Source organism: Acomys russatus, chromosome 22 (assembly GCF_903995435.1).
Source record: "Acomys russatus chromosome 22, mAcoRus1.1, whole genome shotgun sequence".
In the NCBI taxonomy this organism is placed as follows: Eukaryota; Metazoa; Chordata; class Mammalia; order Rodentia; family Muridae; genus Acomys; species Acomys russatus.
The window spans coordinates 115,628-187,716 of NC_067158.1; the positions used below are offsets into that span (position 1 = coordinate 115,628).

The 72,089-nt window shown below is 41.2% G+C and overlaps 1 protein-coding gene and 2 pseudogenes across 1 annotated transcript; 1 reads left to right on the forward strand and 2 right to left on the reverse strand.

The window, feature by feature from the left end:
- The window catches only part of LOC127205489 (zinc finger and BTB domain-containing protein 12-like), a 7,331-nt pseudogene extending 3,847 nt beyond the window's left edge, over nucleotides 1-3,484 (forward strand).
- Nucleotides 3,485-33,396: 29,912 nt separating this feature from the next.
- On the reverse strand, nucleotides 33,397-36,588 carry LOC127205490 (leucine-rich repeat transmembrane protein CCDC168-like; annotated as a pseudogene).
- A 20-nt stretch (nucleotides 36,589-36,608) lies between these two features.
- Nucleotides 36,609-46,254, reverse strand: LOC127205491 (leucine-rich repeat transmembrane protein CCDC168-like). Its single transcript, XM_051164692.1, is given in 10 exon segments — nucleotides 36,609-36,754; nucleotides 36,756-37,249; nucleotides 37,251-38,297; nucleotides 38,300-38,396; nucleotides 38,398-39,374; nucleotides 39,377-40,233; nucleotides 40,236-40,478; nucleotides 40,481-40,557; nucleotides 43,891-44,167; nucleotides 45,099-46,254. Coding segments are annotated over 10 exon segments (5,352 nt in total). The 3' UTR covers nucleotides 36,609-36,627.
- Nucleotides 46,255-72,089: the final 25,835 nt, after the last annotated feature.

The window sequence follows — 72,089 nt, forward strand, 5'->3', positions numbered from 1 at the left end:
TTCGTGGTCATTGTTTGGGGTCTCAAAGCAACCTGGGAGGAATGGCTAACTGAGGTGCCTATTCAACAGCAAAGAGGAGGCTGGTCTCCAGTCTTTCTCATCCTGGAAAGTACTTATTACAGAGCCCTGGCTCCTCTCAGCTCTTCTCACCCTCACCCCACCCCACCCCACACTCCAAACCTCTCCAGCCTGTGAGCTTTGCTCCCCTTTCCCCATTCTCTGATGCCTAGATAATACAGCCCTTTGGCCTATGTGCTCTCTTGGTCCTTGGCTTTTTTCTTTGTCCCTTTGCCATCTCTCCTTTTCCCTCTCTCTTCTCATCCTCTCTAGGTCTCTCATCTCCCCTTCTCTCATGGCCCAGTTCAGTGAGCTGGCCATGTTCAGTATGGACTCTTGCAGATCTCTGGCTGTTCTCTCCCTCAGATCTACAATGAAAACCTTCTCCTCCACCATGCCTAGGAGCAGCGAGGTCACTTTCATTCAGTCACTAGAAGTGAGCCTCAGACAGGAGCTCCTGAACTCATTGCTTCATGAAGATAAAGATTAAAGATGTCACCTGGAGTTAGGCAAAGTGAGTGCAAAGCCTTTGTTTGTTTGTTTGTTCATTTGTTTTGTTTTGTTTTGTTATTTTTCTGAGATGACTTCTCTTTGTAGCTTTGGCTGTTCTGGAACTTGCTCTGTAGACCAGGCTGGCTTTGAACTAATAGACATCCTCCTGCCTCTGCCTCTCAGGTGCTGGGATTGAAGGTGTGCACTGCTGCCTCAGCAGTCACCACCATTGCCTTGCTAGATTTTAACCCTATTTGGCATAGGTGTATGTTGGGGATGGGCTACATGGCCAATGTTCAACCATCTTGTCAGAACCTAGGTTCCTATTTCTCCAGAAGTCTGCCATTCACCAGAAACTAGCTGACCTTGTCATAGGTCAACAGTTAGACACCTGTTGTGGTTTATTGTGGGGGCTGGTCATTCTAGACCCCCAAGCTACTTCTTTTCTGGTGGGACTACTGATAAGGTCAGATTAAAGGCCAGCTGCCTGCAAGCAGCAGTTCTGGGAGCTTTTTCCTGACTAACCAGATCCTTCACAACTTTCCTGAAATTTCTCTCCTGCAATTAACAGCTGTAAAGGTAGATACCTACCTGCTGGAGCATTCCAGAGTTAGGTATCCATAGCAACCCCTGCTTACGCAAATACCCATGCCTCTGTGCCTATATAAACTCTGTGAAATTTTTCAATAAATGGGGTTTGATCAAAATGCAGACTTGCCCCCTCTCTGTGTCTAGTGTTCTGTCTCCATACAGGAAAATTCTCCTCCCGAGTGTTAGTCGAACCCTGGCGGGCTGGGGCAAGTGTATAACTACAGCAGTGTCCTACCCAAACTGGCTAGTGGGTGGCCATGATGACAAGCAAGTAAGACAGGGCACCACCCCAGATCCAGGCAAAACAGGCCAGAGGAACAAAGTTTAAAGCTAACTGACAATCAGGCATTTTCCTCCTGCCTGCCCAGGAATTTTTCAAAGGGGAAGTCAAACTCTAACTGCTAAGAAAACTCCTGCTGTGTTTCTTAGCAACTGACATTCTCAGAGCTCAGTGGCTCTGGACTTGTAAACAAGCCTACCCCACTCTAACAAGGCTAAAAGGAACACTGGGAGGCAGGTTAAACAAAAGCTTACCTAAGGGAAAAAGCTGGATGGGGGAGGAGTTGGAATGTGGTAAAATAATTTTAAGTTACAGGTGGGAGGCAAAACCGCGATTCTTCTCAGTGAGCCTAAAAACTAGAAGCTTGGTCAGACACAGCACAGATTGGGTCATCTGGGTTTTTGTTTGTTTGTTTGTTTGTTTTATTTTGCACAAATGTTTACTGGGGGAGGGGAGCATCAGTCCTTCCTGGCTGCTGCCTTTCTCCTGGCCACCAGCATGTTGCTAAGCTTCTCCCGCTTCCTCTTGGCTTTGTCCACCCTCTTCTTGAGGACCTAGAGCTGAAGGCAGAGGCCGAGGATGAGGATGTTTCTGACATCTGTATCTTCAAGGTGGAGTCTAAAGTGGCACACTGGCTCAAACCCCCTGGAGGCCTAGCAGGGAGTCTGGGTATGGTGCCTCTGTGCACAGCCACCTGGGGAAACTAACCCAGAGCAGTGTGGCTCCCAACACTGCAGCCCAGCGGCAAGGTGTGGTGAAGGCCTGCTACAGCCTGTAAGAGGCCGCAAAGATGAAGGCCTGTTGTTGATCCCAGGAGGCAGGGCCAGTGTGGGGGCCACCTCTGGACTTATGGAAGCAGTGGTGGGCCGCTGTGGCTTCCCAGGGGTATGGGGGGCAGTCTGGTGGCAGGGGGTGGCTGAGGACCCCTGCCTGGGGGCTTCTCAAGTGGAAACCCCTAAAAGAACATCACGTGCACCAAATGCCCGGAAGTGTATCAGGGTGTGGAGAAGCTGGTCTTTCACATGCGAACACAACGTTTCGTCTTTATGTGCCCGCACTACTGCAAATGAAAGGGAAATTTTTATGAAAGGGAAAATTTTTAGTTAGCATTAAAGCAACCAGAACAGCAGAGCTCTCAGCTCTCTAACTCATAAGTGCAGGTCGGCAGGTATGCTAGCCCAAGGTCCCAGATGATAAGTCACAAAGAATGCGGAGCTAAGAGACAGAGGCCCATTGAGTGTTCCAGGGACCGGCTGGCCGTAAAAGACAGGGAGGGTACACAAGGACAAATTCCTGAGAGAAACAGGTACCGAGCATGGTCAAGTGAGTAATGAGCCAAGACCCCTCATCCGATCTTATGGTGTTTGCTTAATCCCCCCTTGAGGCCCACACACAATGTTCCAGGTTTGAGTTTAACCAGATGTGTCGTTAGCTCAGATAAACATCTACCCTCGGGTTCCGAGAAGAGCAGGAATTGAGGAATGTTCCGTGTGATTAAGTCTGTCCTTACCCCAGATCTGTCTATGCAATTTGCTGATGTTCAAATGTTTGAAACAACCAATCGTGTGTGGCCGTGCCAAAACTTCCCACTCCCCCTGACCTTTGACCATATAAACCCCAAACTCCTGGGCTTTTGGGTCGACCCCTCTGTCTCCTGCATGAGATACGTGTTGACCCGGAGCTCCGCCAATAAACTACCTCTGCGTTTACAGCAAGACGGTCGTTTGTGTGTCTTTGGGTGCACGCCATCCCAAGGCTTGAGTGAGGGTCTCCCTTCGGGGGTCTTTCACAAGCAGTTTAATCACAGCAGCAGCAACCTCAACCGCCACGAGAACGCCCACCGCGGCATCAGGTTGCACTCGTGTGGCATCTGCAGCAAGTGTTTCACTCCGAAGTCCACACTGCAAGATCTCCTCAACCTGCACTCAGAGCGCAGCTTTGCGGGTGTACCTACCATGATGTGCTCTTTGGCCACAAGCCAGGCGGCACCTCAAGGAGCAGCATGGCGAAACCACAGCTGAGAACGTGCTGGATGCTGGCGTGGGGGATATCCTCATCCACTGAAGGGTGGGAGGCTGCGCATGGGAGGGGAGGAGTTCTGGGCCCAAGAGAAGTGGAGGGCTGGTTCTGGGTCAGGCGTATATTGTAAGCAGGAGGATTGGAGAGAAGACCTTGCCTCAAAGAGTAGAAGAAAAAGATGGAGCCGGAGAAAGGGTTGATGAGGCTGAGGGAATATGGGGTCCCAACGAAAGATTTCTTTTTGTAGAGGTACACGAACAATGTGGAGGGAGGAAAAAAATGCAAAGGCTGAAAGAACGTTGGAGACCAGCTTTTCCTGGGTAAAGCTGCCTCTGAGGAGGCGGGCTGCCGTGGGAACTGGGGGATTGGCAGGATGCAGCTTACTTGCTCCAGTTTAGAATAGGTCCCTGGGGGAGAAGGTGGTAGGGCAAACCAAGTACAAAGACCCAGGGAAAGACAGGGAGGCGACTCTTGCATGCTGGGGAAGTGGGGCCGTAGGTACATGGTTCACCAGAAATGAAAGAGAACTGGGTGGGCAACCTGGGTAGGTAATGAGACATGGGCGTACAGTAGCAAGAACAGTGAATAGAGAGGGGTGGGGGGGCCAGGGCACACAGGAAAAAGGACACAAGGAGGGCTGTTGGGAGGGAAAAAAGTAGAGACTTATACAATTTTTTTTTAAAAGAAAACGTATTTTTAAGGATTTTTTCCCTGCAGTTTGGGGTTTTAGTTTTTCTTTGTTATCCACAAAATGAAACAAAAAAAGAAGAGGTGCTTTTAGTGGATTTAGGGGTGTTATTCCTGTAGCTGATTAGCACCCTCCTAGGCCATGTGTTGGTACAAGACTGGAGAGGTAGAAGGCTCAGAAGAAGCCTGCAAAGAAAAATACTTCTGATACAATAAATAAGATTCTTCCGTAACAAAGGCTTTTTTGTGCAACAGGGATATGGAGCCTTGATAGGTTCCTTCCCAGATAATATCTTGTCAACATCGGTACATAGTATTTGTTAGAAGGCCTACTGATAGAAGAATAACAGAGTTATGATGATATTACATTACTAAACTAGAATTTAAAAGCAGGGTGGAAAAACCTCCTGTTAGGGTTCATGGGCTTGAATTAACTATGTGATGTGCATGTGTTTAGGGGGTCTTTATGTAATATGTAAATAAAGGCTAACTGGAAGGCTTGAATAAGGGCTATGACAAATTCAGGTATGGTAAGTAATAATAATGGTATGGTAAGCAAGAATAATAAATGTGATTGTAAAAGTTGGTGGGTTAATATTTATTAATAATAAGGTAGCTAGGCCAATTACGTGTATTAGTAGGGGTCTGACAATAATACTAACTGTAAGACTAACTGCTAGGGCTTTAGGTTGAGTAAATAAGCTGATAGTTTTGATGATAATGAGTATAGGGATGAGTGAAATAATTGTTCCTTGAGGAAGAAAGTGGGCTAATGAACTTTTTGTGTCAAAAACCTAGGATTGCTTCCATCTACAGAGAGCTAGGTGGTCAGTGTGGACCTAGGATTGCTGCTCCTGCTCATAGTGGGGTGGCTTTGCTTCCGTCTACAGTCTACAGAGAGCTGGGTGGTCAGTGTGGACCTAGGATTGCTGCTCCTGCTCATGGTGGGGTGGCTGTGCTTCCGTCTACAGAGAGCTGGGTGGTCAGTGTGAATGTATATGGGGGAAAGGACTAGCAGGTCTGTTGATCCAATGAATACAACAAGGTAAATAATTACTCAGGATCATGTTTGTCCTTTTGGGGAGTGGGTTAATATTATTTGTTTTATAATAAGTTTAGTTAGTCATTGTAAGAATGAATGAAGCTGGCTATTAAGCATTTTGAAGAGGGGAATAAGATTGAGGGGACTATAATAATGATAATGACTACTGGTGTCTTATTATTGTTGGGGTAATAAAAGAGGCAAATAGATTTTCATTCATCTTGATTCTCAAAGGCTTTGGAGTTTTAGTGATTTTTGAGTTTTAGGGGATGATGGGTAGGGGAAACTTGTGTAGAATTTTTTAATTGAAATAAGATAAAGAGTGTAGTTATTGAAGATAGAGCAGCAGTGAATCATGTGCATGTACCTGGTTGTGGCATTTTACTATGGAAAAGTTTAGTCTCTAACTTTAACTTAAAAGGTTAATGCTCTAAACTTCATAGTGAGTTTAAAGTATAGAAACTGATCAATTGTCAAAATATTTTAGTGGTACTATTTCAAGAACAATTGGTATAAAACTGTGATTAGACCCAAAGATTTTTGGACATTGGCTGTAGAATACACCTGGGTGATTTGATGTTACTGTGGCTTGTTTTAGATGTCCTGGGATCTCATCTGTATTTAGTCCTAATGAGGGAACAGCTCATGAGTGAAGTATGTCTTCAGATGAAATTAGGATATGGATTGGAAGTTCTATTGGAAATACAACTCGATTGTCAACTTCTAGTAGGCAGAGTTCAGCTGGTTTTCAGCCATTTGTTGGAGCCATGTGTGAGGCAAAGCACAGGTCTTCCTAATCAGTGTATTGGTGGTTTCAGTATCACTGATGTTCTGTAGCTTACTGTGAGGGCAGGGTTGTCAGCGTCATCTGTTACGTAAAGATCTGAAGGGAAGGGAGGGCAAAGAGGATTAGAATTACAGCTGGTAAAGTGGTTCAGATTGGTTCACTTCTTGAGCGTCTGTTGTACTAGGATGTGTAGTTCGTGGCTGGTATTAATGAGATAATATAGAGAACTAGAGAACTGATAAAGACAGCGATTATTAATGTACGATCATGAAAGTTTATAAGTTCTTCATAATAGGCGATGAAGCGTCTTGTAAGCCTAGTTGCATAGGGTAAGCCATATAAGATACAAGATCTATAAATTTACTAATATCTCATTGAGAAAGACATAAAGGTTAGATTGAAACCAGTTTTAGGGGTCTCCAATCCTTCCTTTCTTCTTTAACTTTTACATAAGTAGGCTCTTTGTGTGACATGGTGAAGGACAGCCGTGAAGTCATTCTAGGTTTGTTGAATAAACTGAGAGTACGTCTCATGTGGAGGCAAAAGCTTTTCAGATTACAAAAATCATGATAGGGAAAGCTGTTAGTGAGATAAACGATCTTAGAGAGAAACTACATTTCATGTGGTGTTGGCATCTGGGTAGTTGGAGTAGCATTGGGATTCCTGAAAGACCTACAAAATGTTGAGGGAAGAAAGTTAAGTTTGCTCCTACAAATATAGTAGCGAAGTGGGCTTTTGCTTATGTATTATTTAGAGTTTAACCTGAGAATAGAGGCAATCAGTGGACAATCCAGCTATAATGGCAAACACAGCTCCTATAGATAATATATAGTGAAAGTGGGCAACCACGTAGTATGTATCGTGAAGGACAATGTCAAGTGAAGAGTTTGACAGAATAATTCCTGTGAATCTTCCAACTGTGAATAAGAAGATGAACCCTGGGGCTCATAGCCTAGCTGGGGATCATTTGTGTTGCCTCCATGGAGTGTAGCAAGTCAACTAAAAACTTTATACCAGTTGGAATAGCAATAATTATAGTGGCTGGTGTGAAGTAGACTCAGGTATCTACTTCAAATCCAACTGTAAATATATGGTGTGCTCAAACAATAAATCCTAGGAAGCCAATAGATGTAGTTGGCACTATTCCTATATATCAAAAGGCTCTTTTTTACCTGAATAAGGAAAGATACGTGAAATAATTCTGAATCCTATGAGAATAAGGATATAGAGTTCTGGATAAGCAAAGAATCAGAATAAATGTTGATAAGGAGTTGGTCTACTCCATCCAGCAGGATCAGAGTAGGTTGTACAGGAGGAAGTATAGTAATACCTATGGCTAATACTGGAAGTGAGAGTAGCAATAGTAGAGCTGTGATGAGTACTGGTGTTTGCTACTGTGTTATGGCAGGTGGCTTTATAGTAATATTAGTGGTATAAAGTTGATAGCACCCAGGAGAGATGAGACATGGGATAGATGTAGGAAGAAGACTGTTAGGTCTACAGATGCTCCTGCATGGGCTAGGTTTCCAGCTAAAGAGGGATATACTCCTCCTGCCCTGGCTTTTACTTTTCATGATGACAGCAGGAGAAATGAGGAGGTAGGAGTCAGAAGGTTAGGATATTTATTTATGCAAATGTTATATCAAGTACTCCAATTATTAGATGCACTAATCAGTTTCTGAAGCTTCCAATTATTATAGGTATTACTATGAAGAAAATTATAGCAAATGCATGTGCAGTAACGATTACACTGTGTATTTTTAATAGGGCTCCAGGTTGACCTACTGTGGCTCAAATTAAAATGCTTAGGACTGTTCCTACTATACCTGCTCAAGCTCCAATGATTAAGTGTAGGATTCCAGTGTCTTTATGGTTTGTTGAGAATAGTCATAGAATTAGCTTAATTAAAGTGATTGATTTGCATTCAACAGATGTAGGACAGAATCTTACCATTCTTGTCAGAAGTTAAACTGTATGTTTTCTTAGGGCTTTGAACACTCTTGGACTATTATATAATAAACTTCTTATAGAATTAGCTGAAGTATCAGGGGCCATTTCCCAGATTTCATTAGGGACAAGGCCCCTAGGGTTAACACCTAAATGAGGAGTGGACAAATAGGCAACGCAGGCAGGGCATTGTTTAACTATTTGATGAGCCTGTTCTCTAGTTATTTTGAACATAAGCCTCAAAGTGTGAGCATTGAGATGATATAAGGAATGTGCCTATTGGGCCCCTTGTAAGGCTGAGTCAACAACAGGACAGACAGTACGGGTTGCAAGGTCTGCAACTGTGTTTCCTTCTGAAAGAGGGTCCAGGAATCTAGTGTGGGCCCAGAGGTGGCCTATAAAAAAGGGGTGAGATCTAGACCTAATGGCAGCTTGGATTTGTAGCAAGAGTGATATAGCCTTAGTAGAGGGTTTAATGAAGGCCACGGTCTCAAATAAGGGAACAGAATAAGCAATATAAGCACTGTCTGTATTTAAATTAAAAGGAATGTCAGGAAAGGACTTTAAGACAACAACCACAACATACAATTCTACAAGCTGAGCTGACATATAGGGAGCAGTCACAACACTGGCCTGGCCTTTAGCCATAAAGGCAGCCTTTCCAGTGGAGGAACCATCTGTAAAAATGGCCAGAGCCTCTGTCAGAGGTTCTAGGGAGGTATTACTGGGAAAAACAAATGTATGGGATTTAATAAACTGAAGCAACTTATTAGGTGGGTAGTGGTTGTCTATCTGACTAATAAATGAAGAGCAGGCAACTGGCCAGTCTTCTGTGGTTTGAAAAAGCCAATTAATGTGAGCTTTAGAGTATGGCTATATAATAACATCTGGTTCCTTGCCAAAATAATGTCTCCCATGTTCTCTACCTTAAATAATTAGCTCTGCTACTTGAATGTAATAAGGGGTGACAACTTTTTGGGGGGGAGGAAGGAAGATGAACCCACAGAAGTGGCCTGGACTGCCAAAACACCCCAGTGGGTGTATGAGGTGTAGCACAAATGACAAAAAGAAGGGATTTATTATAATCTATAAAAGTTACAAATTCTTGACTTATGGCTGCTTCTATTTTATTAATGCAGCCTGTGCCTCAGGAGTCAGAGACCTGGCAGATTTGGGATCAGTCTCCTCTGACAATGCCAAACAATGGTTTGACCTCCCCAGCAGGAAGCTTCAAGTATGGTCTTACCCAGTTGATACCTCCTAATGAAGTTAAATGATCAGTCCTTAACAGAGCCATCTGAGTGCTAACTTGGGCACCTCTTAATTTAAAGCCTAAATAGGTATAGGGATCCGGCCCCAATCCCATGTCATCTGTTTTTGTTTTTGTTTTTGTTTTTTTTTTGTTGTTGTTGTTGTTGTTGTTTTATTAATTTATTCTTGTTACACCTCAATGGTTATCCCATCCCTTGTGTACTCCCAATCTTCCCTCCCTCCCCTTTTCCCCTTATTCCCCTCCCCTATGACTGTCCCTGAGGGGGATTACCTCCCCCTGTATATGCTCATAGGGTATCAAGTCTCTTCTCGGCAACCTGCTGTCCTTCCTCTGAGTGCCACCAGGTCGCCCACTCCAGGGGACATGGTCAAATGTGAGGCAACAGAGTACGTGAGAAAGTCATATCCCACTCTCCACTCAACTGTGGAGAATGTTCTAACCATTGGCTAGATCTGGGTAGGGGTTTAAAGTTTACCGCCTGTATTGTCCTTGGCTGGTGCCTTAGTTTGAGCGGGACCCCTGGGCCCAAATCTGCCTATCATAATGTTCTACTTGTAGGTTTCTAGGACCCTCTGGATCCTTCTACTTTGCCATTCTCCCATGCTTCTCTCATCTAGAGTCCCAATAGGATGTCCTCCTCTCTGTCCCAGTTTCCTGGTAAGTGAAGGCTTTCGTGGGACATGCCCCTTGGGCTACTATGCAGATATAAGTGAGTATATACCATTTGAGTCTTTCTGCTTCTGGGTTAACTCACTCATTATGATCATTTCTAGCTCAATCCATTTATCCACAAATTTCGGGAATTCCTTGTTTTTAATAGCTGAGTAGTATTCCATAGTGTATATGTACCACAGTTTCTTTATCCGTTCTTCTACTGATGGACACTTAGGCTGTTTCCATGATCTGGCTATTATGAGTAAGGCTGCTATGAACATGGTTGAGCAAATTTTCTTGTTGTGTGCTGGAACATCTTCTGGGTATATTCCAAGGAGTGGAATAGCTGGGCCTTGAGGAAGCCCTATTCCCAGTTTTCTGAGATAGCACCAGATAGATTTCCAAAGTGGCTGTACCAGTTTGCATTCCCACCAGCAATGAAGGAGTGTTCCTCTCTCCCCACATCCTCGCCAGCATGTGGTGTCGCTTGAGTTTTTGATCTTAGCCATTCTGATGGGTGTAAGATGGAATCTCAGAGTTGTTTTGATTTGCATTTCCCTGATGACTAAGGAGGTTGAGCATTTCTTTAAGTGTTTCTCAGCCATTTGATATTCCTCTGTTGAGACTTCTCTGTTTAGTTCCAAGCCCCATTTCTCAATTGGGTTATTTGGTTTGGTGGTGTTTAGCTTCTTGAGTTCTTTATATATTTTGGATATTAGACCTTTGTCAGATGTAGGGTTGGTGAAGATCTTTTCCCAGTCTGTAGGCTGTCGCTTGGTTCTCTTGACAGTGTCTCCAGCCTTACAGAAGCTTCTCAGCCTCGTGAGGTCCCATTTATTAGTCGTTGACATTAAGGCCTGGGCTGTTGGTGTTCTGTTCAGGAAGTTGCCTCCTGTGCCAATATGTTCCAGGCTCTTCCCCACTTTTTCTTCTAAGTGACTTAGTGTCTCTGGTTTTATGTTGAGGTCTTTAATCCACTTGGATTTGAGTTTTGTGCAAGGTGGCAAATATGGGTCCAGTTGCATTTTTTTTTACACATAGACCTCCAGTTAGACCAGCACCATTTGTTGAAGATGCTATCCTTTTTCCATTGAACGGATTTGGCTTTTTTTGTCAAAATCAAGTGACCATATGTGTGTGGATTCATATCTGGGTCTTCGATTCGATTCTACTGATCAACCAGCCTGTTGCTGTTCCAGTACCAAGCCGTTTTAATTACTATTGCTTTATAGTACAGTTTGAGATCAGGTATGGAGATTCCTCCAGAGCACCTTTTATTGTACAAGATTGTTTTAGCTATTCTGGGTTTTTTGTTTTTCCATATGAAGTTCAGAATTGAACTTTCAATGTCTTTAAAAAATTGTGTAGGTATTTTGATAGGGATTGCATTGAATCTGTAGATTGCTTTTGTTAGGAAGGCCATTTTTACTATGTTAATTCTCCCGATCCATGAGCAAGGAAGATCATTCCATCCTCTCAGGTCATCTTCAATCTCTTTCTTCAGAGTTTTGAAATTTTTTTCAAACAAGTCCTTCACTTGCTTAGTTAGAGTGACTCCTAGATATTTTATATTGCTTGTGGCTAATGTGAAGGGTGTGGCTTTCCTAATTTCTTCCTCTGCAAGCTTGTCATTTGTGTATAGGAAGGCTACAGACTTTTTTGAGTTAATTTTGTATCCAGCTAATTTGCTGAAGGTGTTTATCAGCTGTAGGAGTTCTCTGGTGGAATTTTGGGGGTCACTTATATACACTATCATATCATCTGCAAACAGGGATAATTTGACTTTCTCCTTTCCCATTTGGATATCCTTGATCTCCTTTTGTTGTCTTATTGCTCTGGCTACAACTTCGAGTACTATATGGAAGAGATATGGAGAGAGTGGGCAGCCTTGCCTTGTTCCCGATTTTAGAGGAATTTCCTTGAGTATCTCACCATTTACTTTGATTTTGGCTATTGGCTTGCTGCATATAGCCTTTATTATGTTGAGGAAAGTGCCTTGTATCCCCGATCTCTCTAAAACTTTAAACATGAATGGGTGTTGAATTTTATCAAATGCTTTCTCTGCATCTAAAGAGATGATCATGTGGTTTTTTTTATTTTCAGTTTGTTTATATGGTGGATTACATTGATGGATTTCCGTATATTAAACCATCCCTGCACGCCTGGTATAAAGCCTACTTGGTCATGATGAATGATATCTTTGATGTGTTCTTGTATTCGTTTTGCAAGTATTTTATTGAGTATTTTTGCATCGATGTTCATAAGAGAAATTGGTCTGAAATTCTCTTTCTTTGTTGAGTCTTTGTGAGGTTTAGGTATCAATGAGACTATGGCCTCATAGAATGAATTTGGTAATATCCCATCCATTTCTATCTTTTGGAGTAGCTTGAAGAGTATCGGTATTAGCTCACCCTTGAAGGTCTGGTAGAATTCTGCACTGAAACCATCTGGCCCTGGGCTGTTTTTGGTTGGGAGACTATCCATGATTGCTTCTATTTCTGTAGGGGAAATGGGACTATTTAGCTTGTTTATCTGTTCTTTACTCAACTTTGGCAAATGAAATTGATCAAGAAAATCGTCCATTTCCCTTAGATTTTCAAATTTTGTGGCATATATGCCTTCAAAGTAGTATCTTATGATTCTTTGTATTTCTTCAGTGTCTGCTGTTATGTCTCCCGTTTCAGTTCTGATTTTGTTGATTTCAATACTGTCTCTCTGCCCTTTAGTTAGTTTGGCTAATGGTCTGTCTATCTTGCTGATTTTCTCAAAGAACCAGCTCTTGGTTTTGTTGATTCTTTGGACTGTGTTCTTAGTTTCTAATTTGTTAATTTCAGCCCTGAGTTTGATTATTTCCAGACGTCTACTCCTCTTGGGTGTTTCTGCTTCTTTTTTTTCTAGGGCTTCCAGTTGTGTCGTTAAGATGCTTATGTGCGATGTTTCCAATTTCTTTTTAAAGGCACTTAGTGCTATGAATTTTCCTCTTAGCACTGCTTTCAATGTATCCCACAAATTTCGGTATGTTGTTCCTTCATTTTCATTGAATTTCAGAAACTCCTTGATTTCTTTCTTTATTTCTTCCCTGACCCAGGTGTCATTTAGCAGAGAGTTGCTTAGTTTCCACGTGCGTGTAGGCTTTTTGTTATTTCTGTTGTTGTTGAATGCAGCCTAAGAGCATGGTGATCTGATAGGATACAAGGTATTATTTCAATCCTCTTGTATCTGTTGAGGCTTGCTTTGTGACCTACGATGTGATCAATTTTGGAGAAGGGTCCATGGGGTGCAGAGAAGAAGGTATATTCTTTCTTGTTTGGGTGAAAGGTTCTATAGATATCTGTTAGATCCATTTGACCCATGGCATTGGTTAATGATGTTATTTCTCGGTTTAGTTTCTGTTTCAATGACTTATCCTCCAGTGAGAGTGGGGTGTTGAAGTCCCCCACTATTAAAGTGTGGGGATCGATGTGTGGTTTACGCGTTTTTAGCAGATCTTTTACTAATGTGGGAGCCCTTGTATTGGGAGCATAGATGTTCAGAATTGTGATGTTATCTTGGTTGACTTTACCTTTGATGAGTATGAAGTGTCCTTCCTCACATGCCTTTTGATTTATTTTGGTTGAAAGTCTATTTTGTTCGATACTAAAATGGCTACGCCTGCTTGCTTCTTGTGACCATTTGCTTGGAATATTTTTTTCCAACCTTTTACCCTGAGGTAATGCCTATCATTATGGGTGAGATGTGTTTCTTGAATGCAGAAGAATGTTGGATCTTGTTTATGCACCCATTCAGTTGTCTGTGTCTTTTTATTGGAGAATTGAGACCATTGATGTTGAGCGATATTAATGACCAGTGACTGTTAAGAGTCTTAATTTTGATGTTGTTTCCAGTCGAGCGTTTGTGTAGTTGTGTTTTTGCCATGGGATAGTTATCTATTTCCTGAGTAGTTTTGGTTGTAGCTTGACCCTTTGGGATGGAGTTTTCCTTCTAGTACCTTCTGTAAAGCTGGATTTGTGGATAGGTACTGTTTGAATTTGTTTTTGTCATGGAATATTTTGTTTTCTCCATCAATGGTTATTGATAGTTTTGCTGGGTAAAGTAGTCTGGCCTGGCATCTGTGGTCTCTTATGGTTTGCAGGATCTCTGTCCAGGCCCTTCTGGCTTTTATGGTCTCTGTTGAAAAGTCGGGTGTAATTCTGATAGGTTTGCCATTAAATGTTATTTGGCCCTTTTCCCTTGCAGCTTTTAATATTTTTTCTTCGTTCTGTATGTTTTGTGTTTTGATTATTATGTGACGGGCAGTTTTTTTTTTCTGGTCAATTCTATTTGGTGTTCTGTAGGCCTCTTGTATGTTTACAGGCATCTCTTTCGTTAGATTGGGGAAATTTTCTTCTATGATTTTGTGGAGAATAGTTTCTGGGCCTTGGAGACTGATATCTTCTCTTTCTTCAATGCCTATTATCCTCAGATTTCCTCTTTTCATGGTGTCCTTCATTTCTTGGATGTTTTGTGTCAGGAGTTTTACAGATTTCGCATTTTCCTTAATGGTTGCTTCAAGATCTGTGATTTTATCTTCTAGACCTGAGATTCGTTCTTCCATCTCTTGGATTCTGTTAGAAAAGCTCACCTCTGTGTTGCTCGCCTTCTTCTCTGAGGTCTCACGTTCTCGTTTTTCTTCTGTCTGTGTGTTTATCATTGACTCCATTTTCGTCTTCAGATCTTGAACTGATTTTTTGATTTCTTTCATCTGGTTGTTTGCATTTTCCTGAAATTTTTCCAGTTCCACTCTATGTGCTTCTTTTATGTCTCTCACCTGTTTGGCTGCGTCCTCCTGCATTTGATTACGAATTTTATTTGTTTCCTCATTACTAAGGATTTGAGGTCATTTTCTTGTATTTCCGTTGTATTTGAGTTCTCTGGGTTGTTTTCTTTGGGATAGCTGGAAACTGGAGACGCCGTGTTGTTTTGGGGTTTTTGCGTATGCTTTTACGCTGTCCTTTAGACATCTTGGTGTCTTTGTTTTTGTTGGGTAGCTTCCAGAGTTGGATGGAGGGAGTCTGAGGATAGATTCACTTGTTTTCTCACGATTTCCGTAGGCTGGAAGCTCTGATACTTCACTGGTGTGGATGGCAGGAGGTTAGCCCTGTCGTTTTGGTCTCTCACAGCCAGTGGTCCTCAGCTCCCCTGTGCTGTGGGTCCTGCAATCGTTCTGGGTCTCTGAATGAGCATTGGGTCAGGCCAAGGTATCCGCAGCCTTCTGGGTTCCCTGCCAAGTCCAGCCAGGGACACTGGGCCCGAACCACGCACCGAGCTCAGCTAGATTCTCAGGGCCTGAACTGTCTGCCAAGCTCAGCTAGGGATTCTGGGCACAAAATGCACACAGGGTCCAGCCAGAATTTTGGGGGGCTGGGACTGCACACCAAGCTCAGCTAGTGGCTTTTGGCCCAATGTGTGTGCTGTGGTCAGTTATTGACTCAGGGCCTGAACTGTCCACCAAGCTCAGCCAGGAATTCTAAATTCAAACTGCACACTGTGTCCAACCAGAGTCTTAGAGCCGGGACTGTTACAAATGCTCTGCTAGAGTGTCTGGGCCTAATCTGTCTGCCAAGCACAGTTACGGACTCAGGCCCCAAACTGCATGTCGAGTTCCACCGATTCTCCGGAGCAGAATTGTGCACCGAGCTCAGCCAGGGATTCTGGACTCACACTGCATGCTGAATTCAGCCTGGGACTCCGGGCCTATACTGCGTGGATAGTCCAGCCAGAGTCTTGGAGCCGCGAAGCCTGTGCGCACAGCTCAACTAGAGTCTCTGGGCCCAATCTGCCCAGCAAGTCCAGCTAGGGCCTCTGGGCTGAATCTGCATGCTGACCTCAGCCTATGTTAGTGCCCCAGAACTGTCCGCTGAGCTGTGCTAGTGTCTTGGGCAGAACTGCTCGTTGATGTGAGCCAGGGCCTCTGGTAGAGTTGAGTGCTCCGCCCAGCCTGTGTCACAGGTGGAGAACTGCGGCTGCGCTGAGCTGGTGCCTAGGATGGAATTGAGCGCTTTGCTTAGCCTGCATCACAGCAGGAGAACTGAGGCTGGGCTGAGCTGGTGCCTAGAGTGGAATTGAATGCTCCACCCAGTCTGCATCATAGCAGTGAGCTGTGGCTGTGCTGAGCTAGTGCCTTGAGCAGAATTGCTTGTTGAGCTGAGCCAGCATCTCCACGGCACAGCGCACTGAGCTGAACCCGGGAGTCTGGGGCCGAACTGTCCGCCAAATCCAGTTTGGGTCCCAAGGCACCATGTGACCCAAATCCTGCCCAGAGTCCCCTCTCCTGCAGCAGCTCCCACCGGCCATCACACCAATCGTCTCCACTGGAAGGCTCTGAGCTGCAAACCTTAGCCACTGCCGCTGCTGCCGCTGGTGCAGCTGGTGCCGCTGCTGCTGCTGCTGCCTCTGCCACTGCTGCTCCTATCAGAGAAAATCCATGCTCCTCCCTTGTGCAGGGGCACGCAGGTCCTCCACACCCTGGTCCCTCCCAACTGTGGAGCACTCCCACTCCCATGGTGTGGGGTCCTCGGTGTTCTTGGCTCAGAAATCTGTGCAATTTCCTGAATTGTTCACTGTAGCCTCCCAACACGGTCCACACTGCTCGCACCATCTTGCATGATCTGGGTTCTTACTGAAGTTTTTCATACTTATTTTACAAGCTTTGAAAAGAAGCGACACCATAGCCTGTGGATATGACATAACCATTTTTGCAGGAAACGCTTGTGATTGAACCCATAAGATGGGCCCAGTTTGCCAAAACATCCCTGTGAGGGCATGGGTTGTACAAAAGATTAGTGACTGTATTGATTGGTTGTAATCTACATAATTAACATGTGTTTTGGTCAATGCCTCTTGCACTATCTGGATACATGTATGTCCCTCAGGTATTAATATCCAGGCAGAGGAGGGATCTGGATTACCCTGCAGGATATCAAAAAGAGGATTCAATTGAGCAAAGGAGATTCCTAGGCTAGGTCAGATCCAATCAATGTCTCCTCAAAGATTTTGAAAATCATTTAAGGTTCTCAAAGAATCTAAACGCAAGGCAATATTTTGTGGCTTGATGCCATTTTGAAGAAGTTGATGGTCTAAATATTGATAAGGGTGTTGTTGTTGAATTTTCTCTGGGGGTATTTCTAACTTGGCTTGCTTTAATACTCCTTGTAAGGCTGCTAAGGCATCCAAGGCTTCTGATTCCTGTTGGGCCACTATCGAGATATCATCTATGTAATGAATAAGATATATTTTGGATACAGCTTTCTAACTGGTTCGATAAGAGCAAAAACATACATTTGACACATGGTGGGACTTTTGGCCATATCCTGAGGTAAGACTACCCATTGGTACCTCTTATAAGGCTTCTTAAAGTTTATGGATGGGACACTAAAAGTAAACCTATGAGAATCCTTAGGATGCAAAGGGATGGTAAAAAAAACAAACCTTGAGGTCAGTCACTATCATATGCCATTCCAAAGGAGTAGCCCCCATTACTATCATGGAGAGATTGACTGCAGGGAGGTCTTGCAACAGCCTCCACTTACGAGATTTTTTTAAATAACAAAAATAGGAGTAGTCCAAGGTGATGTAGAAGGTATAATATGGCCAGCAGCTAATTGTTCTTGAACTAAAGCATTAGCAGCCTCCACCTTTTCTTTAGAAAGGGGCCATTGTTCCAACCAAACAGGGTCATCATTTCTTCATGTGATAGGAATAGGAGGAATAGGAAGCTGAGTTACAATGGCCCCTGTGGAAAATTTTCTAACCCCGTTCTATCATAGGGATGACGAGTCTCTTGTGCTAAATCAGTTATGGGTTGAGCATTACCCTGAAGACACTTTTTCAGGCCTTGGCCAGGGCAGTATCCCTGTTGTTGTAACATCTTTTGTACTGCGGGTGTAGTTAAGACAGCTCCCATTCCCTCCAGAATATCTCTTCCCCATAAATTAACCAGAATATAATGTAAAACATAGGGCTGAAAAACCCCTGTATGCCCTTCAGGATCTTTCCAAGTTAAGAGCTGTAGGCTCTGAAGGGGACCAGTAGCCGTCCCAATACCCTGCAGATGAGTATCACTTTGTTGCAGTGGCTAAGCCTTAGGCCAAAAATTATGTGAAATTACAAAGGCATCAGCTCCAGTATTCAAAAGTCCTTTAAACTCTTTGCTGTTGATTGTGAGTGTCATCATGGGGCGACTATTCATGGCAGCCACCCAAAAAGCTGCAGGTCCAGTGGAACCAAACCTTTGTCCTTCTCTTGTGCCTTTTTTTTTCTCTTGTGCCTTTTTTTTTCTCTTGTGCCTTTTAAGAAGGGGTTGGAAGTTTTAAATTGAGGCAACAGAACAAGTTGAGCCACTCAGGCACCCTGAGGTATAACAAGGATACCCTTAGTGGTTTCCATTATTATTTTTACTTCTCCCATGGTATCAGGATCAATGACTCCTGGTATGACCTTGAGGCCTCTCATGAGAGCATTACTGCGACCCAGCAGTAAGCTAATTGTCTCTGTGGGTAGGGGCCATCTAACTCTCGATGAACACGGTCCCAACAGTCAGGATTAATATTAGGACCATCAGTGACAAACCAGGAACAGACTTGGGAAACAAATAAGAAAAAACGTACAAGGTCTTTTTTCTTAACTCTAACTCCTCTTTCCCTGAGACAAGTTTTAAGGTGGCAAATAAATTGTGCCTCCTTCGAGAGACTTTTACCCATCGTATTGACAGAGATGAACACTTACCTAAGTGCGGAGAGGTCCTGTGAGCAGCAGGCCCGCACCAGAGACAATCAGAAGTACTTTCAGTTTGACCTCAGCGAGAAACTTGACCGTGGCGGTTTTCGAACTATTGCCCACGAAGGGTCTCTGTCGCGGTAGAGGGCCCGTACCTCATGGCCACGTTGGGGCGCCACTTGTCCCATCCAGCAGGACCAGTAATTATGGGGTCGCGAGGGGAGCCATACCTGAGGGATGAGAAGGGAAAGAGAGAGGCAAGACCAAGTAGCGTTCCTATCAAGGTCCGTTTATTGAATCAAAAGCAAAAGGTTATATGGGGTGTAGGCAGGAACTAAGCAGTTGGGGGGGGGGGCGAGAATGTCTCCAGATGATACCATCAGGGGAACATCCTGTGGTTTTTCTCGGAGCAATTTTTATCTTAGCTAACTATCTCTCGGAAAGTCCCGAGCTAACCTGCTAAATAACATCTGCAGGGGTTGAAAGGAGGAAGTTATGCAGAGGCTGAAAGAAGGAAGTTATCTAACCTGCTAAACATCTGCAGGAGCTGAAAGGAGGAAGTTAGCTTTGGAACGGGGCATCAGTATTTTTTCATAGCCAGTAGACTCTTTTAGCCTTGAATGATCCTGGACTGGCTCTGAACAAATCATCTTGTGCAAAATGACATCTTCCATCCATAACAATAGCAGTGACATCTGGAAGCACATGGAATTTGGGATAATGTGACTAGCCCATACATAAAAATGAGGACAAACAAAGCTTCTAGACTGTTCCATGAACATTCCCACAGCTTTCTTTCTGCCCAATTTTCTACAGTCTGCCTGCATTGTTTTATCTTCTGTTGGTTCTTTTGTTGTTTGTTTTGTTTTTCCTCATCATGATAAATATGCTTCATCTATTTTGAAATGTTTCTTTATATTGTATTTTTCTCCTTTTCCATATTTGATCCTTATGCCTCTCGTGTTAGATGATGGCAGCTTTCTAAGCCTCATCAATAACCTCAGGACTTTGAGAACCTTAGTTTTTCCTTCCTTTCAATATCTTCCTCTTCTATCTGTCTCCCTTCCTACAGTTTTGAAGAAGAAAGGAAAATAAAATGCTGCTAACCCAGGCCTCTGTCCTCATGTGGCTTTTCTCTGTGAGGTAGGACAGCCAGACTCTGAGATCAGGTCAGTGGTCCAGGGCCATGAGGACGCGCTTGCTCCAGGGAAAGCTGAGGTGAGAGCTGTTAGTCTTAACCTTAGGCCCATGTCAGCAGAGAAGAGGGGAAAGCTGAGGTGAGAGCTGTTAGCCTTAACCTTAGGCCCATGTCAACAGAGAGCAAGGAAACTGAGGCGAGAGCTGTTAACCTTAACCTTAGGCCCATGTCAGCAGAGAACAGGGGACAGCTGAGGTGAGAGCTATTAGTCTTAACCTTTGACCCAAGTCAGCAGAGAATAAGGGATGGCATCAACTCTCCACATGAAGGTTGTCTAGCTTCCTGACCAATGAAACACATGACTTTGATCTTTTTAAAAAAAATGCTTTATTTAATTTCTAATGTGCCTTCGTGTAGGCATGTCAGATCTCGGAATTACAGACAGTAGTGAGCTGCCATGTGGGTGCTGGGAATTGAACCTGGGTCCTTTGGAAGAGCAGGCAGTGTTCTTAACAACTGAGCCATCTCTCCAGCCCCCACATCTTTTTTTTTTCATTTCAACTTTTATTTGAAAACAACTTAAATTTTTAGACAAATGATCTTAGTATATAAATTTGATTTTGTTTTTACACAGAATATAAAGATTTCCCTCATTAATCTTCCATGTGAAGAGGGTACAGGCCAGAAGGAAGACATGTTCTGCACATAAAGTTCACCTCATATGTGTGGCACTGTAGACAGATGGTGTTGCACTTCTGTACATAAATTAGGACCAAATTGTGACATCACACATTTGGGGCAGGGGTAGTCTAATCAATCAGATTCAAAAAGCAAATATGAAACAGAAACTGCAAATAAGACCAAATCTGGAGGATCCAAGATGGCGGCGAGCAGTGTGGACCGTGTTTGGAGGCTCCAGTGAACCATTCAAGGAATTGCACATAATTCTGAGCCAAGAACAACAAGGTCCCCACACCACGGCAGCGGGAGTGCTCCACGGTTCGGAGGGACCAGGGTGCAGAGGACCTGCATGCCCCTGCACATGGGAGGAGCATGGATTTTCTCAGATCAGAGCAGCAGCAGCAGAGGCAGCAGTACCAGCGGCGGAACCAGCGGCACCAGCGGCAGCAGCGGCAGTGGCTGAGGTTTGCAGCTCTGAGCCTTCCGGTGGAGACGATTAGTGTGGTGGTCGGTGGGAGTTGCTGCTGGAGAGGGGACTCTGGATGAGATTTGGGTAGTGTGGTGCCTTGTGACCCAAACTGGACTCGGCGCACAGTTTAGCCCCAGAGTCCCAGGTTCACCTCAGTGCGTAGTGCCATGGAGACGCTGTCTCAGCGCAGCAAGCAATTCTGCCCTAGACACTAGCTCAGCACAGCCTCAGTTCTCCTGCTGTGATGCAGGCTAAGCAAAGCGCTCAATTCCATCCTAGGCACCAGCTCAGCGCAGCCGCAGTTCTCCACCTGTGACACAGGCTGGGCGGAGCACTCAACTCTACCAGAGGCCCTGGCTCACATCAACGAGCAGTTCTGCCCAAGACACTAGCACAGCTCAGCGGACAGTTCTGGGGCACTAACATAGGCTGAGGTCAGCATGCAGATTCAGCCCAGAGGCCCTAGCTGGACTTGCTGGGCAGATTGGGCCCAGAGACTCTAGTTGAGCTGTGCGCACAGGCTTCGCGGCTCCAAGACTCTGGCTGGACTATCCACGCAGTATAGGCCCGGAGTCCCAGGCTGAATTCAGCATGCAGTGTGAGTCCAGAATCCCTGGCTGAGCTCGGTGCACAATTCTGCTCCGGAGAATCGGTGGAACTCGACATGCAGTTTGGGGCCTGAGTCCGTAACTGTGCTTGGCAGACAGATTAGGCCCAGACACTCTAGCAGAGCATTTGTAACAGTCCCGGCTCTAAGACTCTGGTTGGACACAGTGTGCAGTTTGAATTTAGAATTCCTGGCTGAGCTTGGTGGACAGTTCAGGCCCTGAGTCAATAACTGACCACAGCACACACATTGGGCCAAAAGCCACTAGCTGAGCTTGGTGTGCAGTCCCAGCCCCCCAAAATTCTGGCTGGACCCTGTGTGCATTTTGTGCCCAGAATCCCTAGCTGAGCTTGGCAGACAGTTCAGGCCCTGAGAATCTAGCTGAGCTCGGTGCGTGGTTCGGGCCCAGTGTCCCTGGCTGGACTTGGCAGGGAACCCAGAAGGCTGCGGATACCTTGGCCTGACCCAATGCTCATTCAGAGACCCAGAACGATTGCAGGACCCACAGCACAGGGGAGCTGAGGACCACTGGCTGTGAGAGACCAAAACGACAGGGCTAACCTCCTGCCATCCACACCAGTGAAGTATCAGAGCTTCCAGCCTACGGAAATCGTGAGAAAACAAGTGAATCTATCCTCAGACTCCCTCCATCCAACTCTGGAAGCTACCCAACAAAAACAAAGACACCAAGATGTCTAAAGGACAGCGTAAAAGCATACGCAAAAACCCCAAAACAACACGGCGTCTCCAGTTTCCAGCTATCCCAAAGAAAACAACCCAGAGAACTCAAATACAACGGAAATACAAGAAAATGACCTCAAATCCTTAGTAATGAGGAAACAAATAAAATTCGTAATCAAATGCAGGAGGACGCAGCCAAACAGGTGAGAGACATAAAAGAAGCACATAGAGTGGAACTGGAAAAATTTCAGGAAAATGCAAACAACCAGATGAAAGAAATCAAAAAATCAGTTCAAGATCTGAAGACGAAAATGGAGTCAATGATAAACACACAGACAGAAGAAAAACGAGAACGTGAGACCTCAGAGAAGAAGGCGAGCAACACAGAGGTGAGCTTTTCTAACAGAATCCAAGAGATGGAAGAATGAATCTCAGGTCTAGAAGATACAATCACAGATCTTGAAGCAAACACTAAGGAAAATGAGAAATTTGTAAAATTCCTGACGTAAAACATCCAAGAAATTAAGGACACCGTGAGAAGAAGAAATCTGAGGATAATAGGCATTGAAGAAAGAGAAGATATCAGTCTCCAAGGCCCAGAAACTATTCTCCACAAAATCATAGAAGAAAATTTCCCCAATCTAACGAAAGAGATGCCTGTAAACATACAAGAGGCCTACAGAACACCAAATAGAATTGACCAGAAAAAAAAAACTGCCCGTCACATAATAATCAAAACACAAAACATACAGAACGAAGAAAAAATATTAAAAGCTGCAAGGGAAAAGGGCCAAATAACATTTAATGGCAAACCTATCAGAATAACACCAGACTTCTCAGCAGAGACCATAAAAGCCAGAAGGGCTTGGACAGAGATGCTGCAAACCATAAGAGACCACAGATGCCAGGCCAGACTACTTTACCCAGCAAAACTATCAATAACCATTGATGGAAAAAACAAAATATTCCATGACAAAAACAAATTCAAACAGTACCTATCCACAAATCCAGCTTTACAGAAGGTACTAGAAGGAAAACTCCATCCCAAAGGGTCAAGCTACAACCAAAACTACTCAGGAAATAGATAACTATCCCATGGCAAAAACACAACTACACAAACGCTCGACTGGAAACAACATCAAAATTAAGACTCTTAACAGTCACTGGTCATTAATATCGCTCAACATCAATGGTCTCAATTCTCCAATAAAAAGACACAGACAACTGAATGGGTGCATAAACAAGATCCAACATTCTTCTGCATTCAAGAAACACATCTCACCCATAATGATAGGCATTACCTCAGGGTAAAAGGTTGGAAAAAAATATTCCAAGCAAATGGTCACAAGAAGCAAGCAGGCGTAGCCATTTTAGTATCGAACAAAATAGACTTTCAACCAAAATAAATCAAAAGGCATGTGAGGAAGGACACTTCATACTCATCAAAGGTAAAGTCAACCAAGATGACATCACAATTCTGAACATCTATGCTCCCAATACAAGGGCACCCACATTGGTAAAAGATCTGCTAAAAAAGCTTAAACCACACATCGATCCCCACACAATAATAGTGGGGGACTTCAACACCCCACTCTCACTGGAGGATAAGTCATTGAAACAGAAACTAAACCGAGAAATAACATCATTAACCAATGCCATGGGTCAAATGGATCTAACAGATATCTATAGAACCTTTCACCCAAACAAGAAAGAATATACCTTCTTCTCTGCACCCCATGGACCCTTCTCCAAAATTGATCACATCGTAGGTCACAAAGCAAGCCTCAACAGATACAAGAGGATTGAAATAATACCTTGTATCCTATCAGATCACCATGCTCTTAGGCTGCATTCAACAACAACAGAAATAACAAAAAGCCTACACGCACGTGGAAACTAAGCAACTCTCTGCTAAATGACACCTGGGTCAGGGAAGAAATAAAGAAAGAAATCAAGGAGTTTCTGAAATTCAATGAAAATGAAGGAACAACATACCGAAATTTGTGGGATACATTGAAAGCAGTGCTAAGAGGAAAATTCATAGCACTAAGTGCCTTTAAAAAGAAATTGGAAACATCGCACATAAGCATCTTAACGACACAACTGGAAGCCCTAGAAAAAAAAGAAGCAGAAACACCCAAGAGGAGTAGACGTCTGGAAATAATCAAACTCAGGGCTGAAATTAACAAATTAGAAACTAAGAACACAGTCCAAAGAATCAACAAAACCAAGAGCTGGTTCTTTGAGAAAATCAGCAAGATAGACAGACCATTAGCCAAACTAACTAAAGGGCAGAGAGACAGTATTGAAATCAACAAAATCAGAACTGAAACGGGAGACATAACAGCAGACACTGAAGAAATACAAAGAATCATAAGATACTACTTTGAAGGCATATATGCCACAAAATTTGAAAATCTAAGGGAAATGGACGATTTTCTTGATCAATTTCATTTGCCAAAGTTGAGTAGAGAACAGATAAACAAGCTAAATAGTCCCATTTCCCCTACAGAAATAGAAGCAATCATGGATAGTCTCCCAACCAAAAACAGCCCAGGGCCAGATGGTTTCAGTGCAGAATTCTACCAGACCTTCAAGGGTGAGCTAATACCGATACTCTTCAAGCTACTCCAAAAGATAGAAATGGATGGGATATTACCAAATTCATTCTATGAGGCCATAGTCTCATTGATACCTAAACCTCACAAAGACTCAACAAAGAAAGAGAATTTCAGACCAATTTCTCTTATGAACATCGATGCAAAAATACTCAATAAAATACTTGCAAAACGAATACAAGAACACATCAAAGATATCATTCATCATGACCAAGTAGGCTTTATACCAGGCGTGCAGGGATGGTTTAATATACGGAAATCCATCAATGTAATCCACCATATAAACAAACTGAAAATAAAAAAAACCACATGATCATCTCTTTAGATGCAGAGAAAGCATTTGATAAAATTCAACACCCATTCATGTTTAAAGTTTTAGAGAGATCGGGGATACAAGGCACTTTCCTCAACATAATAAAGGCTATATGCAGCAAGCCAATAGCCAAAATCAAAGTAAATGGTGAGATACTCAAGGAAATTCCTCTAAAATCGGGAACAAGGCAAGGCTGCCCACTCTCTCCATATCTCTTCCATATAGTACTCGAAGTTGTAGCCAGAGCAATAAGACAACAAAAGGAGATCAAGGATATCCAAATGGGAAAGGAGAAAGTCAAATTATCCCTGTTTGCAGATGATATGATAGTGTATATAAGTGACCCCCAAAATTCCACCAGAGAACTCCTACAGCTGATAAACACCTTCAGCAAATTAGCTGGATACAAAATTAACTCAAAAAAGTCTGTAGCCTTCCTATACACAAATGACAAGCTTGCAGAGGAAGAAATTAGGAAAGCCACACCCTTCACATTAGCCACAAGCAATATAAAATATCTAGGAGTCACTCTAACTAAGCAAGTGAAGGACTTGTTTGAAAAAAATTTCAAAACTCTGAAGAAAGAGATTGAAGATGACCTGAGAGGATGGAATGATCTTCCTTGCTCATGGATCGGGAGAATTAACATAGTAAAAATGGCCTTCCTAACAAAAGCAATCTACAGATTCAATGCAATCCCTATCAAAATACCTACACAATTTTTTAAAGACATTGAAAGTTCAATTCTGAACTTCATATGGAAAAACAAAAAACCCAGAATAGCTAAAACAATCTTGTACAATAAAAGGTGCTCTGGAGGAATCTCCATACCTGATCTCAAACTGTACTATAAAGCAATAGTAATTAAAACGGCTTGGTACTGGAACAGCAACAGGCTGGTTGATCAGTAGAATCGAATCGAAGACCCAGATATGAATCCACACACATATGGTCACTTGATTTTGACAAAAAAAGCCAAATCCGTTCAATGGAAAAAGGATAGCATCTTCAACAAATGGTGCTGGTCTAACTGGAGGTCTATGTGTAAAAAAAATGCAATTGGACCCATATTTGCCACCTTGCACAAAACTCAAATCCAAGTGGATTAAAGACTTCAACATAAAACCAGAGACACTAAGTCACTTAGAAGAAAAAGTGGGGAAGAGCCTGGAACATATTGGCACAGGAGGCAACTTCCTGAACAGAACACCAACAGCCCAGGCCTTAATGTCAACGACTAATAAATGGGACCTCACGAGGCTGAGAAGCTTCTGTAAGGCTGGAGACACTGTCAAGAGAACCAAGCGACAGCCTACAGACTGGGAAAAGATCTTCACCAACCCTACATCTGACAAAGGTCTAATATCCAAAATATATAAAGAACTCAAGAAGCTAAACACCACCAAACCAAATAACCCAATTGAGAAATGGGGCTTGGAACTAAACAGAGAAGTCTCAACAGAGGAATATCAAATGGCTGAGAAACACTTAAAGAAATGCTCAACCTCCTTAGTCATCAGGGAAATGCAAATCAAAACAACTCTGAGATTCCATCTTACACCCATCAGAATGGCTAAGATCAAAAACTCAAGCGACACCACATGCTGGCGAGGATGTGGGGAGAGAGGAACACTCCTTCATTGCTGGTGGGAATGCAAACTGGTACAGCCACTTTGGAAATCTATCTGGTGCTATCTCAGAAAACTGGGAATAGGGCTTCCTCAAGGCCCAGCTATTCCACTCCTTGGAATATACCCAGAAGATGTTCCAGCACACAACAAGAAAATTTGCTCAACCATGTTCATAGCAGCCTTACTCATAATAGCCAGATCATGGAAACAGCCTAAGTGTCCATCAGTAGAAGAACGGATAAAGAAACTGTGGTACATATACACTATGGAATACTACTCAGCTATTAAAAACAAGGAATTCCCGAAATTTGTGGATAAATGGATTGAGCTAGAAATGATCATAATGAGTGAGTTAACCCAGAAGCAGAAAGACTCAAATGGTATATACTCACTTATATCTGCATAGTAGCCCAAGGGGCATGTCCCACGAAAGCCTTCACTTACCAGGAAACTGGGACAGAGAGGAGGACATCCTATTGGGACTCTAGATGAGAGAAGCATGGGAGAATGGCAAAGTAGAAGGATCCAGAGGGTCCTAGAAACCTACAAGTAGAACATTATGATAGGCAGATTTGGGCCCAGGGGTCCCGCTCAAACTAAGGCACCAGCCAAGGACAATACAGGCGGTAAACTTTAAACCCCTACCCAGATCTAGCCAATGGTTAGAACATTCTCCACAGTTGAGTGGAGAGTGGGATATGACTTTCTCACGTACTCTGTTGCCTCACATTTGACCATGTCCCCTGGAGTGGGCGACCTGGTGGCACTCAGAGGAAGGACAGCAGGTTGCCGAGAAGAGACTTGATACCCTATGAGCATATACAGGGGGAGGTAATCCCCCCAGGGACAGTCATAGGGGAGGGGAATAAGGGGAAAAGGGGAGGGAGGGAAGAATGGGAGTACATAAGGGATGGGATAACCATTGAGATGTAACAAGAATAAATTAATAAAAATTAAAATTAAAATGAATAAAATTAAAAATAAACTGTGAGTGACAAGAAACAGTTAGTCTAACCTTAATATTTTGAATCTGATTGCCTATAAACAAAACTGCTTCTTCTAATGCATTTACTCTGCATCCTGTGAGAAGACTTACTGTGGGGCCTTTCCATTGACAATGACTAATCACAAAAAGAGCATGTTGGAGAATATGATGTGGAAAACTATATTTAAATTCTTCTTGTAGTTTAGTAATGCATTCCTCTAAAGTTTGATGAGCTCTTTCCACAATAGTTTGTCCTTGTGGGCCTTATGGAATACCTGTAAGGCTCAGAGAGACGACTATGGAGGGATATGAGGCAACAATTTTTGAAGGAATCCATTTAAGTGGCCCATTTTTCCACAGGCGTGCAGTGGGAGTATGAGGAGTGGATATAATAACAAAATTCCAAGTTGTGCATAATCAATTTAGTGTAGTTTTTGGTTTGTAATTTTTTAAAATTATTTTTTATTATTTTTATTTTTTACATATACATTTATATTACTATACATATATAAAATGAATTACCTACAGCAAGAAGAATGATGAAATAAGAATTATATAAATGTTACATTCATAGTGTTTTGGCTATTTGTATTTGCCAACCTTGAAGAAAACATCTTTGCTATCTTGGTGAGTGTAAATCCATATCTATCATATCTCATCTTTACCAACTTAAAACATCTATCTAGAACTAAAAACATCTTAACCCCAACTAAACTTAATTGTAAGACTAAACCAATTGGTCTTCAAACCTATCAGAGACTTGAGAAGGAAAATAATTAATTACCTGAGTAGACAGGAAGTGCAGGTTAGCAGCTTCCAAAATGAAATAATGACAGAGATAGTTTGCTATCTGAACAGTCACCCAAAGCTCTCTATGTTTGTTCTAACAACAGGAGATGGAAGCAATCTGTCAAAGTGAGATATGTTAGATGACTAAAGGTAAGATTTGAGTAGTTTTAAAAATTGATTATTTCATGTGTATGGATATATTACCTACATGTATGCAGGTATGTCTGTGTACTATGTGGGTGCACTATATGGTGCAGTTTCTGCAGAGGCCATAAGAAGGAATCAGATTGTAAGCCACCTGTGGGTGCTGGGAACCAAACCTGGGTCCTCTGGGAGAGTAACCAATGCTCTTAACCACTGAACCATCTCTTCAGCCTGAGATTTGAGTAGCTGTAGTTAACTTTTGTCTTTAATATAATCTAGCTAATTGTTTGCATAACATCAAATGTTACTTAGCCACAAATAACAACCCCACCCAAAGTTCATGAAATTCATAGCCAGAACAGGCTACAGGCTGTCTCCAGCACCCAGTCCATCATGGCTTCCTGTCAGCTTTCCTCTATCCCTGCCACATCCAGTGCACACCTCCATTTCTTTCTCTTAAGGACCATCATTGTGGCAACTTAGTTTTCTCTCCATACTACAGTTAAGTTGGTGGGCTGATGTTCAATAGCTCATCACTTCATAGATAAGTAAACAAGTTTAGAGTTGACACTTATTCTATCCCTATCAATATTATTGCTTACTGTTATTTATTTACTATTTTAAGACACATATTGGTCTTGAACTCTTGATTCCCCTGTCTCAGCCTCTCATGTACTGGGAATATTGATGTGCACCACTGTGCATTGCTTCAGTCAATCAACATTACTTTCAAATTTGAATGCCACAAATTTTTCTCTCACTTCTGCACACATACTGTGGCATGCACATATTTGCACACATAATAAAAATGTACTAAAAACAAAAATTTACATAAGGGTACATGAGATAGCCCAGTAGTTAAAGGTACATGCTTCCAAGCCTGAGGGCCTGCCTTACTGATTCCTGAACCCACATAGTAGAAGAAGAGAACCAACTCCAGCAAGTTTTCTCCTGCCTTCCATAGGTGTGCCAGGACATGCACGTGCACTCATGCACAATAATACATTACATAAAATGTACATAAAATGTAACAAAATTTTACACATGAGCATATAAATCATTTCATGCAAGACCCTCTGAAGGTCTATAAAAGGAAAAATATCTGTATTAAGCTTTAAATATTTTCATTTATTATAGCTACAGTAAACATAATTTTAAAAACAGTTATGTTTTAGGAAAACAATATGGAAAAACAAGTTAACAGCCTCTTTAGCAGAAGTGAAACATTCTTCTCACTTTAAATGGCTCTCAGAACTGATCCATGCCCAGATGTAATTCTAAACTTTAGCACTCTCAGACCTGCATACATGGCAAAATATTGTATGATAATGAAAACTATAAGGTAGTTGGCTATATAAAGACATTTTTCTGCTATTCTCTATTATAGTAAAAATAAACTAAAATCTAGGGTTTAAAAGAAACACAAATTCTATGGCTGGAAAGTACTATAAGGGCTTACCTACTGAAGGCCCTGAAAAACCATCCTCCTGTGGAGTCCCTGGGCATAGGGGCTGCTCTGCTGTGTGGAGACACTGGTCCATAGTCAGAGCCTGTGGAAAAGACACTTCAAACCCAGCCTTGCAAGATTCCGGAAGGAACTGCCTATCACCTTATCATCTGCTGAGTTAAAAAGAACCTCTGCTTGTCAGGTTGGTTCCTCAAGGTAAGACAGCTGCCAGAGGGGCTGGCTTTGCAGAGTGATATACAGTCCCTGGGCTTAAGAAGAAATGCAACCAGAACAGGTGCACCTAGAAGCAAACTGTTCCTTGTCATGAGCCAGTACTGTAAAGCTCATCATTAAGTTCTGGAGTTTTAATTGTTTCAAACAGCTTTTGAAAGATAATTTCAGTAAAGAAAACCTGTCCAACATTGGCTGCCACTGGGGGACACTTGTGGATTGTGGCTTAACGGAACCCAGCTTGGATCAGACTCTGAAGCTGTGCTGGAACACAGTGGAAAGCACTGTCCTCTTGTAGAGTAATCAGGCTTCCCATTTTCAGTGCCTGGCATCTCCTTAATCCCCTCACTCACATACAGGGAGACTTATTTGCAGCAAGAGAATTGTAAGGAACCACTGATAGGCACAAAAGCCACAACCTGCTAGAACTGTGGGATCCAGGGCACTACTTGGTGTTTGCTGAATGTACAAGCAGACAGTGCCATTTGGAGGGTAGTGAGATAAAACAGAGAAAGGCCCAGCACTAGAAGTGTTTATCCATTCATTGTCTTCAAAATCACAGTACCCGCATTGCTATTCCACCTGCCTGGGAGACTGAGGCAAAAGAATCACAAATCCAAGGCCAGGCTTGGCAATGGAAGGGGCCCTGTCTCAAAGTAAAAAGACTTGTAGCTGAGTGGTAGACCACTTGGCTTCATGCATCAAGCCTGGGTTCAGTGCAGAGTTAAGAGGGGACTCAGGCAAGAGAATCACAGATAAAGATGACATTGATCAGTGTGCTGTCTAGTTTTGTGTCAATTTGACACACATTAGAGTGATCAGAGAGGAAGAAGACTCAGTTGGGAAAAAGCCTCCATGAGATCCAGCTCTAAGGCATTTTCTCAATTAGTGTTCAATTTGGAAGGGCCCAGCCCATGGTGATCTAGAAGTATAAGCCAAATAAACCCTTTCTTCCACAACTTGCTTTTTGGTTTTGGTGTTTTGTTGCAGCAATAAAACCTCATTGAGACAGTCAGTGACAGAACAGAGCCAGGAGTTTGAGTGGACATGCAATGGCAAGTCACACTATACCAGGAGGTGCCTATTCCACAATGGCTTCCTTCAATGATTCCCAGTGCTTAGTATATATTAAATCCACACAGTAAATGACGTATTTAATCTTTCTAACAAGGTTCTGTGGTTTTGTCATCTGCATTTACTATCCCAAGCTTACTGCTATTCTCAAGATCTGCCCACATCCTGCTATATCAGGTACTGAAGGTGGTGACCAGGCATGCCAGCCTTGTAAAACCAGTGCTGCTGAACTTGCTTACATCCAACCAATTGGGCCTGTGAATGAACAGTGAATACCAGAGGCAGTGTGACCCTAGAGTCTCTATGCAAAAAGATGTCAAACAGGATTGTGACTGTGGTGTGGTCTGGTGAAGAGAGTGTCTAAGAAACTAGACTGAAGTGAGTGAGAGTGGTGTGGCATTTGCATCAGTTCAAGCTCCAAATCATCAAGTAATTACCTCAAAACTCCAGTTTAACAAGCTAGCCAAGAGTATTTCGCCCACATGCCTCACAAGAGCATCTTTCTCTTTGCAGACACTTCCTTGTCTTAGTTTTTAATTTTTCTGCTATTCAGTGACTTCAGAAAGTTATGTTTCCACCTTTAAAAGTAGCGGACTGATTACTGTGAGGTTCAAAACTGCTGTTGATGTAGTGAGAAGCCTGTAATTTTTTGTATTTTGTATCTAATTTTGCTTTTAATTTTTGTAGTTTTCTTTACATAGTTCTGCATCATGCATGAATGTACTAGTCAGGCTTCTCTAAATAAACAGATAGAATAAATCTATCTATTACCTATCTTTATTTAGAAAAGGGATTTATTAGAATGGCTAACAGGCTTGTGGCCACACTAGTCCATCAATGCCTGTCTACCAAGAATCCAGCAGTTGTTTGGGCCATGAGGCTGGATTTCTCAGCTGCTTTTCAGTATACTATGGAATCCCAGATAAGTAGGTTCTAGTGCCAATGAAGAAACGGACTTGCCAGCATGAGCAAGCAGGCAAAGCAAGCTTTCTTCCTCCATATCCTTTACATAGGCTGCCAATAGAGAGAAGCCCAGATTAAAGGTGTGTCTTCCCACCTCAGAAAAACTTACATTTAAATTGGATCTTTCCATTTTATATGTTTAATTAAGAAAAAGTGCCTCCTAGGTGTACCTAAGCATTTGGGTTTTAGTTAGTTCCAAATGTAGTCAAGGTGACAACTAAGAACAGCCACTGTAATGCACCTAATCACTCAGTTCTTTCTCCTCTATCATTTATGACCAGAAATTTAAGGCAAGATGACAGCTCTTATTTGTGTCAATACTGTAATCTAGTTGGATTTTAGGAAATCATTTATGGTATTTTTAGATGTGACAGTGATATTGTCATCTTAAAAGCCCTTATGCAGATACATAATAAAAATATTTATGGACCAAAATTTGATGTAGCTAGGATTTTTTCAAAATTCTAATGTCAGAGAAGTGGAATGAGATATGGACGGGGAGGATTTCACTAAAGTCTGTTGGTCTGGAATGCGGTTAATGGTCTTGTGTTTGAGTGTTCAGAGATCTCAATTGTAAAAATCATTAAGGTATTCAGCCTGGCTGTCAAACTCAATGGTCTGACCTCACATACTTGATGTGGGTTTTGTGCTGTTTGACAGTGTGGATCTCCTAATACTATCTCAAACAGCTTCTCAGCTGCCTATTCTGTATCTTGCCCACAATTGACTATTCCTCCCACTCACCTTTCAGCCATGAGTGGGTGGGAAAAGGGCTTCTGGTGTGTGAACCTCTCTCCCTAGGACTATGAGGAAGCAGCATCAACTGAAGGAAGAAGAGCTCTTACCTGGCAGGATAAAACAGAGCTATGCCCTGCCCCAGCCTCCAAGGACAACTGCATGTATCCACCAAGACATGAAACACGTGAGCCGAGTAAGGACCTACCATTGCTCAAGAAAACATGGCTGGTCTACTATTTTATTTTCACAGAATATCACAGTAGCAGCAGTTTTTCAATTCAGGAGAATCCATGTGCAGTTGATATCAACCATACCAGATTTTACTAAAGGCTGCAAGTGATCCCAAAACCTTTTTGAATGAATTCCATAGATTCCAAGAATTTGAAATCTTTGCCACTTGAGGAATTTTGAACTTTCTCTTCTGTAAGATTTTTTGGGGAATAACCCAGCGAATGATTTGGGGGATAATATCCATTGAATCTGCTGGTACGCAGGCATAAAAAAAGGCTGGTTTTCCCTTCTTTCTGAATAGAATTTGATATTCTGCCAATGAGCATTTAGCTCTTGTGCATTTGGCTCTTTTGATTTATAATGATATAGTCTCTTCTTCCATGATCGTTTCTCCTCACCATGTGAATGACTGCAATCTGAATCCCAGTAGACATTGGACTTTCTCCATAAATAAGATTTAACCTCCCTTCTTTCTTTGGGTTGTGGGTACATGTGAGACTTGTCATGTTTTTTTCTGAGATTCAATTTATGTTTTGAGTCTGTTGTTGAGGAAGTTAAAGAGTAGCTTGGTCTGCTCCACCTGGTCATAGTCCAATGCTTCTCTTCATTGAACATTTTGGAAGATGATGTAGACTCAATTTCAATACTATTGGATGAACTGTGAGACCATGAGTCAGAAAGCTGCATTTGGGAGTTTGACCTACATTTCCTCCTATTGGCCTTGTGGATATATTCCAATATGTCTTTGGGTTCCTCAAACACAACATCCTGAGATAAATAGAAATTACTCTCTAAAAACACACAATCCTCGCTGTCAGTTTGTTCAGGAGCTGGACATTCCACTTCAGTTGAAGTCTCAGTGTCTAGAGGGACATCAGGCCACTCATGAATGTGAATCAGCTGAGTCAGCAGTATTTTGCTGAGTTCCTGAAACAGAATGTTTGTATGAATTGGTTTCTTGTAACCATACATAACTTTGCTTATCATTTCCTGGTGTTAGCTGTACATTTAAATCTGAAAGAATTCTATCATTCTGTTCTGTACCTTGTAGACCAGAGTGAAAGGCATGTACATTAGTAGGCTCCTGGAATTTTCTGGAGGATAATGAGCTTTCTTGTGTATTTTTCTTTGGGAAAGAAACAAGTTCTTTGTCAAAGGAAAGAGGAGTACTTTCCTTACTAACTTCAACTTTTATACATTTTGAGCTGGAATCAGTGCTTAACTTGGAAGTGTGTTTGGTAAGTGCATTTGGCTTAGAGACCACAGTGAAAGGAGGTTTAGGGAGTGAGTGGAGGTATTTGTATTGCAAATCACAGTCAATGTCAGAAAAAGATTTTTCGTCAAAGAGTACTAAAACTCTGTTTGATCGTTTTGGTCCTTGTGGGGCAGAATGGACACACTTAAATACGGGTTTTGATTTTTCCTGGGCATAGGCCCTTGAATAAGATTGTTCTGTAATTCTGGGAAGGCCCATTGTTTGTATCTCCAGTCTTTTTGTACAAAGGTGCACAAGAAGGCCATCCTTTTCTCTGACAACTTGTGAAGAATGTGACTCAGAGATTATTCAAAGTTGCTAATGAAGTTATGGTTTCTTGCTTTTTGATGCCTCTTGGTTCTGTCATGACCATCTTGCTGCTACTTGAAACATTAGTTGTTGATGTCTTCACCAAGCTGAGAAGAGGAAAATCTCCTTGGTAACTGTTTTTAAAGTTTGCATGTTTTACGTTTGGAGAACTAAAATCCATTTTTATATCTTTTAGATAAAGCCTGCAATTGGAATCTTCCGAAATAGCCCTTTGGGGTGAGAGTTATAGTTCTGTAAGGATATGTTCACTATCTCTGGTTTCTGATTCAGTTTTATCTCAAGTGCTTTAGAAATTAAATGCGTAGAGAGCTTATTTTTTTAATTCTGGAGTTAGCTGTTTTAAAAGAGGCGTGTGTAGCAATGTGGCATGTATTTTTGATGATGTGTTTGGACTCTGCAGCAAAGGAGATACCTTTGCATCATCAGACTTGTAGGTTCCTACTTGCTCCAGTATTTCAGAAAGAACTTGGTTTGGGATCTTATTTTCAACAGGATCTTCAAAAATACGTTTAAGTGCTTTATAAATGGGAAACAATTTTTCTGCAAGTGATGTGCTTTCGTTGTCTTTATCTTGAAGTGTTACTGAAACAGCTTCCTCTGTCTTGGAAAGAAAGGGACACTCTCCCATATTATCAAATAGTGAGGCTGTGTACAGACAGTGGCTGTAGACTTGGAGATGAAACTCACAGCTCTTCTCCAATGAGTTTCTGTAGTGTCCTTTAGATCTTCACATAGGTACTCTGGGGGCATTAGAATGTCTTTTCGTATTTATTCTTTCTCAGTGGTATTCATGTCAAGTTCATGTATAACCTTTAAGTCATCATTCCCTGAATCAACCCCTTCTCTTGTTTGTATACATAAGTTCTTTTCTATTTCACATTCAAGGTTTACATCAGGAAGTTTCTGCAATTCTGGATCATTCACCACAAAGGGCTGAGATTCCTGCAGCAATGGGATTGGAAAATTCAGTTCTTTTACACCTGTTATGATGTCCTTAGTTTTTCTGGCATCTGGTAACTTCTCTTGGAATTTAGAATGACAGATTCCCTTTTCCCTACTTGGGTTTGGTTTTGATTTAACTGTTCCTTCATTGTGAGGTGGACTTATCATGGAAACACAGATACTTCTCATAATGACTTCTGGGGAGACATTTTTACTACTTGGAGCCATGGTTTTTTGTTTGTTGAAGCCATGTTCTAATTTGTTTGTTCTCACTGCTTGAATTACCACATCTTATGATACTAAGTATCTTTGTAATGGGGTGCTCTGGGATTCTCATAGTTGATTGTTTGGGTTTCAGGTTTGTTACTATGAATCCACTTTCCTGGTTTTTAGGATAAATAGGAATATAGGCATACAATGAATCAAGAATGTTTGTTTGAAGCAATTTTTGTCCTTGAAAGTTATGCTTTGTAGTAGATAACTCTAGTTTCTTTTTAAGCTTTTCCTGGGCTAGGTAGTTGTTCGCTGTGGGAGTGACTATCTGAGTCTTGGTCTGAGATTCCTCTTTTGTTGGAGGAAGAACATGGCTTATAGTGCTGCTGATATACTCCCTGGATTTATTTTTCAGATTGACAGTATAGCTCTTCTGCACTTCTCTTTTGTCATCTTCTAGGTCTATACCTCTGCTTCTATCTGTTTGTAACTTCCTTCTCTCTGACTCACGGTACTATTGTTCATTACTAGTTTTTTATGTTTCATTTTTACATTGGAGATAATTTATGTTAGTGGGCATTTTATAGTTTTATTTCCTGACTCTGAAGGCAACACAGTATCTTGTTCTTTTGTTTGCTCTGGACTAACTGAGGGGAAAATCCACCCTCGTCTACATTCATACCCAATACTCTTTAGATGACAAGTCTATTCCCTTTATCTCTGACAATGCTTCATTTGTCTCAAGCTCTAATTGTGGCTGGACATAAGAATAGTTTTGGAAGCCTAATAAATGGTCCTCCAAATTCTTGGGGGATACTGGCAGGTGGTGCTGGTTTTGTTCTTTTATCCTTTTTTTCCATTCTCTATTTTCTGTATTTAAAGTGTGATTATCTACTGCTTTTAAAGCTTTCTTTACCTGCAGTGATGTAATCCTATGTGTATCCACCAAAGGGTGAGTGTTAGACACTGGGAAAGCCTCCCATGCACTCTCTTGGCAATCTGTTCCTCCTTTAGCATGCAGGTTAACTCCTTCTGAATGTGGAGATTGATTTCTTAGAATGTTAACTGCACTTGAAGCTTTTTCTATCTCTGTGTTAATAACTTTTGAATTTAGAGCGGCTTTGGCAGAGATTTGTTTCTGTGTATTTTCAGCCTGAAGTTGTTGTAATACACAAGATAAAAAAAAAAAAATCCAGAATTTTTTCTTTATTCTGAGCAAAAATGGCCACTTGTTTTGCCCTCAAGTTTTCAGAAATGTCCACTTTCTTTTTATTTAATTTAAATTGACCGTCAGATGGCTTTGCCTCTTCTTCTCCCTTGAGATCCATTTTGGCACCTACATCATTGTAACCACTGTCTTTTCTTGCTGTCCTCAAGCCTGGTGTGAAGTGGAGAGAAGCCCTCTTGTGGCAAAGTACAGAATTCAGAACAATTCTAGCCCTGTGACCTGACTTTGTATAGTCTTTCTGAGCTGTACCTGTCTTCTGGCGGTCATGTAGATCTGTGCAAAGAAATGCCTGTGCTTTGGAACCTAGTTCTGTGTCAGTTTTCCTTAATCATTCTCTTCCAGACAGATGGGAAATATTTTTTATGCTATGATACATTCCCACTTTTTAAGCTACCTTAATATTTTCCAAGTCAAAGGACTCCCTAACTGGGCAAGCAGCAGGTCCCAAACTTACCCTGGAGGAAGTACTTTCTTGTTTAAGAAGTTCTTGCATCTTGAATGCCTTTTTCTGGAAAGTATCCAGCTCCATGAAGTATATACCATGTCCTTTGGAACTCGAAGTATTCATCTTCATGGGTCCTCCTCTTCTGAGTGGAACTGAAAGCACATGTTTGATGGAGTCTTTAACAACTCCTTGCTTTATTCTTTGTGCAGTGGAGAATTCAAATTCTGTACCTGCTCTGTGCCTTTGGGCCTCAATCCTACTGTAATCAGTTTCTCCAGTGTCTGGAAACATGGCACAGTATGCTTCTTTTTCCAAATGGCCATGGACATTGATATATCTCAGATCCTCCACCCGCTGGCCAGTCATTAACTGATCTTTATTTTGTGAGATAATATCTAGTAAAATAATTTGATGTTTTTTTTTTTTTTTTGCCTTTTGCTTTATAGTATGTTGTGTTGATTTTCTGATAGTGCTTGATATTGAATTATCAAGAGGCGGCACAGATAACATTTTAGTTTTATTCATTTTCTTCATACTTATCTGTGGAGGAATATATGGTTTTGTGGTGTGTCCTTCTTCTCGTTTGCTTCCGTAAGCTTCTTTACTTTAGATGCAATATAGCCAGAAGCACAAAAACCCTTCCAAAGTAAAATTTCCAGTTTTCCCTTGGAGCAGCTCCTTCTCTGTCTTAATGCTATGTCTTAGCTCCTTTCTGTAGCTATGGGTTATATATGCAGTAATGTTAAGCATCTTTCCAGAAGTTGTCTTCCTCACCTTCATTTTCATTCTTTTGTGATACAGGACACTTTGTGTGAAAGATGTTTTTTTGTTTATAAGCTTTTATGTATAAACGTAGTCTAGACTCATCCTTTGTACACACTTTTGCTGTCTCCACAATGTGGCCATACTTTTTGGCTCTGTCCCATATCTTTGCCTGAACATACCATTCTTCTTTATTGTGTTGCTAAATTGTGCTCTCATTTTTATGTCTTCTGTTATTTCAATTTTTTTACCCCCTCCACTTTTTTTCCCTCTCTTTTCCTGTTCTTTAAAAAGCAAGAGTAGTTTTTCCATACTTCTTGGCACGTAACCCATTTCTGAAATATATTCTTTATTTGAGAGTTTTTTCAGCTGTTGAGTTGAATTCTTTAAGTTTTTCTCACATGTTTTCATGTCTTCTTTTGGATCTTCAGTATGGGACTGATGTGTTGCAGGAGAGGAAATAGACCCCAGGAGAGAATCTGTGAAAAGACTTTGTTGCTGTACCGTAAGCCCAGGAATAAGCAATGATTCCTTTGAATCTAATGGCTTATCCATTACTTGCAGTTTCTTTATCTTCTGTCGACCTAATGGTTTGATGTCTTGTTTTGTTATGAGTTCATTTGTCATTCTGAAATGAGATTTTTTTTTCATAGGCTGGAGAACCATTCCTGGTGTCCACATCCCTTGCTTCAGAGGAAGTTCCTCTTGTAGACTGTCTTGTGGGTCATGGTAGACATTTGCTCCTCCTTTAGTTCTTGAGGTATCTAGCCCAAGGTCATCAGTTTCATCTTTCTGGGATGTTAACTCAGAGTTCATCTTTCTTTGTAAATCTTCTAGCTTACCAGTGTGTTTTGACTTAACCCGAAATTGTTGCATACATTGCTGGTGATGGCCTTGAGAGTGCAGTGGTCATGTGCTCCTTTAACATTTCCTTCTAGCTCTCTAGGTACGTCATTGCATCCTGACCATGCAGCTTGCTTTGGGCTAGATGGCTTCTCCAGAACTGTCTGGGGAAGAGTGTTTTCTTTCTCTTTCATCTTGCCTCTCTCCAGTTTTACTCTGGTAAGCTTTTGAACTGGGGATGTAAAGCACCCTAAATCAAAATTAGCTTCTATCACTAGGTTTTGTACATTTCTTCTCAGCTCCAATTTGTTCTGGTGCTGCAGACTGTGTCTCAGTTTTCTCTCATTGCTTCTGTCCCCATGTCCAAGAAGTAGAGAAACTGATATTTTCTTTGCCTTCAGCTTTATTTGTTTGGTACACATAGCACTTTTCACATTTGATATTTTTGTCTTATCTTTCTGTCTTACAGTTTCAGGATAGGTAGGGTCACTGGCATAAGAACTCCATAATGGTCTTGAGATAGCAGGCTTTTCCTGTTTCTTTGCCAGGGCAAAAGACTTGGACATTGTTTTCCAACCTGTTTTAAATTCATTGTTCTGCCTTTCAGTTTGAAGAGCATGTACATTAGAAGAAAGAACAACCTCTTGACTAAAGTCTTCTCCAACTTTTGTATTTCCTTCTTGATCTATTAAATAAATAGCTGTTTTCTGAAGCATGATGTCCTTGTGGTGCACTGTGTTAGCTGAAAATACTTCCGGATTCAAAGGATCATGTTGTCTCTTTTGATTTGTTCTGAATGGCTGGACACTCCTTTTCACTTTTTCTTTGTCCTTTTGCAAAAGGCAATTTCCTTCTGCAGATTTCCCATACATATCCCATATATTATATGATGACTTATATCTTTATTTACCTCATCATTATCTTTTATCTCTCGGGTTCTGAAGTCCTGTGTCTCAGTTATGTTTACAGTAGCCAGGCCTTCATCATGAGGTGACTGTGACTCTGTTGACTCCAGTAGCTGTGAAGGGATACCTTTCTGAGCTGACAGGTTAGGTACTCTTATGCTACCATTCTGATTTTTCACTTCTGTGGAAGCAACTAAATGCCTGGCAATGGAAGTGACAATTACTGTTAATTAAATGGAAACTTTTCTTTTAAAACTGATGACTGACCAGTTTCCTTTTCGCCATGTTTGGTAGTATTATTGGCTGGCTCACTGATATCGCCACATTTGAAAATGCATTTCCCAGGCTTACTTGCATTTTTTTTTTTTTTCTATTTTGACATTAACTTCTGGATTGCTCTCAAACATTTGATTTCTTCAAGGTAAATATTCTCTTAAAGGCATTTCCTCTGACTCCCCAAATCTAGGTTTCTTTATGAAATGTGCATTTACTGATAAGTTGTTTGTATAAAACAGAACAGATTCTATTAGCAGTTTTTGCTTCTCTCCCCTACGTTGCCCAGCATGTAGTTTACCTCCCTTTAACAAGTTGGAACCACCTTTGTCAGCCATTTTTGTCATCTCTGCTATGCCTTCACTTGGTGACTCCCCATGTGTTGGCTGTGTTTGGGTAAACTTTGATATTCCCAAATCTACCTCTGATTTGGATTTATTTTTTCCCTTAGAGGTAGTTAATATGAAATGAATAGTGCTTTGAAGTATATCATTTTTTTCACTGAGCCATACATATGGCTTTCATTTTTGCTCTTTAATTTCTTATGGTTTGTGATAAAGTATCCATTTGTTTTAATTATCTTTGAAATTGGTGGCTTCTTTTTCTTCATAGTCGAAATTTTCCGATTCAACATAATTCCATTTTCTGACATTTTACTGTGTTTACTTGCCTTTTAAAGTCAAACAAAAAGTGTATGAAAAAAATTGTAAGGTCCCATGAAAGTTGTGGCTAAGTTTGCTTGTAACTCTGCCTTTCCTTCTGCCAAAGATTTTTGAGGCATTCTGCTATAAAAATCAGCCCTTGCTGCTATATCAAGTGATGATTCATCAGCTATGAACTTGAGTGGACAATTCACAGTATCTCCAGCAGCATGAAGCCGTCCCTCTTTCACACATCCCACCTTTCTCAACTGGTGTTTATTTTCATAGTGCCTTTTCTTCCTGTGCACTCCTGTGTAATGTCTTGAAATTTTAAGCAACTTTGAAGCTTGTATTGCCCTGGGACTCACATCTCTTTTGCTTAGAAACTCTAATGTGCAGCTATCACATTTGTATTCAGATGACATAGGGCTGGACTCTTGTAAAGGTTCCAGAGCTGTAAAGTCCTTTTTAGTCCATGCTTTTTGTTCAGAAACATAATAGTCACATTTTCTCCTGGAATTTCCATCCCAGGTATTGTTATATGGTATGGAGCCAGTCTGAGATTCCTCTGTATTTAGAAGTGGAGACATTACACCTACCATGATGCTTTGAAGGTTATTCATATTAACTAGCTGTGCTTGCTCATGATATAGAGCTCTCTCTAATTCTGGACGTGTTGCTAAATTAGTTGTAAAACAGATTGCACAGAATTAGGCCTTGTTTTGTTCTGGGAACTAAAACTGAAATCTTGGGAAGTCAATGAGTCCTCTTCATCACCTTGACCTTTTACGTGTTTGGTGCCATTTGACGTAGTGTCCTTGTTGGCATAGTGTGTACTGCAAGCTCTTTCTTCATGTACTGACTGGCCATAAAGCTCACTACTAAATCCCATTGTGCACATTGGATCTTTATCTTTTATTCCATTACTTGTGTTAACATCAAGAGACACAGGCATATGAGAAAAGAAGGTGGCATTTAAGGATGAACCTGACAAGGCTTTACTTTGCTTTGGTGTTCCAACACCTGAGGTAATAAGTGTCTGACAGATTGCTGACTTACTTGCTTTAACAGTAAGATAGTTAGTACACATTTCACTTCCATTCTTCATGAGTTTTAAATTCTCTCTCTCTTTAGATATAGATGTGGAGAAAGCCAAAGACATTGGTGCTTCCAGTTCCTGGGTCAACAATCTTTTATTTTTCTCTGCTGTTGGGTCTTTCAATTTGATTACATTAAGATTATCGGGTAAGACACAAGAATTTATTAATAATTCAGAAATCTGTGATTTCAAGGTTTTTAGAAGTAGGTTTTTCCTATGACTACGTTGTGGAATAGTCAATACCTTTGAAACAGAAGGTTTTCTTCCTTTCATAGCTACACAAGTTGAACACATTTTACCTTGTAAAGCTTTGCTTATAGACACCGTGCTCTGCCTCTTAGATCTTGGTACATTAGGGGTTGAGATAGTCAAAGACTCTGGGATGGTTACTTGTAGGAGACTTTCTTTTTCCAATCTATCCCAACTATTCAGTTCCTGTGCATGAATCTCATCAGCTGGGCTGCTATATTTTGTTCTGTCAGTCTTAGTGTTATCTATTTGTGGTTCTTCTGATTTTAGGATAACAAGCTTTGAACCTGATGTATACATGTCATATTCTCTTCAAGTTGTATCTTCTGACTGATTCTGCTGTGTCAGATCTTGTTTCTCACTGAACAAGACGTTCCTCCTTCTTTGTTTTGCTAATTTTTGAGATGTTGGATCCCTGCTTTGATGTGAACAAAATATAAAATGCTGGCTATTCTGTAGGAGTGACTTTAATAGTGTGTCATTATCATTATTCTCCTTTTCTTCTTTATCCTGAATATAAATTTCTTTGAAGGCATCTGAAGCAGCCATCTCTTCATGGTACATTATCTCTGGCTTCATTTGTGTAGAATGGGGTGTTTTTTCCTTTGGTGGGTGTTCTCCTGTTGCTATTTTGCTGTTCATGTTAACATCCAGTGCAACATTTGACAAAAAGAAAGTTTCATTTGCAACTCTTTTCTCCTGATTCCTGCCTTTCATTTTGATCAAGTCACATTTAATTTCCCCACAATGATTTGGATTAGAGTATGAGACTAATGGTTTCTTTTCTTCCTTTTCACTGTCTTCAGCCTGTTTCTTGTGTCATCTTTCATTAGATCACGCTTTCTTCCAAATAATGCCTTGTCCTTGACTTCCCCAAACTTGAGAGGGAACACGTTGAAGCAACCCTCTAGAATTTCTAATTGAAATTCACCTGGGATAGGACATGTTGTGCAACATGAAATCGTTTCTGTAGGTGTTTGTGGTTGCAGCTGAGTGGTTGTTCTCCCTAGTGGGTTCAGTTGTTTGTCCGATCTAACAAGGTCATGGTCTTTTTCTTGATACATATCAAATATATGGCCAGGGCTATTTTCTGGTTTCTCTTTTCTTTCCTCTTTATACTTCTTCATTCTAGAGAAACTACTTGCATCAGCAGAACCTGGACAGTGTGTATTTCTTCCATTTGGTGAATTCTCTTGCATTAGTTGCATATAACCAAGTCTTCTTATTCTCTGTTTATCTGTCCATGGTTTTGAATTTCTAATGTGTTTTTTTTGGGCAAAATAAGTACCTTGGAGTGAATGACATTGAGACAGATACCTGCTATGTTACCCTTTTGCTGTGAATCTTTCACTTCTTTGTTGCATCTTTTGTTTTTGCTGTACCTGAAGTTAACTGTCTGTGATGGTATTTCCCTCATTGCTCTATGTCTCTGACTCACTGGTGTCTGCTTCTTTGATCTTGGTGCTGTTTTCTTCCTTTTCAGTCTAGAAACAAAGGATTTTGTAACAGAATCAGAAGACTGCAGGAATGTCACCTGCAGGTTTGTTGATGTCTCTGAGTCTTTTTCTACAGGATATGAATCTAGTTCTCTTTCAGAGTTTTCATCAAATTCTAAGTCATCATCTGTCACGTTTGTAAATACACCAGGTGAAGAGTTCCCTGTTTCGGGAGATAAAATTTTAGGAACCACAGGGAAGTTGATGCCATTTTCTGTTTAGGTAGCTTTCTGTAATCCTTTAGATACTATGGGATCCATTTGTAGGCTGGCCTCCAAAGTGCTTTGCAAAGAATCTTTTTTGCACTTTACACTCTGACTGTTAACAGGATGTTCTTGATGTAAAGAAACAGGTGATGGATCTGGCTCATTGCAGATAGCTTCCTTGCTTTGATCTGCATCAGCCTGCAGGTATTGGCCATGTTGAAGTGCTACCTGTACCAAAGGAATTTGTTTCTCTTCTTGAAGGTTTTTCTATCATAGAAAGCATTACTTTCAGCAACATAATCAACACATGTTTTCTTTGCTAGTTCTCTGTGCTTTAGTTGAGCATGACAGAATATTCCCTGCATTCTGCTATGGATAGATAAGCAAACAGTGTTTTGACATTTAGATAAAAATGGTTTAGCTTGATTTATCTTTTTTTTTAAAGATTTATTTATTCATTATTATGTATACAGTGCTCTGCCTACAGGTACACCTATAGGCCAGAAGAGGACATCAGATCACATTATAGATGGTTGTGATCCAACATGTGGTTGCTGGGAATTTAACTTAGGACCTCTGGAAGAGCAGGCAGCGCTCTTAACCACTGAGCCATCTCTCCAGCCCCTTGATTTATCTTTTTAAACTTGGCCTTGATGGCCAATTTTGTCTTCTTTTTATTGCCTGTGATACTGAATGTTTTTGAAGCTGGTGGTTTCACCTTATTCATATTGAGCTTCACTGTTCTTATATTTGTGAATTTCGTTTTGCCTTTCTTTTTTTTAGAATAAGTCAAAACAGGCATGCAGTAATTTAAAGACCACAAGAAAGGTTTCTGGGTAAAACCACAATGAGTTTCCCTTGTATCTTTCCTGCTATTTGGAACATTACTCTTTCTTGATTGGCTCAGAAAGTCTCCCACTGTTAACTTTTCTGATGTTGGAGGACACAACTCTAACTCTACAGAACCTTGGAGCTCTGTTTCTGTAGAGGTGCTGTTCTTCACATTTGCACCTGAAAACGAACCCAGTCTCAGTGAGTCAACTACCTCTTTAACTGCTTCTCTGAAAGGTTCTGCTTGAAGCATTTCTTTCTCCATTTTAATCTCCTCCAGTGGATTTTTTGTTCCTGATGTTTTTTTCCTGGTTTTGAAAGGTCTTGTGGCAATTGCACATAAGTCCTTTTTCAAGTCTTCTCTGTCTTCTGTACTGTGACCATCCAATGTCTTTGTGGGCTTTCCACTAAATGGGACCCCACATTCTGTCATTTTAATTAAATACTCACCAATGGGCAAGTTCTCTTGCACTGAAGGTGCAATCTCTTCTTTGTCTGTAGGTTTGTCTGTACTTTGCTTTAATTTCTCATCTTGCAGTGGACCTGTCAGAGGATATGATCTAGTTTTCCATACCTTCTGTGTAGAAATAGTCTGTGACTGTACTACTTTTTCTTTGCTTTGAATTATTCTATTTTCCAAATGGATCTTTTTCATTTCAAATTGAGCATTTTTTTCCTTTTGCTTCAGACATATAATTGCTCTAAAATCTTCTGCCAGCGGTAGAGCTTTTTCTCTTTTTTCCTTCTCTCTGTCACGCTCTTGTGGCTTTCTACCTATGGAGTTATCAGTATGCTTTACTTCCTTTGTTTCCTTTTCACCTAGTAGTTTCTCTTGCTTTAGTGCAGAGTGACTAGAATTTATTATTGTTGTGTCTGCCTTGGATTCTAATCTGCTACATAGTTCTGTATCAAAGAGTTCCCAAATGGTAGCCTGCATGGTCTTTTGAGAGGTATCTGACATCCTTTCATGTTGATGTCTATTTTCATTGCTTCTAGTGTCACATTCCAACTTTTCATTGTCACTTGGTTTACCATATCCTGTAATATTGGTCATTAATGGTTTGTGTTCCTGCAGATTTGTGCTTCCTGTAGTCACTTGAAGATTTATGTCTTTTAGCTCATTTTTCTCATGCTTTGGGGATCCCAGGGAAATAAGTAAATTGATACCTGAAAAGTTGAAAAGGATGTCCATTGAATTTTTGGCTTTCTGCATTTTTTCTTTTGAAAAGTACCTTTGTGTGTTTGCTGTACTGTCTTTTAACTCATCTACATTCTCTATATGCTGTATTCTCTTCTGTACTTTCATTCTTCTGTTCAATTCTATTTTGGGAAATGAAACCTATTTCTGCAAAGATTCTGAAAGCCCCTCATGCTTTGGAATGTTCAGATCAAATGTCTGCTGAACTGAGGCCTCACTAGACTCCTTAATCTCTCCATTTGTTTCAGGTAATGAACAAGGAGCTTCTAGTTCATCAGTGTTGACCATGAATGACTGTTCTAAGTTTTCAATAACACCTAAGCTTACTCTATTAGTAGAACTTTAATAATTGATTTTCTTTGCATCTGGTGACCTATTTTGCTCCTGTAAAAAATGTTCATGTTTTATTAAGTCTGGAGTGACCTTCAGCAGGTGGCTTAACATGGGGAGTGATAAGCTTAGATACAGAAATAAGATGCAAAGCTATATCTGACATTATCTTCCTTTGCTGTATTATTTTCTTTTTGTTGCATCTTAATTCAATCTTATTTTCTAAAGTGTGTCATACTATGATTGGAAATACCTGTGAATGTGATATTTTCTTTGCTTTCAGAGATGGAACTTTAAGATTTAGTTTTCTTTCATTGTCTGTTATCTTTATATTTCTCTGCCTTTTAATGGCAGAGAGACATTGAATTGTATGCTTTGGCAAATGAATTTGGACTTAAAGATAGAAAGTCAGTACTCTGGAAAACACTATTTTGCCCTTTGACTAAATGATTATTCTTGTTTGGGTCGTTAAAATAAAGGGAATATTGGGTATCACTGAAATGTCCATCAGACTCGATGTCCTTGTGTTTCAGCAATATATGGCATGTGAATGAAATGTTGGCGCTTTTCTTTATGATGTATATCTTGGGTCTGGAAGGAGTCTTGTGTGCTGTTAGAAAATGGCACTCTCATAAAATCTAGAGACTGAGCAAATCCACGCTGGTTGCTGACTGACTCTTTGTGGATGTGAATAAATTGTTGGGTGTGGCTAGTAAACTGTGGTTCAGGAACCATTTCATTCTGTATAACATTTTGGTTCAGGAAAGTATCTTGTGCTTCAGCAGGAGTAACCATTTCTTTAGGATGTTGATTATGAATCAATGGCTCCTGAGATCTGTGGTGCAGATAATCACCGTTCCTTACTAGCATAGCTCTGGGTTTCACAGGGGTTTTTCTTCTTATATTTTCTTCCACATGTTTAATTTGGTTGCTAGAAAGAAGTAAATGCACAGAAGGGCATGGTGTCACATCGAGATCCTTATCTCTTGTAAATTTAAAAGTGTTTTCAAAACTAAGATCATCAGGAGATTTGGTTTTTTGTACTGTTTGTTTTCATTATTGAAAATAAATTATTAGAGGAAAATTGTACTGCTTGATATTCTCTTTCTGATTCTATTCTGTGGCATATGAAAATTTTCTTTACTTTCCTGTGAAACATTGACAAAGATGCCCTGGGTCCCACCTGAAGATGAGTGACTTTCACAAAAATGGCTTCCTTGAAATGCAAAGTCATTGGATGAGTAAGTGGTTGTTATTCTTCCTGAAAAGGTTTTAACTCTGGAAATAAGAAAACAGTGCATGTGAGTTGTAACTTAAAATAAAGCTGTTATAGGGTATCACTCTAGATTTAAGGCAAATCTATCATAGATGAAGACAAGATTGTTTATAAACACAAAGGTAAAGGTGAAACTACCATCCACATTGTCAAGGGACATTAGTTCTTTTAGTACTAGTCATTTCCTTTAGTAGACCAACCAGTTACTAATATGAAGAAAAACACTTACTTAATCCCAGAACTAGGGAAGCAAAGGAAGGTGAATCTCTGAGTTTGAGGCCAGCCTGGTCTTCAAAGTGAGTCCAGGACAATCAAGACAACATCTGTCTTGAAAAAACAAACAAACAAACAAACAAACAAACAAAAAAGAGTAGGTGAATTTCACCAAGGTGCTATAGCACAAGCCTATAATCTCAGCACTCAGGGATGCAGAGGCAGGGGGATTGCTGTGAGTTTGAGGCCAGTCTGGTCTACAAAGCAAGTCCAGGACTAACAGGGCTACACAGAGAAACTTTGTCTCAAAAAACAAAAGCAAACAATAGCAACAACAAAAAGAAAAAAAAGAGAGAGAGAATCTCTAAGAGTTTTTAATAGCAAAAGCCAAGGGGTATAGATTATATGTTTTTCTTTGCATAATTTTTATAGGGAATAATCTTATGGAATTTAGTAGGCAGAACAATGGAATACTGCATAATATCAAGTGTCATTTTCTACAGATAATTAATCTTGTCAGCTATTGTGAGGAAGAGAAAAACATTTGGTGAAAATGATTCTTATTAGACTTCTGGGTCAGATTAATGATTTATAGTAATGAAAAGATAGCAAAGATGTTACAATTTATTCTATTGTTGAAAGAGAGATAAACCTGTTTTTTATGATCCCAAGTATGGGATCGGAACGGTCTTGTGAGAGAACAGGTGACGTTAATCTACTAGAAGACCAACTACCTCATGCAGGAGCTTGAAAAATGCCAACTGAAAAGATCCCGCGAACAGACTCTGGGAGGAGATATATAAATGAGCCAAAAACTGGAGGTGGGGCGGTTGGAGAATTCACATAGTTTTGGCTGTTCATCACTCCACTTAGAGGCACTCCTAGAGAGAACTGCTTGAGGGAAGGCTTTGGAGCTCTGGCTTCTGCTGAGGTTCCGGGTTCTGGTTACTACAGGTTCCAGCAGAAGAAATCCTGCAGATTACGCCAGGAGAATCATTCCTCGGAACTGATATCCTTATGGTTTTGTTATTGTGTTTGTTAATCCTCTTTTCCTATTGTTTTGGTTAGTCGTGTTATAAGTGACATATGCTCGGTTAATAAGTTGTAATAAAAATATCGGTTAAAAAGATGAGCTTACATATTGTAGATGTCTGCTCTAACAAGTACTCAGACCAGCAACATTAGCATTAGCTTTGTATGGTGGTTATTTATATGTCATCTTAGCTAAGCTGTGGAGACCAGATACATGATCCAATATTACCATAGATATTTCTGAGAAGGTATTTTAGAGATGAGGTTAACATTTGAACTAGTAAATTATAAGGGAACCTGTTTTCTCTAATGTGGGAGAAGTCATCCAAACAGCCTTAGGCATAAATAGAGCAATAGAGTAACTTGTTCACAGCAAGAAGAAAATTTGCCAAGGTAATATTCAGACTTACACAGATTTTAGGCTTGTCAGTAAGCATAACTGCATAGAACAATGTCCTAAAGAAAATTGTCTGTCGAACAGCAGGCCAAACAACAAAGCAAGACCTTAGCAAGGTATAGTAGCCTATACCTCAGGAAGGTGACACAGGAAATCCTGAGTTCAAACTCAGTCTAGGCTACATAGCAAAACCTTGTCTCAAAAACAAAATAAACAAAACAAAAAATCAAACCAAACATAATCACCTTTGAAACCACAAATGATGGTTTCACCCCAGTATAAGCTCACTGGAGAATGTCCTCATTAAGTCTGCTGCTCCAAAACTACTTCCTTACTACCCTTCTCAGTTACAGTGCTTCCCTTCTTGGTGGTCCATTCCCAGTCCACAACAATGCTTGAATCTGTAAATGTCACCAAACACTGGATACACCATGCTTTTTCTTATTATTCACAATATTATTTAATTTTAAATTGTAAACTAATTTTTGCAGTACTAGGTATTAAACCCAAGTTCCAGAACATATGAGATAAGCACTCCACTATGAGTCTCCTGAAGTTTGATTTATGTTAGGTAGTGGTTTAAAAACAACAAATAGCAGAATATTATAACACATCATAATGAAATTTACATAATCTTTCTTTGTCTCAAAAAGTCCTATCTTATTTTCACTTTCCACATAAAGCTCGTTGCAGCTTCTCTTTTGATGTCTGAATTTCCAGCACCAATATCATCATGCTTTGGAGCCATGGTTAAATGGAGGTTATATAAATACAAGTACAGTAATATGAAACAATCTGAAACAAAGATGGCCACTAAGTTATGTAGGATAATACAGCATGGATACACTGAAGAAAAGACCTAGCAGAAAGGCATCTGTTTTAGTTACCATTCTAGTGCTGTAAGGGAGATACCATAACCAAGGCAACTTAGAAGAGATCATCAAATTGGGGGCTTGCTTACGTTTCAGAAGGTTAGTCCATGATCATCATGGTTGGGAACACACAGCACCAGGCAGGCAGGCACAGCAATAGCTGAGAGCTTTTATATTTGAACCACAAGTCCTTGAGAGAGAGAGAGAGAGAGAGAGAGAGAGAGAGAGAGAGAGAGAGAGAGAGAGAGAGATGGTGACTGGGGCTGGTATGGGCTTTTTAAACCTCAAAGCCCATCCTCAGTGACATACCTCTTTCAACAAGGACACCTCCTGATCCATCCTAAACATTCTATCAACTGGGAACCAAACATTTGAATCTCTGAGCCCATGGGACCATTCTTATACAAACTACCATAATATATTTCCTCTTGTTCCTCAGGATGGCATGCAATTTCAAAGCCATAATTCCTAGGACCCAGGGGATAGCAAAGCAACTAGACTTTAAAATTTAGTAGATTTGAAATATGAAAGAAATTAGACTATCAATCTCCAGATTTATTCTGCACAATCAATCAACCAATAAGTTATCTCATGGAAAAACAGAAGAGTCCTCAAGGGCGGTCATGGTAGCACATACCTTTAATGCAGATACCTGGGGGGCAGAGGCACCACCAACCAAGCAAACTAACATCAATATGTAAATGTAATTTTAAAATTTGAAATTCCAAACTGGGTATGGTGGAATATACCTGTAATGCCAGCACTCACGAAAGCAGAGGCAGCCAGGATTTCTGTGAGTTTGAGTCAAGCCTAGTCTACAAAACAGGTCAAGGAAAGCCAATACTAAACACAGAGAAACCCTGTCTCATAAAACCAAACAAAAACAAACAAACCAAAAGTTGAAACTCTAGCTCTAATGTCTCCATCATTAAATTACTCTTAAAGTCTTAGGTTGGTTTAGACATATTCTAAATACATGCATGCTGAGCAGCAACTATCTTGTAACTACATGTCTTTTTGAGATCAGAATGTTTGTATCCTAGCACCAAGTAGAGTCCGTTGCATTAATATTTAATAATTATGGGATGAATTTTAGTTAAAACTCAGGTAGCAACAAAGATAACAGTAATGTTGGTGTTTAAACCATGGCAGTGAGGGAGTTGGGAGCTGACAAATTCTGAATTACATTCTGAGGCACTTGTAGCAAGCAATAGATTCCACACTTAACATTCTGAATTTCAGAAACCTTGTCAGTTTTACAGCACCTAGTTCACTGTGGGCTCTTTCCATGGTAGATTTTTTTTCAAACATAATTATAAGAAATCATGGTTACCTCTCTCCTCCGGCCCAGCAAGATGCCCAAAGGAAAGAAGGCTTAGCGGAAGAAGGTGGCTCCGGGCCCCCGATGTCATGAAGAAACAGGAGGCCAAAAGGTGGTCAATCCTTTGTTTGAGAAGAGGCCCAAGAACTTTGGCATCGGGCAGTATATCCAGCCCAAAAGAGATCACACTCACTTCATTAAATGGCCCTGCTACACAATCAATAAATGGGACCTCATGAGGCTGAGAAGCTTCTGTAAGGCAGAAGACACTGTCAACAGAATAAAGTGACAGCCCACAGAATGGGAAAAGATCTTCACCAATCCTACGTCTGACAAAGGTCTAATATTCAAAATATACAAAGAAATCAAGAAATTAAGCGACACCAAACCCAATAACCCAATTAAGAAATGGGGCTCAGAACTAAACAGAGAAGTCTCAACCGAGGACTGGCTGAGAAACAGAGAAATTCTCGATGTCTTTAGTCATCAGAGAAATGCAAATTAAATGACTCTGAGATTCCATCTTACACCCATCAGAATGGCTAAGACAAAAAACTCAAGTAACAGCACATGCGGGCAAGGATGTAGAGAAAGGAGAACATTTCTTCATTGCTGGTAGGAATGTAAACTTGTACAACCACTTTGGAAATCTCTCTGGCACTATCTCAGAAAACTGGGAATAAGGCTTCCTCAAAACCCAGCATTTCCACTTTTTGGAATATACCCAGAAGATGCTCCAGCATACAACAGGAACATATGCTCAACCATGTTCTTAATGGCCTTATTCATAATAGCCAGAACCTGGAAGCAACATAAATGTCCCTCAGTCGAAGAACAGATAAAGAAACTGTGGTACATTTACACTATGGAATACTACTCAGCTATAAAAACAAGGAAATCCCAGAATTTGTGGGAAAATGGATGGAACTAGAAATGATCATACTGAGTGAGTTAACCCAGAAGCAGAAAGACTCACATGGTATATACTCACTTATAATTGAACTCTAGCCCAAGAGGCATGTCACGTGAAAGTCTTCACTTACCAGGAGAGTGTGATAGTTTTGAAGACATCCTATTGGGACTGTAGGTGAGAGAATTATGGGAGAATAGGGAAATAGAAGGATCCAGAGGGTCCTAGAAACCTATAAGAAGAACATCGTGACAGGCGGATCTGCGCCCAGGGGTTCTGCTCAAACTACTGCACCAACCAAGGACAATACTTGCAGTGAACATCGAACCCCTTCTCAGATCTAGCCAATGGACAAGACATTCTCCACAGCTGAGTGGAGAGCACGGACAGACTACTCATATGTGAACTCTGGTGCCCCATATTTGACCATTTCCTGGTGGTGGGTAGACTACCAAGATGAGACTTGATAGCCTATGACCATATAGTGGGGGAGGCGGTCCCCCTCGGTCACAGACATTGGGGAGGGGAATAGGGTAAAAGTGGAAGGGAGGGAGGAAAGGGAGGATACAAAGTTTGGGATAACAATTGAGATTTAATCTGAATAAATTAATTAATTAAAAAATAAAAAAAATGGCCCAGCTACATCAGGCTGCAGCGGTAAAGGGCCATCCTCTATAAGTGGCTCAAAGTACTTCCTGCCATTAATCATTGCACCCAGGCCCTGGACCAGCAAATAGCTACCCAGTTGCTTACTTAACCTTGTCCACAAGAACAGGTCAGAGACAAAGCAGAAGAAGCAGAGGCTACTGGTGTGTGCTGAGAAGAAAGCTGCTTGGGGATGTTCCAACTAAGAGGCCAACTGTCCCTTGATCAGGGGTCAATACAGTCATCACCTTGGTGGAGAACAAGAAGCTGACTGGTGGTGATTGCCAATGATGTAGACTTCATTGAGCTTGTGGTCTTCCTACCTGCCCTGTATTGAAAGATGCATCCTTAAGGGAAAGGCCAGGCTGGGGCGGCTGGTCCATAGGAAGACTGGCACCACTGCTGCCTTCACACACGTTAACTTGAAAGACAAGGGTGCTCTGGCTAAGCTGGTGGAAGCCATTAGGACCAATTACAATGACAGATATGATGAGATCCATCACCACTGGGGTGGGGAGGCAATGTCCTGGGTCCTAAATCTGCAGCTCACATGCCAAGCTGGAAAAGACAAAGGCTAAAGAACTCACCACTAAACTGGGTTAAATATACACTGCTAAATTTTCTGTACATGAATACAATTACAAAATTAATAAAAAAAAGAAAATCATGATTACAACTTTTTCATGAGTAGTGAAGACATTTTATGTTAACCTTGAGTCAGTTAACCTCTGTAAACTTCATCTACTTTAAAGGACAATTTTACCAATATATAAAAAGCATCTAACACAGCTTGGAGCAAGGCATCCATGTAAAAACAATATTGGAATGAATAATAGTTTACAGTACCTTTGAGAAGATTCTCCTTTTGGACTCAGAAGTAAGTACAGGTCTGAATTGACTGTAAAGAAGTTACGTTGTTTTATCTCACTTACTTTTCTTCTGTAGATGTGTGGGTAATTGACCAGCTCTCTATAGACACATGGGAACAAAAAGTTACAGTGTCAGAAAAGACATTCAGGCTAAATAAGTTTAATATTAAAAGATAAAATTGTAAGTTGGGCTGTGGTGGCTCATGCCTTTAATCCTAGTACTTGTGAGGGAGGCAGAGACCTATGAGTTTGAGGCCAGTTTGGTCTACAGAGTGAGTTCCAGGACAGCAAAGACTACATAGAGAAACTCTGTCTGCAAAACCAAACAAACAAACAAACAAACAAAAAAGACGAAATTGTGTGATACCAAATGTCATGCCTTTTGGGAAACCATCTTCATTCTGCTTCAAGGGAGAAAATAAACATGCTAGAGAAATAACCCACCTATTTGAAGTGTTTTCTTTTTATCAATTATTCTTATCTGTGTTTTTGAAAAATTGTAGAGTGGTCAATCATTTCTTACCTTCTGAGAACCCTAACTACGATTTTCCCATAGCTCAAACTTCTTCTTAATGAAGTCACAAGTTCTTATAAGGATTAACTCAAAAACAACTCCTAGAAAAATTGTAAATAGGATTGGTATCCAAGCATTGTTAAAAATCCAATGGTCTAGAAAGTCCCATAATGGGAAAAATGCATTTTCATCTAATATAGACTTCAATTTGTTTTTAAAGAAGTGATATGTTTTTGCCATAATGGGGTGGAGCCTCATTCAGAAGACATTAACTTCAGAAGCCTCTTAAATACATCTATCTCATAAACACAGGCAAAGCTCTGCCAGAAAAAAAAAATCACTTCTACTGTCATTCAGTGCCTGTACCCAATGGTGCAGTGCTTGCTCCAGGCCTGAGTAAAGTAAGGTACGTGTCATAGGGGCTGTTTAATTGAGCTCACAGCAACTCCTGCAGTAACAAAAGGTCACAGGTAAAACATGTGCAGCCCATGCTTGGTACTAGTGTTGGAGGTATGCAGGCCATTTATTTATCTTTTTGGCAAGGCCTTGCAGTATACGGCGGCACTGGCCTGGAACCCTATGTAATCCAGGCTTCCAGGCTGCCCTTCAACCAGAGATCCTCCTGCTTCAGCACAAGTGCATACCGCCTCTGTTGGCATAATTATGTAGTTAGTCTTCCATCTATTTTTTCTTGAGACACAGGGTCTTCTTCTGTGACACAGGGTAGCTTGGAACTCTTTATATAGCTTAATCTGGCCTGGAACTCACAGAAATTTTTTACCTTGGCCTTTCAAGTATTTTATGCTTCCTTGTAGTCAAGGGAAAAATGTTAACTTCATTTATTCAAGGTGAGTTGAGAAAAGAGGTCTTTATTCTGCTGAAGTAAACTGTTCAGTCCTCTTCTGAGTGCGTCAGAATTGCTGAGCTCTTATTTCCCACAGAACTGGGGCTCAGGAGAGAAACAGCACATTCTAAACAGAACTGATAGTCTCCTGGCCACTGAGTAGACTAAAGGTACTTGTGTTTACCTTGTGTTCTTTCTGATCTTCGATTCTGACCTTACAAAGACAGTTCTCCAGAGTGTTTGGCTCTATAGTGTTCTATAGCTCTAAGAACCTTTGTAATCACTCTGTTCTTCCAGTATGCCTTCACTTCTGTACCTCCACACATGCACAGTGGCCATGGTATCATTTCCTCTAGATTTTTAAGTCTTTTAGGTTTTTTTGGGTGGTGGTGGTGGGTTTTCTGACAACATGTAAAGGAGCTGAGTGGGTATCTTGATTTTTCTTACATGATGGCACATTTTCTCAAATTCTCTTAATGTTAAGTAACTCAAAGGGGATTCATTTTAGTATTTCATGCTGAAAGATCTCTAGGGCTCAAATCAGAATCTCCTAAGGCAATGGAAATTGAGGATTTGAATGAAGAACTGGTGTGTCCAAATAGCAACAAAAAAAACGATCACTTCAGAAAAATTACAAGCAGAGAATTACTTCTCTAGATTCATACACAGCCCTTCAAACCCGTTTACTACAAGCTCAGTCAAATCGACAGAATTTGGGCACCTTCAGGGATCTGGGATGTCAAAAGTATCAAGAACTTTGTCTATGAAAAACCTTGGAGTTGGTATTTTACAGCCTGCAGAGCCCTATACAGACTCTATCATTTTTAAATTATCAGCTCTTCTCTTGGCTCTCCATAATCAACCCCATGAAAAAGCAGAGAACACCATGGGACCCCCATATCCTGAGATCTGGGAGAGGGACCTCATATCTAAGGCAGGAACTGAAAAGAAGCACATGGAGGAATTTGGGGGTTCACTCCAGAGCACTTCTTCATATCCACTGAGATTACTACCAGAGGAGTTTCAGGCAGGACTGTGGCGATCTGTCAATCTATTCAGAATTTATTTGGGGTTCCAGATGAACTGATGGAATTTTCCTAGAGCCTACCAGAGAGGGGTCTAAGAACTGTTTCACAGAATTCAGTTAAAAACTATATTCAGAGACATATTTGTTGTCACGAGAAGAGAACACCTTTAAAAATGTGGACACGCGGCTCCACCTCTTCCATAATACGGCAATACTCTGGCACTAGATTGGGAATAAAGAAGACGGACTCAAAGCTCAGTCATATATTCCAGGAAGTCACTCAGCAGGAGCCTGTCTCGTGCACAGGGCCCCAGTTCCCTGCAATAGTGAGCCCAGCGTCTACTCCTGGGATATTTTACAGTATGGACGATCATCCTCTTTCCAGGAAGCAAAGTAAAACTTCAGAGTGATTCACAAGCAAGGACTTGTGAGTCCCTCACAACAAACTCTCTCCCCCTGGCCAACACTGATATCTCAGAACAGCTCAATATGCTAAAAGAACTGAGGCTAAAAATAGCAGCGAAACTCCTAAGGAGTCAAATACCCAACAATGTCCTTTTGCCTCTATCATCAGGTCTTGTCCTAAAATATCCTATTTGCCTAAAGTGTGGCCGATGGTCAGGGATTAAGTGCTGTCATAAGTTCCAGTCTGCTTTTGGGCCCTATCTTACCTATCCAAAGCTCCACCTTTTAAGGACCCCTGAAGGCCATGGTGAGATTCAGTGTCATCTTGCTTTTAGAGTGGAAACTGGGAAAAGACCTCAAGTCTCAAAGTACCGAGGAAGAAACTGAGCGGATCCACGGAAGGGCACTACATCGCCACCACAATGGAAACCTAAAACCTCTAAGGTGGCTTCTAGAAGTCCTACTCTTTTTTTTTTTTTGTATTAATTTATTCATATTACATCTCAATGGTTATCCCCTCCCTTGTGTCCTCCCATTCCTCCCTCCCTCCCATTTTCCCGTTACTCCCCTCCCCTATGACTGTGACTGAGGGGGACTTCCTCCCCCTGTATATGCTCATAGGGTACCAAGTCTCTTCTTGGTAGCCTGATATTCTTCCTCTGAGTGCCACCAGGTCTCCCCATTCAGGGAACGTGGTCAAATATGAGGGAACAGAGTACATGTGAAAGTCAGACCCCACTCTCCACTCAACTGTGGAGAATGTCCTGCTCAGAAGCAGAAAGAGTTAAATGGTATATACTCACTTGTATCTGCATACTAGTCCAAGGGGCATGTCCCATGAAAGTCTTCACTAACCAGGAAACTGGGACAGAGGAGAGGACATCCTATTGGGACTCTAGATGAGAGAAGTATGGGAGAATGGCAAAGTTGAAGCATCCAGAGGATCCTAGAAACCTACAAGAAGAACATTATGATAGGCAGATTTGGGCCCAGGGGTCCCGCTCAAAATATGGCACCAGCCAAGGACAATACAGGCCGTAAACTCCAAACCCCTACCCAGATCTAGCCAATGGACAGGACATTCTCCACAATTGAGTGGAGATGGGGTATGACTTTGTTACTTTGTTCTGCTGACAGTGTCTTCCATATTACAGAAGCTTCTCAGCCTCATGAGGTGCCATTTATTAATTGTTGACCTTAAGGCCTTGGCTGTTGGTGTTCTGTTCAGGAAATTGTCTCCTGTGCCAATGTGTTCCAGGCTCTTCCTCACTTTTTCTTCTACCAGATTTAGTGTCTCTGGTTTTATGTTGAGGTCTTTAATCTACTTTGACTTGAGTTTTGTGCATGGTGATAAATATATGAATCATGTATTCTACCTATTATTTAGCAGTAGGCTGTCTATCAGGCAACCTTTATAATGCAGTTTTAAAAACTCTCTCTTTTTAATTCACCAAGAGAAAGAAATAAAGGAAGAGTGACTTGGCAGGGGATTGGTTGAGAATTGATGTTCAGGAAAACTCTGAGATGACATTTAATGTGAGTCATGAGCCACATGAATAATTTAGTGTGAAAGTTAAGGAATATGATGTTAAAAGGTAAACATGTGCAAAGGCAGGAAGAAGCTTTGCATGTCCTGGGTCCTGAAGGACCACTCTGGTTGGGCCAGAGATGGAAGAGAGAACAGAGATTCTGGAGGTGGTTGAGGGTCAGGTTAAGTAGAGGCTGAGGGAGCAGGTTAGGGGTTGTGCTTTATTCTAAGTGAGGAGCTACTAAAGGTTTTTAAGTAGTGTGAGTGATGTTACTATGTTTAACAATAAAAGAACTGGTTTGAAGGAACCTCTTGCTCACAGTGTAGTACACGAGTTAACCGGCCATGCAATAGACTAGGTGAGAGATGGTGGAACTTAGAATGTGGTGCTGGAGATGAAGACAGAAAGAGATGAGATTAATAAGCTCTCTAGAAGGGAAAATAATGAAGACATTGAAGGTAGGTTTTGAGGGAGAATCAAGGGTGTCTACTTCATTTTAGCCTTTGGAGGCCACTGCGCTCACTGCTTTCTTTTATTCCATCTAAAGGTTTTCTCTGTGTCTGTAAGCCTTCGTTTCTAGGTAAAGCACTGGCCATGTTGGATAGCCATAATAATGGTCCCTGAACATCCTGCCTTCCTTTATCCATTGCCACTGTCCTTGGAATGTGACCTTGCCTTGTCTTTGGTCGAGAGGTACTCTGTTTCCTTACTTCTTTTGACTTTTTTTGTTTTTTGTTTTTTTCAAAAGAAGGTTTCTCTGATGTACTAGCCGCACTTTGTGGACAAGGCTGGCCTCATACTAAGAGACCCACCTGCCTCTGCCTCACAAGTGCTGTGAATAAAGGCATCTGCCACAGCCCAGGGTTGGTTTTGGTTTGGTTTTGTTTTGACAATTTTTAAGAAAAAATTTTATGTGTTTGTGTGTGGGTCTGAGTGAGTGTATGCATGTGCATTGCGTGTGTTCAGACAGAGGCCAGAAGAGGGTGTCAGCTACCCTGGAACTGGAGTTACAGGTTGTTGTGAGCAGTCTGTTATATACACATGTTAGAACCTGAACCCCAAGTCATCTGCGAAAGCAACAAGCATTCTTCACTGCTGAGCCGTCTCTCCAGCTGGTTCCTTAACTCTTTAGTACTGGATTCTTTGTGACTTGAATTTTACAAATAGAATATGCAAAGTGGTACTTGACCTTGGAGTCTTGGCCTTAAGAGCCTTGCAGTTCTATTTCTAGCCTTTTGGGATACCATTATTGGGATACCCACATGAGGACTCCGTGAGAGAGGATGCCCCATTAATTCTAGCTGTATTTAGCCCCATAGCCACCTTCAGCCAAGGCCTCTTTAGATTGTGTACAGACTGGAGGAGGGAGTTTTTACCAAGAATGGCAGGCATAAGTGGGAGGACGGTAGTGTGGGCACTGGGTGTGGTCATAGACACTACAGGGGAGGAGTTCCTATAGAGCTCATGGTGCTAGCTGGGTTCCACAGACTGGGCACTCAAGACTGTAGCGCTGCTATTATTCTGAGTTCCCTTTAGGAGGATACTCTTTGGGTGTTTTTACTCAGATTAAACATGGCCTCTGTATGTTTCATGCTTTTTTCTTTCCTTAGATCTTTATCCCCAGTAGCTGTCTGTCTAGCTCCCTTCTGATTATAGTCACATGATAGAATAATACATACAATGTGAATTAAGCCATTTATGGAGATGTTAATACTTAAAGGTGCTGCCATAGCCACGATGATGTAATTTTGTAAACTCGGGTCTAACTGGGGCAGGAGGATCTCAAGGCCACTTCAAGGCCCTGCTTGGCATGGAGATCATGCAGGCTCAGGGTGGGCAGTTTAGTAAGATCACATTTCAGATTAAGAAACAGGTAGAGGGCTGTGAGATAGTTCAGTGGTCAGATACAGTCAAACAGAATGCCAGATAAAGCAAGAGCCTTTCCTACCATGTGTGGCCTTTAATTTATATTTTGTACTTAAGATTGTAAGTGGTAGTTATTGGCCTTGAGTCAGCAGACCCTGACATCACTCACTTGGGAACTGTTGGGATTCCAGAATCTGGAGCAGTCAACCTTTGATAGACATGGGCTGGATTTTATGTAGTGTGAACCTCAGGCTTCACATGTCATGCAATGTCTTCATTTCAGGGTGATTTAAAAATATTTTGTATACAGGTTGAGGTGGGGAAAGAGATTGAAGGGAAGGAACTATTTTTATGTAGAAAGAAAGGAATGCAGAAGATTCTAGTCAAGGCCTGACTCGGCTTCACATTGTTTAAGGGAACAACCAATGTGTTCCACCATTGCCTTTTGTACTTTCTATTTTGCAGTTTGAAACTATTTCTTTTTACTTTGTGTATTTGACTGCATGTAACAAAAGTGCACCATGTGTGTACCTGGTGCCCATGGAGCCCAGAAGATGTCAGATCTCCTGGAACTGGAGTTACAGATGTGGCAGCTGGGAAACAAACCTGGGTCCCCTGTAAGAACAGAAAGTGCTCTTAACCATTGGGGCATCACTGCAGCATGCGCGCGCGCGCGTGCGCGCGCGCACACACACACACACACACACACACACACACACACACACACACACACACCAAAGCAAAACAAAACACCCAAAATTAATTATTAGTTATGTGTCTGCCTGAGTGTCTGCTGTGTGGGGTTATAAGCACATGAATGCAATTGCCCTTGGAGGCTACATGAGGGCATGTGATCTCCTGGAGCTGGAGTAACAGATAGCTGTGAGCTAATAGAGGTGAGGGCTGGGATCCAAACATGGGTCCCCTCTAAGAGGTATATGTGCTTGTAACCACTGAGCCATCTCTTCAGCCCCTCTTCTGTACAATTTTAAGACAGCTTTTTGTTTCACTTTGCATTTAGAAGATAAGTGAGAGCTCTTTGGTTGGTTCATGTTTATATCGGTACACCTGTGTTTTAAGCTCCAAATTAGTTATTCTATACTGTCACATTATATGTTAAAAGGGCCTTATACTTCTGTGGAAAGGGGAATAACTTATTTATTTACTTTGAGTGTATGCATATTGGGGTCAAAGGACAACTTGCAGGATTCTCCTTCCACCATGTGGGCCATGGATTTTGAACTTATGTTGTCAAGCTTGGTGGCAAGCGCTGTTGCCCGCTGCTGGGCCATCTTGCTGGCCCTAGATTAGCATGTTGCTCTGATAATTTTGATTGTTGTGCCACGCTGCTTGAGAAATGGTTTTATAACCTTCCCTGTCAGGGACACGTTTCCTGAGTAACTTCGTCATCTTTCTCATGGCACATCATGACGGTGAAAATTATCCCGCTGACCTTGCTGCGCTTGATCTCTTGTTTTCTGAAAAGGTTTTTATTTCAACTTTTGTTCATCATTTTATACACAGCAAGTCTTGAATCAGATTGGCATTTTGAAAGACATTTTCACCTTCTTTTAAGTCCTCCATGATTTTTTTTTATTTGTGGAGGTCTAGATGTTTCATTTAAAAGTATTATTTTCAGTGGTTCAATTTTGATCATCTTTGCACATACTTTTCAATGTGATAAGTATATTTAACATAAAATTTATCATTTCATAATGTACAGTTCTATAGCATTAAGGCTACCCAAATGTGAGGCCTGTGGAGAGGTAGTACATGTGGCCAACCCTTTTTCAGTCTTGCAAACTCAGTTGTCATAGTGAAAGAGTAACTTCCTAGTCTTCCCTTCTTCACTCAGCCCATGGCTACTGCCATTTGCTTTGTCTCCATGAGGTAGTAAGTGGAATCATGGAGTATTTATCTTTTTGTGAATAGCTTATTTCACTTTGCATAGTATATTCAAGGTTGGTCCATATTGTAGAGTGTATCAAAATTTTCTTTCCTTTTGATACTGAGTAATATCCCCTGCCCCCTCTCTCTCTTGTATAGCAATTCTATGCTTAGTTTTGCTGACTCACCATATAGTTTTCTATAATAGGAGTGGTAGAAAAGCATATTGTTTACTTTATTAAGTTGACCTTTGAGAGATTGAAATCACTCCTTTAGTCTCCTTCACCAGTAGTTCTTTCTTTGTTTTTCTTTAAAGGCTAGAAAGGGGCTGGGAAAATGGTTCACCTGGTAAAGTGCTTGCCACACAAGCATGCAAATGCAAGCATGGATTCCTAGGCATCCACACAAAACTCAGGCACAGGGGCACACATCTGTAACCCCAGAGCTAGTGGGCAGTGTTGGGGGAGCTTACTGGCAAGTCAGCCTAGCCAAATTGTTGAGCTTCAGGTCCAAATGGGAGCCTGTCTCAGAAAACAAGGTGGAGAGCCACTGAGGACGGCAAGTGACATTGACCTCTGCCTTTCATGGGTGCACATGTGCGTATAAACTTGCAAATGCACACCCATACATGCACAAACCTACTTGAATTCACACCACACACACACACACACACACACACACACACACACACACACACACCACTAGAAAGAGCTATATAGAAATTGGGCTAGGCTTTTATATTACTGGCATTTTTTTCTAAGAGACAGGAAAACCTCACCAACACACATGCTCCCTCCAGAGCAGAGGTCTTCTCATGGAGGGTTGTTCTGTTAGTGATCAGAGTGTTATGGTTATGGAGTAGGGTGTAGGTCACGCCAAGTCATGGGTTAACTGGAGCAACATCAGGTCTATAGGAAGGACATTGTGTAGTAGCTGCCGTGAGTAATGCTGCCTTTGCAATATGAGGGCTCCGATGGCTCTATTGTAATCTTTACATAGCACTCTTTCATTATCTTCAGTTTCTCTTTTTCTAGTTTCAGTTATTTTGAAGCCACCCACAATCCAACAATACTAATATTTCTTGGAACTCTAAAGAGAAAGCAGCCTTGTCCACATGGCCTTTATGATTGTATGTAGTTACAGTTGTTCCATCTCATTCTTGGTCAGGGTTAGTCTCTTACAATGTCTAATTTGTAAACCGAACTTTATTAAAGCTATGTACCCATAGGATTTAGTGGTGTTGGGTTATTGCTGAAGGTAGCACATACCTCAGTTGCAAAATAGAGAACTTGAGTTAGTACTTACCGGAGAAGTTTGCTCCCAGCTGGCTTAGCTTTCATGGGACTACCAGGTGCTCTGTAGGCTGCTAGGGGGCAGGAGTAGTCATCAGCAGTCTTCTTCAGCCTTGAATACTGTAAGGTACAATAATGCCTAGAGTGACAAGGTGCCTGTGGGTACAATAGTGGCATGGATATCATAGGACTATGCTTTGTGTTTGAATTTAAGCCCTGCTCCACATGATAAAATGCATGCCTGGTAGTGTAAATCTCACTAATAACCTATGGCTTAGGAGCTCACGTTTCCCAGGGGTGGGCCTAATTACAATTACTCTGCTAAATGGACATGGTATTAAACTCCCCTCTAAATTCCCATCTTTCTACCCAATAGATTAGTACAGCTGTCAGTCCTCATTAGAGAAGCTTCTTTGTAGTGGGTGGGGGTTAATGCAGAAACTTACAACCAAAGTGCAGAGAGTGTTAGTGGAGGACACAGGAATAGATGGAGTATCTGCATTTCCCTCCTCCTGCAGGGCTTAGGATGCATCACAAAAGAGAGGTACAAAGATGCTTAGAGCCAGAGGTGAGGGAGGCACAGAGCAAAGAGTTGTTTTCTGGACATGGGAGGACCTCTGGACTCAGGAACTTAGAGCAGCTGTTGTCCTTGTGTAAGCCAGTAAGCATGAAGTGGAAGGTTCTCCTCAGCCTCCCCTCCCTAACCTAGGAACTGTTGACAGCTGATGGCTTCTGAGAGTGAGACAACTAGGCTTCTGTAAGGGTGTGGCCCTTGGTAGGCCAACCGTGCTTCAGTGAGTGGCCCCACACCCATGAGTGTATGGGCAGCATAAGTTAAACTCAGTGGGTTTAAACAAAGATGACAGGAACTTGGAAGTAGGGTTGAGCTGGGGGTAGGAGTTGATCTGGGAAGAGTTAGGCGACAGAGTAGGAAGTGAACATGATCAAAATACAGTGTGAAATTCTCAAAGAGTTAATAAAAATATCATATTAAAATTTTAAATAATAATAACACATATCCAGGGTTTCAGGCATCCACTGAGATGTGTATGTCTCCAATTATATCCTCAGGATGAGCCATATTTACTCAATTTCTTTCATCTCTTCACCTTACTGACTACCTTCTTGTGGGAATGTGAAGAGAATTGCATTTTGTAGCCCATGTTGGTTTCAGAATCGCACAAATCATGTTGTTTTAGTCTCCTGGAAGCCATCACACTTACTGTTGTTTTTGGTTTTGTTTTAATATTTATTGAAGACTTTTAACTCCCTGAGAACACTGCCAGGTTTTTTTCCATACTGCACACCCTACATGGTACACAGTTGTTACTCAGTAAGTAGTTGTTGATGCTGTAGGAAACTGTTCTGACTGGAATGAGTTCATGCCTACCACCTGTATATAATGTCTGGGTTTCCAAAGAGGCAAGGTAAAGTAATGTTGATTGTGTCTTAATGACAAGAGACAGGGCTAGGTTGTACAATAGTAGATATAGAATAATTATACATCTGTAGAAATGTCTTCTCTTATATATATGTATGGGAACTTATATACATATATATGAGTGAGTGCATGAAGAAAGGTTTAGACAGATACTTATTAACTTCAAACAGTGGTTAAGTCGGGGAGGAAGAAACTATGAATATTGTGGGGCTAATAGGAAGTTTCATTTCTGTGATACGAACATGGCATTTTACTTGTGTATTTGTGGAAAAAGTGGCTGTGCTTAAAGCAAGTGTGTTCTGCTCTAAGAATTCAAAGACAGGAGAAAAGGTTGTTTGTGTTGGTATCAGGAAGGTGACATATTTTTGGATAGAAAAGATAGACTGGAGGAGGACTGAAGCTCCAGGAAAGCATCTTTGGCACTGAACACTGGGACATGCAGGAGGACACGATTTATGTTAAAGAGATGATGACACTTGAGGAACATCCTTGGAAAGAACATTGATCTTACTGTGAATTGGCAGTAGAAACTGACCAAGGCTGTCAGTGGGCAGAGCACTCAGTGGACGTGATGTCTATTGCTTGTGCGTGTGTTTTTCCATAAAGAGAATTCAGTGCTGCGAGTAGCATACATCTCTTTTCCTTAGGCTTATTTTTTACTCCCTGTAAATCTCTGTAGAATCTAATCCTCCTCTTTAAAAAATTTAAACACAGGAGAACATTAGTCTCCAAGAAGTTAATGAAACTCTTTGAAGGTTACTTATCTAATAAGTGGTGGAAGCCTGGACTAGAGCCCAGGTCTTCTCTACCAAATGCTGTGTCCTTTAAATTTTTTTCTTTCTTTCTTTCCTTTCTTTCTTTTCTTTCTTTCTTTACTTATATTTGTAGGAAAAGATTGGCCAAGAAATCACTCAGTGTGATTCACTGTCCAGTGGGTTCTAGCCACCTTCATTTATGAGGCATATCTTGGTATGGACACTTAAAGAAAACGGAGGAACTGGTTAAAATGCAAATAGAAAGTAGTTAGGAGATTTAGACTAAAAGATCAAGACTAACTCAGTACTAAAAATGAATTCAGGACAGGCTAGGGAGACGGTTCAGTGGGTTAAGGTACTGGCATGAAGCCAAAGGACCTGAGTTTGATTCCCAGGACCTACCTGATGGAAGGAGAGTACTGACCCATCAAGTGGTCCTCTGGTCTCTACACATACGCTGTGGCATGCGCACCCCCTAAAATAAAAGAAATGTAAGAAAGGAATACCTCAGAGGAAGTAGCTGGCTAAATTATTATTATTACGATGATGATGATGATGATGATGATGATGATGATGATGATGATGATGCGATAGCTTACTGCATTTGGGCTGAATCTCAGCAATAGGTTGTTTGACAAGAATTTATAGATGTCTAAAAGTTAAGCAGTATTGGGGAAGAAATTTAATATTATTGTTGGAACTAAAGCATAGATCAAATAAATTTATTTTATGTCTGCTATTATTTTACTCTTTTAAATCCCAATTATTTTTTTCCTTGTACAAGTCATTAAACAGTTACAAGAATGAAAATTAATGCAGCTCTTAACTAAAAGTATGATGTAGTTATCAGCATTGTAGAATTAGTTCTTATAATATCACTAGTTGGCTGTCTTGCTAGTCATGGGTTATTAGTACAGTGATGTCAGAACATAGTACCACATCTTTTATTTTTCCTTAGTATTCATTATATTTTTCTGAAATAAAAATACCTTTTGCAATTATCATTGGCAGGTTTTCAATAAATACATTTACTATGTATGTTTTGTGCATACTTGTATACTAAACCAAAGGAATTTGTAAATCAGGAAAGTTGTATAGTTCAAATGGAAAATTAAAAGTATAGCTAGATTATCAGAATTGATGAGATAACAGGTTTTTGGTCATAAGTTCAGGATGTCACAGGCCATTACTTTATGATTGTGTTATTTTTTATTTTGGGGATGTTCTCAAGCCAAACCAAATCATAGCATGGAGAGGGGAAACGGGCCTGAAGTCACCCATCACCCCCCTGCACCCACTGCTGAGGAGTTACCGAAAATCTACAGCTGCTGGATGGGGTCAGTGTTTGGAAGAGTGTAGCCCCTGGTAAGGTCACCATGTTCCAGTGAACTTGACACATTCAAGAACACATAGGCAGCCCAGGCTGCACATGATGGATGCACAAACAACAGAAAGAAAGGACACAGGTATGGGGGTAGGAAAGGCAGGTGGACCAGGAGGTGAGGATGATCCAACCACAGTGTACAGACTTCTCAGAGAACTAATAAGACTTTAAGAAAGATGCAGAAGCGCTGAGTTTAAACTGTCCATACTGGTCTACATGATTCTATGCCAGCTTTAGAATTTTTGACAACATATTCCCGTGAATGATGCCAGCGTACATACTGTAAGGTCTGGTGACTCCTCCAATAGGGTCCCCAGTGAGTGCTTGTCTTCTCACTGGAGCCAGGGTTTTGGATGAGCTGAGAGGGAGGCTGCATTCGGGTCTGTCAGTCAGAGAATCCGGTGGTAAGTCCTGTGGACTATGCTGATATTGCTGCCAGCTTAGCAGAGCCCAGAGAACACTGGAAAATAAAGGAATTGCATTTGTGACTCTTGAGAGCCAGATGAATAGAGATGGGGGATGTTAAAGAAAAGCAAGTCATCTTCATATCCCTGCCACCTTGGGCATTGAAGAATAGGCAGTAAATGTTTCTCAGAGGTTTTTGATGAAAGAGCAGAGTTGAAAATAATTACCCAGCTTCCTACTGGTACTTTTGTAGTATATATCATAAAAACGAATCACAAGAAAAACAAAGTGAGAGAAATCCCATCAGCCACCAGGTTTGTCTTTACTTTTTTTCTTTATTGGGTTCATCAGACTTACCATTGTTTTTACACACTGCTTTGGCATTTTATCACTCTTACATGAGTTTCTGTGTTTAGTAAGAGTTCACACACTAGAGCTGCTCTGTGGACTCTAAATAGAGCAGTACTGTGTGAGAAAGAGTTTGCCATTCTGACGGTCTAGAAGTTGGCCGTTTTAGGACTTTGTCTTAGAGACAGAACTAGATAATGCAATTATTAGAATAGAGACAAAACTGGATAATCAATGAATCTTAAACAGGCATGGTAGATGACTGTAAGTAGGAAGCCTCAGAAGTTTGGTTAGTTGGCTAAGTGAAAAACCTAAGAAAGCATCATTACTTTGTGCATTTGGATTTTACTAAGAAACATGGTTCTTGTTGTTTTGATTGTGTGCAGATAGTGTCTTAGTGCAGCCCAGCTCTCAAACTTGCTATGTGTTAGAGATGACTTTTGAACCCTTTTTCTTTTTAATTATATTTATTTTAATTTATGTGTCTGGGTGTTTTGTCTGCATGATTGTCTGTGTGTGTGTGTGTGTGTGTGTGTGTGTGTGTGTGTGTGTGTGTGTGTGTGTGTGTGTGTCTGTGTGTGCGCGCGCGCCATGTGTGTGCCTGGTGCCCAGGAGGCCAGAAGGAGCTGGAGTTACAGACAGTTGGGAGCCACCATGTGGGTGCTGGAAACCACTGAGTTCTCTCTCCAGCCATTGACCTACAACTCTTGTTTCTCTGGCTCATATTTCCCACGTGCTGAGTTTTTCCCAAGTGCAAGCACGCATGCTTTTGAGTAAAGAGAACATTTTCAATTCAGTCTTTCATAAACACTGTACTGAACTGTCTGTATTCACTCACATTTCCTTTTTGTAAGAATAGCATGAAGAAGATTGGCACACTTAGATGACTGAGGAAGGAGAGTCCCAGATTTAGGCCATCCTGGACTACCCCCGCCCCCAACCTGGGCCAGGTGGTGGTGACGCACACCTTTAACCCCAGCATTCAGGAGGCAGAGGCAGAGGAATCTCTGTGAGTTCGAGGCCAGCTTGGTCTACAGAGCTAGTTCCAGGACAGCCAGTGCTACACAGAGATGCTCTGTCTCGAAAAACAATAAAACAGACAAACAAAAGACCCCCCCCCCACACACACACACCAATAATGATAAAAAAAAAAAAACGTATATTGAGCACCTGGTAAGTGTGAGGCACTGTGCAAATAATCAGCATACAGAAAGCATATGGCTTGAAAGCTAGTGAGGGAAGCAGGTCAACGCCCTGGAGTTTAGTCCCCTCAGGAGCTGGCTCCAAGAGCATGCCACAGGAAATGTACTCCATAGGTAAATGCTGGCCCATAAGGCCAGGAGTTCAAGTATGGACTGTGAAATTGATACAAAAGGGAAAGCTCCAGAGGTCACTGTTAAGATGGGTGTCTACTCAGGGCCTGTTTGGGGTGAAAATTATCTAAAGTGGCTATAAGAATATTGTTACTGAAAATAGTTTATTATTTTTTACACAATTATATTGTACTTTAAATGTAGACAAGTTGCGTGTAAGCTGACCCTAGTAGCCTTTATAACATGTATATCTGCGGCACTTGTGTGGCTTGTTTGAGGTGTTCTTTCAGTGAGTGCGCACCCCCCCCCCCCCCAGCTTGTTCCAGGACAGTATTTGTGCAGCCCTTTGTCTGGTGTGTGCCAGGAGGATGGCTGCTGGACTGAGCCGCAGTTGCAGTGAGCCCATCTCCTGTGTTTTGTTCCTGCTTCAGGGCAGTTGCAGGGAGTGGTCTGCATTCCCTTCTTGACCACACCCAACTCCTTCTGAGAGGCTGTTTTCTCAGAGAGCCTTCCTTGATTACCCTGCTGAGAACAGCATTTCTGCTCTCTTAAAGCTAATTGTACATCCAGGCTTTAACCACTAATTTGGCAACTAATCATGTTAACTGCTTTGTGCCTTGCATCCATTGTCTTGTCTTGTTATTTAAATTGTGTCTTGACTTTGCTGGTATGATGTTTGTCTCCTGATTACTGTACAAGATTCTGGAAAAGAGACGCCTTTCTATAACATGAGAACGGTGATCTACGAACTTTCCCAATTATCCGCTTCTTTTTGTTTGTTCCAATGGCTATGACACAGACTTTACACTGGGTAATTTATTAACAACTGAAGTTTGTTCCTCAGAGTCCTGGAGGCTGAGAAGCACAAGGTCACAATGCCAGCAGATTTACTATCTCGTGAACACCCGTTCTGCATAGATGGTGCCCTCCGTACATCCTCTCATGGTACAGGACGCAGGGACAAGCTGGCTTCATCAGGCCTCTAGTCCCATTCACAGAGGCCAATATCAACACTTTGGGCTTTAGATTCCATTAGATGAAGTTTTGGAAGGATAGAGGAATTCAGACTATAGCTTAATCCAAACAATTTGGTTATGAATCTCAATACATGCATTTGACTTAATTATGAAAAAGATAGATTATAAACCATATGAAATCTGAATTGAAATGGCCTAAAATGAAACAGGCAATACTTAAATTTTATATTATTTATAATGTGTTTTTACTAGTCATCCTTGGAAGAGAAATCTAAAATGTTATGGGGATACTAAGGGAAGACATCAGATTGGCGACATAAATTGTACCCTAGGACTACTCCAGTGCTCTCAGTAGTTATGTGAAAGGTTTTTCTGAAAACTGTTGGCACTTACATTGTTAGCATTATGTCTGGTATAATGGAAAGAGCCACCACAAGCCATTCGGCACTGTGTGATGTTCATCCTTCTCCCAGGACCCTTGAAGAACTGGGTGAGAACATCAGGGTCAACCTCCATTTCATGTAGTAAGGGCTGGTTTCTTCCACATACAGATTGAACACTTAAAAAGAATTCCAATGCAGAAGAATGAAACATACAGGGACAGTTTGGTTCAAATGATTTACTATCATTGAAAAAGAAAGTGTGTGGGTGTTTGTTTGTGTGTCTAAGAGAGGGGGGTGGAGATTGCTGTGCTAATCCACTGGACAGATGTGTGAAATGTGCTCATATTCAGTGGATGTTGAAACATGACCCTCTTGACCATCTGGGTCAGGAAAGAACGAGTTGTGAGGTGGGAGATGGCTCCGTGGGTGGGAGCGCTTGCTTTGAAGCATGAGGACCTGAGTTTCCATCCCAGCACCCAGGAGAAGTTGAGCACTGCTTCCCGTGTGCTTGTGACTCCAAGTGTGTGAGGGGTGGGCTGGACAGGGAAAGATGGAGAGCTGGGGTGCACTGGCCCCCGCTTAGTTCAGGTTCAGTGAGAGACCCTGTCTCAAAGGAATAAGGTAGACAGTGATAGAGCAGAACACTGGATGCCCTCCTCTTGTTTCTGTACTCCCGTGCGCATACTCGCGCACACACACATCACACACATACACCACACCACACAAACATACCAAATACTACACACACATACACCTCACACTACTTACGTACCCCACACACATACACACACCACTAACAACACACATACCACATACACCAAACACACCACACCACATACACACACATACACCACACCCACATACACACACATACACCACACCCACATACACACACATACACCACACCCACATACACACACATACACCACACCCACATACACACACATACACCACACCCACATACACACACATACACACACATACACCACACCACACACACACCACACACATACACACACACCAAATCACATACACACACAACCACACATACTCCACACACATCACACCACATACATACTCACATACACCACACATACACTACACACACACACACACACACATACACACCACACTACATACACACACAGACACCACACACACATACCACATACACTACACACCACACATATACTACACACACACACACACACACACACACACCACACTTTCAGCACACTAGGAGTCCTCTGTACTTCTTCCCACTTGCCTTTTTTTCTTTCCCCATAGTTAAACAATTTCAATTTTCATCATAAATATTTTTATCACTTAGCATATGTATTATTTTGTGATTTTGAATTTTAAATAATAACAATTATATAGTATACATTCTTTCATTTGGTGAAAGTAATGCTTTCAGTGTTATATAATGTTTCTGTTTTTTACTATGTCTTAATTTATCCTTTAGCCAATCGACGCCATGTGTTATGTTTGAAATAGTGCTTAAATTGTTCAGTTTGGGGCTGTTTAAAGAATAAATAAGACATAACCTTAAGAGAAAACCTAAGTTTTCTTAATGAATCTTTTGATCCATAAACATGATTCCTCTCTCTGTTTT